Source organism: Anopheles cruzii, chromosome 3 (genome assembly GCF_943734635.1).
Source record: "Anopheles cruzii chromosome 3, idAnoCruzAS_RS32_06, whole genome shotgun sequence".
Classification (NCBI taxonomy): domain Eukaryota; kingdom Metazoa; phylum Arthropoda; class Insecta; order Diptera; family Culicidae; genus Anopheles; species Anopheles cruzii.
The window spans coordinates 26,095,705-26,163,338 of record NC_069145.1 but is presented as its reverse complement, the minus strand read 5'-3'; the positions used below and the strand labels follow the sequence as shown (position 1 = coordinate 26,163,338).

Below are 67,634 nucleotides of genomic sequence, written 5' to 3'. Positions count from 1 at the left end.
CTTCGAGCGATGGTATTACCGTAAACCATGGCGCCGATTCTTAACAACATCCCACTAAACGGACACCAAACTAGTGATAGAATTCGACAGAACAGTCTCATAGACCGCTGACCGTAGAAGAGAACAGCAGGTCGCCGCAATGGTCTCTCAGATTGATCGAAAGTACAAAATAACCGGGCGGAAAACTTACAAAGAAAAAGTTCGTATAATCCATGCTTGATTGCACAAAGGAATTAGTGAGTGCGTGATAACTTTCAATTCAGCCCTGGTTTTGGAAGGACCTTGCTTTCACCGTAGGACATCGATGCTGCGCCGTGTCTTATATCCAGAGTTTTATGTATCTTAAGATCAGTTTGAAAATGTTAGTTTTGTGAGTCGTTTGACCGATCTTTCCCCATCTCAAAATCATCGCTCTGTTCCATTTAGTTGTACTTTAATCATTTTTTCTCACTAGGCTTATGAGTGCTTCGGTATAAAGACTGAAGAAAAACGGTCAATAATTAGCTGCGTACGAAATACAACTGTCACATCAAGCCGTACGATAAACCTGTTGCTGGCCAAGCAGGTATTAATCCGTTGGAAAGAGCTGGTGAGAGAGCAACAGTTAGGCAACAGAAGCGTTTAGTATTGCGATGAATCAGTGGGTACATCTAAGAAGCGCATGTTTCATTGGCACGACCGAAAGGGTAAGGTTTGAATAGTTGCAAAACCGGTCAATCATTCATCTAACTGCAGAGTAGTAAGCACACGGACAAAATGTAATGAAAAATTCAAAATATGAGAAAACTTAAAGCCGGAAAAGATAGAAACAAAATAGTCCATTACAAATACAAACAATACTATGGTAGACGGGAAGAAGCAACCGGCAAACAAACAACAGAAGCATATAACCGTACCATCTAACGTAGTCGTCGTTAGTGTTACTTAGTGAGGTACAGTCCAGTAGCATATAATGCAGAAAAACAAACATGCAACTGTAGCGAGTAGAGAGAGATTTCCGTAGCCGAAATGTTTCCATAAGAAATACATAAAACCTACATACAGCATAAGCATCAACTACACACGCTAGCCAACCGCTTCTTAAAGCGTAACTGGGGGGCCACACGAAGCGTAAACCGTAAACCGTAAACAAAATTTTAACGTCAAATCGATGTGCTTGTGTCAAAACGGTTGGGCCACAGCGCACCCCGTAAAAAATAAAAAGGTAAAGCGTAAAACTGAGCGTTTGTTTACAAACAGAGGATAATGTACGTTCTTATATGTGATGTTTTTTTAAGTTTAACTATAAATTATTCAGAAATCAACTTACCTCTTCGATTTCTATTTTCTCGGGCCAAAAACGCGAATGTAAACACGTTCGACATTTCGGTGACCACGTTTTTATATTTTAAGCCTGCCACACGCAGCATAAACGATTTGACATAATAAATTAACTTTACGCTCTTGTTTACGGTTCGTCTGGCCCCCCAGTAATACAGCGAGAAAAGGAACAAAAACATGCATCAAAAAGCGTCAACACGAAACAAAAAACGGAACACTTCTCATTTATAGCAATCGTTAACCGTAAGCCATTCTGCGGCATAATCAAATAACAAACTTCTGCTCAGGCTACCGAAAATGGTCTACTCCTGTCTATCTGCCGACTGTTTTACCATTCGCTGTCAGGTTTCTCTTCCCCAGAACCATACACCCAACGCGCAACACTCTGTCAATTGTCAACAAATCGCCCATCCTTTCAGGGTCCAATCGGGACACTGGACGAGCGTCTGGTGTTATTCGCTCACGAACACCGTGATGCTCTGACTAGACTGGACTGGAAACTAGACTTTTATAAACATGTAGTCACTATCACATCGCTAGCGACCGCGCCAATGCTGCCAAATTGTTGCTTTTCTTTACTCTTGTACACTGACACACATACCCAACAAACACATACACACATATATGAAAGTACAATTGCCGGAAAGCCAAATTGTGTGCTGAACAATAACCTTTCCTCTTCCCGTCGTTGTTGGCGAGACGTATTTTGGGGTCGCACCTGGATCTCGAGGACATCCTGACCATATCCGATCCGATATCTTCCGTTCGCTAGTTCACCATGCGAATTCCATAGAATCCGTCCCGATACGGAAGGGCGGAAGGGAAGGAAGAAACGAACAAATCAATGGAATCGATGCCGCATTTTCAACCTCGCTTGAGCAAAAGCGCCCGGCAGAGACGATTACGATAATAAGATACAGAATGACGTTCACAACCCAGAAGTGCAGTGTGGTAACAGAAAATGTTGCACGAAACAGACACATTTGAAACAAATATTATCCCATGTGATTCTACCAATCTCGCCGTATATAGTTAACGCGGCGTCACAGCCCACTGACCGGCGTGGCGCCGTGTATCGATGTGTATTGTTACTGTGTGCAGTAGGGGAGACGCAGGTGGATGACCGCAGCGAGGCAAACCACTTACCGCCACCAACCATGCGACCGTTGTTATGCATATTTAATGTTAAAGTGAACATCCAACGCAGTTCTGGTAGAGAGCTGCTATGCAGTTTCGCCAACCGTTAGTTGATGAAAATCATTGTCGTTTAGAAACCAAAAAAAAACAAAACGGAAAAGAAAAACAATCGAACAGTAACAGTAAAGTCCACTAACCAAACGCAACAAGAAGTCAAACACGTAATAAAAGTTCTGGATGTTACACTACAGCGATGATCATCTGTGGAACACGAGTTCCTTTGCCGATTCTGCTGTGCGTGTCCGTTGTGTTCTGACCCTATTGTTCTGTTGTCGTTTCGGGGATCTTGAAAGAACGGTTAAAATAAAACAACTATAAGAAGAGCTTTGGCAGCGAGTGTTCAAACGGTAGAGTACTGGAGAGTGTGATATTCTTGGATGCATATTTTTACTTTACTATTCAAGAATACTTTTGATACACGTTTTCTGCATTCTTTTTTTGCTACAACTTCGCCAAAATGATGAAAGTTGATCAAAATCGATTGGACGAATTGAGAGTAAAGAATTACCTTTTATAGAAGTCTTGCTTACTTGGCAAGGGCTGTCTCATGTTCTTTACTAGCTACGTTAGGTGGAATCTTTATTCAACTTGTTTTTCGAAAATTAGCACAAGGCACACTCGCGTAACGTAGCACTGCACCGCTTGATCAGTGATCGCTAGAGAATCCACGTAGCAAAAGCAGACAAAATCGGTAAAGCCAAATATTCCCCCCAAGTGTCCTAATACTCCCCAATTCTTTTATGGCCATTTTACAGATGCACTTCACGATAGTCTTCAAAACAATTTGCTGTCGAATGGTGATAATTTTGTTACTTTCAGTTTCAATTTGTAACTTTTCAGTTCCCTCCCCCCCGTGACGGGAGTGCGGAAACAAAAAGCTTCTATAAAACGAAGCCTCCCGAAGGATGCGTAGGACTAGTCCGAATGTGAATGTGCTAAATACGATAAGAACGTTACTGTTGACGTGAATTCAACGTGAAACCAAACCCAAAAGAAAATAGTAGGAAATCTATCGTGTTGCTAAGTCTAAAACGAACCCCATTTGGAGAGGCCACATCAATGCGGAAGAGGAAGGCCATTGGTGAGGTGCGAAACAACAAAACGCGTTAATCATACGTCATACCGAGCATCTTTCATACGCGACATGAGTAGGACTGTGGGTTGGCTAGGATAATGGAATTGATACCGAAAAAAAACCGTGGCGTACCAACTAAAAGTGGCACCGGCAAAGACAAGTACATTAACGGGGCTGATTGCGAACAAAGAGGAACGATGGCAGGGAATTATTCAAACGTAGTTGGATTATTCAAATACTTACAAACATACGGGGAAATTGATCCAACGACGTTTGAGTAGAGTGAACGGAGACGTATGTGCAAAACCAGCACGGCACGGCAATGAGATAAGTGCGAGAGTATGAAAGCGAAAATTCGTAGGACAAAAGCGTAACCGGATGGGTTTTTTCGGACGGAAATGCGTGATATACGGAAGAATAACAGGAGTTCAAAAAAACATGCGTGCGAACGATACGGTGTAACGCAAAAGAAAAGGGGGAAACCGATACAAGAAGGAGATCTCAAATAAATAAAATTAAGTCGACAGTATGACTTCGGTGGACAATTATAAATTATCCGAATTTTGATCAATTTTTCTTACTACTACCTACTGATGAGATCGTCAAAAGTAGACCACGGCCACAACATATTGATTGATTTTGCCACAACGGATAATTCGGATAATTTATAATTCTCCACCGAGGTCAAACATACTTGGAACTACACTCTCCGTGGCTCTCCTCTCCCAAGGGTGTCCTCGATCAAGGATCTCGGTGTCCTACTCGATGACTCCCTCTCCTTTACCCCGCAACTGGATGCTGTCATGGCGAAAGCAAACAAAGCCTTGGGCTTTGTGACTCGTGTGGCATCTGAGATCCGTGATCCTTGGTGTCTTAGGGCACTTTTCCCTTTTTTTTATAGATTCCTTTCTATAATCCCCTCCTTCCTTTTCCTTTCCTTATTCCTCAAGCCTATCCTCATTAGTCTGTAAGCATTGTTTTTTCTCTTTTTTTTCCTATGTTAAGCCTGAACGGCGAACATTTTTTGTAAATAAATAATAATAATAATAATAACATTGTTTCGTGCTTTGCTTTTATTATCAACCTTGTCACAGATAGTTTTATGAAAAAAAAATTACAATTAAAACGTTTGTAGCAGTTGCTAGAACACAGTAACAGCTCAACGAAGTAGGAACTAGGAAGCTGTCTAATCGTTCGACAAAAGCGAACGACGCAGCGAACGTGGTGCACATCAACTGGTTGATCTGTTTTAAAGTAATCGAAAGATACTTTCAGTAACAGTCAGTGCTACGGGTACGAGATACAACATCGTATGGACTATCACGGATGCGGCATTTTCATGAGGCGTTACCAACGCGTCCGATGTTATACCTGTAGCATGATCAATTATCTCTGTAGTGTTCGGGCTGCCAGCATTACGCGTGTCCGTTGCGGATGAAGGTGTCGTCATTGTCGGACTTACCCCTGCTGACGGTAAAGTTTTACTACTTCTCGTAATGCCAGTTTCCTTAGCGCGATGAGTGACGATCGGTGTCGGTGTAGTAGTGTTTGAAACAAGTGGTGTTGTATCGGGACTCTCATCGGAGCTGCTTTCTGATCGCACGCCATCCGCTTCATCTATAGGTAGCTCTTCGGAAGAGCCCATGGAGGCGCTAAATTCTATGCCATCGGTAGTTTTATGTTCCACCGCTTGCTGACCCTCTGTTTCACTGAAATGCTCCATATCTGTCGTTGATCTGCCTGATAATGGCAGTGCTGTAGTTCCAAGTACCGATATTAACGTTGCACTGGTGCTGACCTCATGCTCCGACATTTTCGTTGGTGCAACGGATGGTTCGGTATCAAAATGTGAATGCGTTGTTAGGTCGTTACCACTAGTAACCACTTCAATAATCGAAGTGACCGTTGATGAGATATTCATACGATCAATGCTATCAGTGGCGGTCGTTGTCGGTGAAATAAACTTTCCTGTAGTATAAACAGTGGTACTTTCCGTACTATAGTGGGTGAACGTGATGCTTGCCGCAGACGTAGCTCCAACAACGCTTTCCGAAGCTGTTGTTTCTGTGTTTTCGTATTGCTTCGTAGCCAGTGTCGGTTCCTTTTCGCTGTTCGAAGTTGATGAATTATGTTTTACAGTTGGCGTTGTTTTCTTGGTAATTAATCTGTTGCTTCCGTCATATTCTGCCAACCGCACTGTATTTTCGTTACTACTGGCTGAATCCAGTTTATCCTTATTAACTGTTGCTGTTGTAACCTGATGCGTGGTTGTTACGCTTTCGGCAGAAGCATCGTCCCGAGAAGTTTCTTCTGAGATGGATACAGTGTTTGGTTGGATTGTGACCGCCGTAGAGGTGATGCTGAGTTGTTCGGTACTGTTCTCATCGTCCGTCAATACGGAATGTACCGCTACAACGTTAGAATTGGTTGTAGTCTCGCGAGTAGAGATTGTTGAAATCGGTTCGACGTAAGCCTCCGTTGACGATGGTTGGGCTCTGCCATGTTGTTTTATGGACTTTATTAAACCGTCATTGGCGTACGGAATTGTTGTGGCACTTCTGGAAACAAATGTTGTTGTGTCGATGTAACTTTCGGCTTCCGTCACCTCCGGTGTGTGAAATTCACTACTAGGCGCTGTTGCTGCTGCTTGGAGCCAAGTGGTTGTAGGGATCTCGGTAATTATTGGGGTTTCGCTGGCTGTTGTAGTTTCTAATTCACCAGGAACTATCAGGGTAGTGTACTCTGCGATCGAAGATGGTATTTCCGTGTTGGCCGTTGTTATGTCAGTTGCAGCAGGATCAGTAACCATTCGGGTTGTGGTTGGAACGGGAGTTGTTTCCTCCTCAACTAGCGACGTTGTCTCTGCGTTTCCAGAGTATGTGGTAAATATCGTAGCGCTGCGCAGGGTTGTAGTTTGCTCTTCCGTTGAGAAGAATGCAGTAGTAGTGATCACCGGTAGTTTACTTGTAGTGTACGGAATAGTACTATCTTCCACGGCACCCTGATTTGCACTAGTAAAAACCACTTCCATAGTATGGTTTGATGTAGCGGTAGTTAGTGAAGTAGACTTTGTAAACTCTTGCACAGTGGAACTCGTTGCTTTTGATGTAATCGGAGGTATAGTTACGGGTTCTGCTATGTATTGACTGGCTGTTGTTGTATACTGAGCTGTACTGTCGGTAATTTCATCAATGGTAGTCGTAGTACTGGGTGGCAGAATAGTTGAGGTCGTCGTTGGGATAGCGGTTATTTCATCAGTTACCGTCGTTGTCACATTTAGCTCGCTTCTGCTTTCTGTAGGAACGTTTCTGGTTAGTTCTTTTCTTTCTTCATTCGATTCCTCGACGAGATTAGTGTCGACAAGACTGCTCCCGACTTCGTGGCTCGTTTCTCTCTGCTTGATCTCTGCTGAGTCTGTAGCTTTTGGTAATTCGGTTACAAACGATGCTGTGAGTGTTGCTTCCGATAAACCACGACTGTTGGCTACTAGTTCTTGTGTGAGCCCATTCTCATTCGATCTCCCTGCAATTCCTGGCATTTCAGTTTCATTTTCAGTGCCATTTTCACTCTTCTCATTTTGTACCGGGTTTGTACCGGCCGCTACAGAGTTTGGCGCAGTTTCGGTAGCCTCGCTGAATAATTCGTTTGCCACTTTTTGAAGGCTCACCTCACGATTCCCGGGAATGCTACCACCTCCAGGTAACGTGCTAGTCGTTTCGAGTCGATTCGTGGTTGTATTAACAATACGCACAATTTCGATTGAGTTGTCTGCATCACCCTCCGGTGTGACAATATCGTGCCCTGGTTCAGCTGTTGGTTGCACAGTAGATTGGTTCGATGGTACATCAGTGGTCAGGTTCTGCTCCTTTGAGTCGTGTCGCCCTATATCGTTCGTATTGGTTCGCGTGCTGACGCTGGTGGTGTTCCTCGGCCGATCGTCCTCCTCGGACACGTCGATCAGCGTGCTGATACGATCACCGTCAATGTCCTGATCGGGAAACTCCACTTTGTTTAACACCTTCGGACTGTAGAACAGAGTGATGGGAAAGAATTGCCTTTCTTCAATAAGTGACGCACAGTGGAAGCAATTACTGTTGAGATTGGGGGTTATTGACCTCCAAAAGCAATCACGCGAAGAGTAACTTTACCTTTCACGAAACACAGGGCTGCCGGTTGTCAAGCCTACCGCCAGGACAATACAAAGTGTCCAGGTCACAGCACGTGCCATGTTGTAAGCGGCCGGATTCTTGCAGTCGCACCACTTCACTCACTTCAACGATGTCCTGTTGCTATGAAAATCTATTGCTAGCAGCTTTGCTCCACAGATTGACCTTCACTTGCTGCTGCTTCGCTAACGAATGGCCAGTGCACCGTTCGTACGGTCACGTTTTATCACTTCTTAAATAGAATCCCTAGGCGTACTTCGTGCCCGCTGCAGATGACACCTGTCTGGCCACCCTGTTAGACCTCTGCCGCCAACTCAGTCGTTTGCTAATGTATGACTCTCCCAGTGTCTTAGACGCCGGTGTCTGATGCACCACCTGCTGCAGCAAGCCGTAAACGATAACTAAATTATCATCACGAAAACCATCAGCCGGACATTTCTTTCCGAGGCCGGCACCATCTACGGCGGCTGATTGATTTTTATTGTCGTCTACCCCACTGGGTCACTGCTGGCAAGGATCTCACGTACGTACTCAGCGACAGCGGTCGAAGGACACCACCAGATCGCACGACTTGCAGGTGCGTCCTTACCCTAAAGGCTAATGTTTTGGGTGATTGCAATATCGCACCCGTATTGGTAGCCGCAGCAGAATTTGGCCAACAATGCGTGACACACCCAACACACAAATGGCGCCTGCAGGCCAACAGCGACCCTTGGAAGGTCCTTTCTGACCTGTCTGTCTGGTTGTCTACGGTCTCGTTCCGTGCGTCACCGGTCCTTTTTTGGTGTTCGATTCATGCACGGAGATAGCAGTATGTCACCCAGCGGCGTGTAGGAGCAAGAAAGAGCTCCTGATTACTTCCGTTTTTGGTGTAGTATTATTCGTCCCACTACCTGTCGCACCCGCACTGCCGTTGTCCCTCAGCGGGCCAGCAGGTTAAGTCACATGATGGATCACTTCAGGCTCATTGTTGTGGGCGTCGAGCAGAGAGACAATTAGCATTAGAATAGGTTTACCTCGCCAGCGGCGACAACATCGACAGCAGCTCTTCGGTACAGCCAAGGTTTAGGCTGGTGGCACCACTTGCCGGACCCCAGAAGCCTTCGGTACCTGCAACACACCGCCGAGCACTTCGTTCTGTGGCCTGCCTGTTACCCGTTCACCGATATATCAGTTAATTACGTTGTAGATACATAGTCTTAATAAACTTTGGAAATGAAAAAAAACTTCGCCACCAACATTTCTTGAATTAGCGACAGAGGGTATATTGATTGGTTATGGATTGAACATTTTACCGACCTTAACCCCAACGACAGGCTCAGCTGGACCCGTTCCCGTCCTGATTACTGTAATGCGGCACTTACATCCACGTGGCTTGCGTCCATTTGACCTGCTTTCGGTGATCCGTCTGGACTTGGTCGAGATCAATAATTGAGCCAAATTACCGTCGGCGGTTGTCGTATCCGTCTTTAAAAAACTGTGATACGTTGTTACTGCGAGATACTGAAGAGGGTGTAAGATGTTCCAATGAATATCAAACGTTGTTTCTGTTCATTGGCCGGTAGCGCTTTTTCCAAGTAATGTTGGTCTGGTACCGTTCTCGAAATGATCATAACTTACACTTTCTGCAAGCCGAACGCTTTACGTCATCGGTTCTGCAAACTATAGGCAAATGGCTGCTTTTTTCGTATTAATGTTTATTAGTGTTGTTTTCCATCAGATTCTAATGTTTTATTTCATTTTATTTATTCTCCCATTCCAGCTTCGGGGCGCATTTCAACAATGTTACGTCAACTGTACGGCCCATCCGCGCGGTGTGTATTATTTTTAGCTATCTCCCCGTTTCCGTAAGGTTGATTTATTTCTTAACATCGTGTATAGCCGTAGGTTCCGTTTCTGTAAACTACCCGCCCGTTTCCCGCCTGCCTTCCGATCCCGTTCGCGAAGAAGATAGGTAGTCGAGGGTTTCAAGTTTTGTTCCGAATCCTAGTGTTTGGGGTTTTAAGTTTCACTGCACTTACTATGTACTATTACGCTCGCTTCGTATGAGTTTTGTTTTGCTGTTGTTGTGGTTGTTCGGCCACTTCTGGCGCTTTGAACGATCCAAACGATCGCTTCGCTCGATCACCGCTGCCGTTTGGTGTTGCCTAACACAAATTGGAAACCTAGCCAAGAACGGTCAATCCAGATCGAAACGATAGGGTTTAGAGATTATTGTAATCGTTCATCGTCTAAAGGCGTAGGTTTGTAGTAGCATTACTGTGTGTGGTGTGTTCGGTTTCGGTTGTTTCGCGACTTCCCCGTGCGCTGCCGATCTTCCCCGTTCTCTACCCCAGAGTGTCGATCGGTTCACTAATGGTTATATGAATGTATGTTTTCCTGTAATAGTTATTAGCCTTTGCATTTGGTAGCGACGCCATCGTTTAGTAACCAAAAAACCATTAGGATTTAGGTAGTCGTTCGGAATAAAACGGTATCACTATCGTTTTCGTTTTCGTTGTGAAAATGGGAAAGCTGAACGGCTGTTCTGTCATGGTAGCATTTAGTAACACATAAATATTTCAATAAGATCTCTTACTTACTTTCTCACTGGTACACCGTCTGCTGGTGGCTACTTTACGTTCCCTTATCGTTAATTTCCGTTTGATTTTTAGTAAACTCTACTCCACTCCAGACGGTCGAATAGTTCAATTCAATTCATTTGATTTAGCTAAAATGTACAGGATTTTTGGAATTGTAGTTCTATTCGTTTTATACAAGCCGCTAGCAGGGTCATCTCTTGATACGTTAGATATTTGGAAAAGAACCATCGCAAACGAATTCGAATCTTCCATAAACTAAACTGAATCTGTTTGGCATTTGTGTTTGTTTGTATGGTTTGCGCTGCCACGTGTTGTTAGAAAAAGATATTCTAGAACGAAGCACGCAGCTCACTCAAAAGTTCCGGTTGTTTGTTTTCGATTTAAATCTCTTGCGTTTGTCACTAAAATAAGGGCAATAACGAAAAGCTATTGTGCGCGTAGGAAACAACAAACGAGTTTGAGCAAAAGGCAAACACGGCGTGTTCGTGCTAAAGTATATAGTTTAGTTCGAAAAGGCGATTCCGCTGGAGGTGCAGTACAGTGTGTACTCCGTAGCGGCAGTCTACTAAAAATTTGAACGCCCAAACCTATCCACCAAGCTTGCTTACGAAAAGCTATCGGCTAGGTATGAAAGCTGTACAAATGGATTGCAGGTGTGTGCCATCCAGTTCCGCTTCGGTTTGATTAGAAATTTATTGAAAGTATGTCACTTGCAGACACCGTGTGGATAGAAAATAACTTCACATAGATTAGAAGTCCCCCATCGTCCCCGGTATCGTTTACTAGGCCAGCCGTTGCGTTGTGATCGATGTGTAGCGTTTCCATACAGAGTGTCAAAATAGAGACAAAAAAATCGATAGAAACACAAGACCACCAATAAACGCTTGCCCAAAACCGTTTCTGATTGTAAACTGTAATACTTGTGATGTTTCGTCGTCGAACCCTTTACGGCCGGCGGTGAGACCGGTAAAACCTAGACTATTGGGTTGACTATTGCACCTTATGTTTGGATTGTTTGTGTACATCTGCTCAGGAGTTTGTGGTGGTGAAGGGGTGTTGTAGATTACTTCACTCCGCCCGGTACGGCGTGGCGTATGAATACTCTCGTTGTGTGTTCTTTTGTTGCGTGTTGTGCTTCGTTGAGTCGCCTTCCCTATAGTCCCCTCAGTGCTCCCACCCCCACCCACCGTGTCTCCAAGGGCCGGCATCCCTTTTCATATGTTTTGTTCGTTGTGAAAAAAGAAGTTTGCCAGGACATTCGAAGGATTCGTTATATGCTATCGTTTGATTCTGTGTGTTTGTGTGTGTACTATTGCTGCGAAATGTTCTATCCATAGTTTATGCTTTCGGTTGCTAGTTTGTAGCGATCCTTTGATATGATTTCTACTTGTTTGTATTGTTTCTGGTTAATTCGAGTTCATGGTATGGTGTGGTGTCAGCTAACCGTCCACGGGACTGGCGCGCAATTCGACTAACTAACGATAGATTAAAACCATCGAACGCAACCACAAGCTGCGTGGATGCTGCTTTCGGCCGCCGCCAAGAGGAACTCCAGAGTCGAACACAAAAATGAACGTGTTGGTGTTAAGGCAGAGAGACTCACTACTGGAACCAATAGATACCACCAAACCAGGTTTGTTGTACGTGCTTCACCTGTTTTACGCCTCGTTCGGTCACTTGTGACTTGCTTTAACGTTTAAACACAAAACTAACAGCAATGCGTTGCAGAGCGCGCATATTGTTACATTCTAGCAGGTAGCGTCGTTTTTTTTTATGAACAGTATCCCTAGTGCGGATCGGAGAGCGAACGTAGTGTCGCAGTTGCGCAGAGCTTGGCAAACAGGAAGCAATAGTGATGAGCGAAGTTTTGGAGGAAAGTAAAAGCTAGAGGGGTTCCGAAAGAGGGCTTACGGCTAAAAAGATGGCGTGTGTTGGTCAGCTACCTTCTGTACGCCGTTGCAGAGCTCACATTCGAACGGGCACTACTTGGCCCGCGCTCGTCTGCAGAGTGAGATAATTTCTTAGTGAATGATGCTTGTTATAATATGATTTTCATAATTCGCAATAATGAGAGCGGCCACAGCTAGCCCTGTTGCTGATTGGCTGTGGAGCCGCCCATATTTACATTTTTTTCTTATTGGTTCGTTAAGGTTCTTGCGTTGCATGCTTATTTTTGTCTGTCATAAGTTTACTTTTTTACGTTATTGTTAAAGGACGTATCGTAAGGGGCTGTACGTATAGTTATTCGAAATAATAAAATAGGAAAACCACTGGGAATAGCAAATAGGGCAAACGCAAGACACAAAACGTCTCCCGCATAGCCTTTTAATGCTCCATCGATGTAGGTTATCGTCTTCGTCGCAACTGGGGCTGGACATTCGTAAGCATTCCAATAATTTTCTCCTTCCAGAAACAGCGCCAAAGGTAAGGAAGCAATCGTTTGCGCAACGAGACGTCTAGAGTTCCGGACAGAGATTGGGAAATGGTTCTAGGGGGAATCGTTATCACTGAAGCTGCTACTCTGTACAGCTATGTAAGCTCGCCGAAAAACCCCTAGGTTTAACGAAACGGAACAGCCGTGGTTAAGCAGCCGTTTTATGTGCCCTTTCTACACACACACACGGTGCTGTAACCGCACAAAGCTTCATAAACATACGAGTTTGAAAAAAAATTTGTCCCATTCTACGAGTTGTGTGAGGGGTTTTTTTGGCGAATTTAGGTTTTGCTACGGAACTACAACTGCGCCTGACCTGGCTGATTTGGGCCAGCTTTCAGGAGCTTTCAGAGGGTTCCCTTCTGGCGCCCGATTTACAGTACGGGTGGGGTGAAACTGCGTGTGACGATAATGAGTGTTCGGCAGGCATCTTTATCGGGTTCGAGTTATGTGTGTGACAACATTGATCCTTTGATTTATTCCTACACTGCATATGCTTCGGTCGGTAAAGTAGACCGAAAGTCTCCGCTTCCGATCGTGTCGACCCCGCAGGCAGCCGGCGGTCGTCCAGTACGCTAATACTAACGTTTCCCAAGTCAAATGTAGAGCAATCACAGAGATTAGTTTAAGTAATACGTTCGCGGCGAAGCCGGCGTTGTGTAGGCCCGGCCGGTGTCGTTGAAATCCTCACTCACTCCGCCACTGTTGGTTCGGTTTCGTCGCATTGCATTGCTGCAGTTTGTCGGAATTCATCGGAATCGGTAGCGCTGCCTGCTCTGATCAGCTGTATTTCGCCTTAAGGCGTGCTCGGCTCCCCGGAGCAACCCCAGCCTAGTCGTGCCGACTCCAACAGGATTCAGGCCCATTTTTGGCCCCCAATTACCGAGAGCTGGAACTAAGAATATCATTGGGTTTTCCGATTAAGCGGGGTCTAGACACCATATGCTCGGTATCGAGAGAGAGTGCATCGCCGATAGAAAGCATCCCGCATCCTGCACCGCCGTGGGTCAAGGAGCAGCCCACCCTAAATGGTCCACACGTGCACCTTTTCGGCCACCACGCACCAGGACGCACGCTCGTAGTACGAGGATACGATGTGCAGGCTCGTGACGTGATGGTTGATCAGCGCGTCCAGCTCACCCTCGCGGAACACGTGGTAGTACCGGTGGTGTGTGGCGGAACCGCCGACCGACGGACTGTCCAGCGAAGCCGTGCTGGTCGAGTGGGCCCACGAGTCGACGCTGGTGTGCGATTCGAACGACGGGACCGAAGACTTTTTCGTCGCCGACAGGGGCTTCCGTTCACACGGCGCCGATGGACCACTTCCGGGCGGCACGACGATCGTCGTGCCGGTCAGGCACGGACCACCACCGAGCGGGCGGGCGTTATGCCTCTCGCTCGTATCCTTCGCGCTACAGCTACTGCTTCCGCTGCTGCTGCCGAGTTGATAGTCGCCGCCGGTCAGGTGTCCGTGCACCCCGAGTTGGGCTCCGGCGAAGCCGAGCACCTTGCTGCGTCGCCCCTTGTGCCCGTCTAGGACGGTGCTGGCCGTACCGTTACCGAACCCGGACGTCAGGCTCGGACGTTGGTCGTCCGCGTTGAACGGCCCACCGTTCGGCGGATGCTCCTCGGAGCTGTCCTCGTCCTGTATCAGCAGCGCGGTGTCGTTCGACAGTTCCGGATCGTCTTCGTCCACCTCCGGGATGATGACGAAGTCGTCCACAATTTTGCCACCGAGGCTTTTGCCGCACTTCCCGCTCGGTACCACCCCTTTCGCAATCGGGCCGGTCCCACTAGTGGATGACGTGGCCGGCTGCGTCGTTCCGTCACTCGCCGCACCGAATCGCCGATCGTCAAACTCGTCAAGTTCCTCCTCCTCGTCGTCGTCGTCACCCTCTTCCTGTATGATCGGGGCCATGGACGAGCTGTAGCTGGGACCGAGCGAGTCGTTGCTGCCACCGAACTGACCGCTCAAGCTGGAGCTACTGCCCGAGCCCAGATTGCTGAGGTTCGCCAGCATCAGGCGCCGTTCGCGCAGTTCCGCCCGCAGCTGGCTCAGATCGCGCAGATCACCGTTCAGCTTCTTCAGGTAGGGGTCCATCATCAGCGCCTGGGACTCGCCTGCTGGTGGCCGCCCCGAATCCGTCCCGAACACGTCGTCGTTGTCGTCGTCGAAGCTTTCGTTCCGCCGCTTTTCATTCTCCAGCTCCTTCAGGAGCTGGGCGCTCAGCTTTTCGGCAAAGTCGACCAGATGTTGCCGCGAGGGTGACAGCGTTTCTCCGGTATGGGCCGGCCCCAGGTCGACCAGCGTCGTCGAGGAGGTTTTATCGAGCAGACCGTTGAACCGCGTAGGCTTCCCGTCGATACCGTCGCGCGCCGGCATCACCATGTCAACGACGTCTTCCAGTTTGTGCGCCACCACGGCGGCCGCTTCGACTAGCGGCGGAATCAGGGAACCGGTAGCCACCGTCACCGGGTCCGGTGGTCCGGTTGGGTCCCGGTGGAAGGCTGCGGCAGGCTGTGGCGAGAGGGTAGGCCGCAGTGCACTGATCACACTGTCTATCGAGTCCGGCGATGACGGTTCGCTCGAGTCACTGTCCAGATCGTCCGTTTCCGGGTTAAACAGCTCGAGCGATAGTAGCTTTGGCACGGGCACCGGAACCGTGGAACTGGTGCCGGCCGCCGCCGACGTTTGCCGGCGCAATATCGGGTAGTTGCCGCTGCGCCGAAACTTCGGTATCGGCGGCAGGTCCTTGATCTGCTGGCGTGTGATCTTCTGCGGTGCGGACGACTTTTGCGGTGAACTGTGCGATCTACCGTCCGACGTGCTTTTGCCTGCCCGGCCCGGTGCGGGAGCTGATGTGTTGGTCTGGGTCACCGCGCTGCTGTCAGCACACGCTAACGTGGTGGCTGCGGTAGTGGTTGTTACGATCGGAGCAAATGCTTCACGATCCGGGTCGCTGGTTGGTTCTTTCGGGTGCGTCAGTTGCTGCTGCTGCTGCTGCTGCTCCAGCTGCCACGGTAGGACGGCCGTCTCTTCGAACGTGAACCTTTGATCGCAGTCTGGCGCGTTGCCGCCACTTTCGCCACTGCCGTACCCTCCGTTCGGTGTCGCCCCGGGGCCAGGCTTCGTTCGTGGTGGTGCCGGCGAATGCGCTGGCGTCGGGCACGGCATCACTAGGGGAGACGTTGGCACTGATGTGGAAGGCATGCGACTCATTGCTCCTGCTCCTGCTGCTCCTACCGCTCCCGGGCTGTACAGATCGGGCACGCACATGGACGGGCCGCCGCTACACGCTCCGGTTCCATTGGGTCCACCACCGACGACACTACACACTCCGTTCGGTGGCACTTGCTGCTGCTGTTGATGTGGTTGTGATGGTTGCTGTTGCTGGGGTTGCTGTTGGTCTGGCTTAGGAATATAGATCACAGATGCAAAACTGTCCTCCGACTCAATACTGGTATCACTTTGCAGACTGCTATCTTTGGAGGAATCTGTTTCGAACGTAGACAGAGAGAGAGAGAAGAACGGAGAGCAAGATTAGTACAAGTCTGGTCTGGTCAGCCGCTTTCGCTACCGGCTACGGTCTAATAGAGGCAAGCGGAAGGTGGTTATTTTGAATAAAATATTAGTATAGGTGAATAGGCATAAGGTGCGTAAGGTTTGGTGGTTTTGATGGCCGGGTCTCGGAACGTGATCGAGCGATGGTGATGGTGCGAGATCGGTGGGAATGGAATGGCAAGGTACACAATGAGTGCCGGCGACGCTTCGATGACCGCTTCGGATGAGTAGCTTCGAGCAGATCGGTGCAGAAACAGGGAGGGAAGATGTAGAGACAAATGAACCCTAACGAACGGTCCGATAATCTAGATGAGGTCGTCCCTGTATGATGACTATCAAATGGAAGGTTGACATGTGACATTCCGAACATGAACCGAATGCAATGCAATGCTCTAGTTACACCCAGTGTCCAGGCACTGGCACGTGATGAGAAACTACTACAACTACTGGCGGAACGGGCGGAAGCGACTCTACACACAAAGCTCTATACACCAACACGCACAACAACAAACAGCCACGCCAACGTCTACCAGCCATACAGAGGGTTGCAGGGATCTAACAACTTTGCAGCGGCGGCAATGTTTGCTTTTTTGTTTGCTATTTTGCTAGTTTTTGTTTTTGCACAAGATAACCAATGCTCGTCCTGGCCTTCCTCGTCGGCGGGACCGCGGGCCGGTCCGGCGCATCCAGTAACGCTCGTCCCGGCCGTTCGACTACACGACATCTGATCGCCGATCTGTCCGCACACAATCGCCGTCGCGTCTCAGTCGCGCTTAGCTACTAGTCAGACTTACAGTTTACAAAGTGGGTTGGCTCAGGTTTTTTTTCGGGGTTGGGAAAATGGGAAACAAAACAAAGCTAAAAACACAGCTACACGACCACTACGGAAAAGAATTGTACGGTTTGGTAGGTACCCGCAAAACGTTGCCGTTTAATGAAAGTAGAACGAAAACTGTCTGCAGGAAAGAAACAGATGAGCATTACCAATAGCAGCGCGAGAGAGAAAGAGAGAAAGAGAGAGAGAGAGAGAGAGAGAAAGAGAAAGAAAGGGATGGAATGTCATGGTCGGTTCAAACAGTAGATAAGGAGAGAGAAAAGAGAGACAGACAGAGTGAGAGAGAGAGAGAAAGTAAAAGAAAAAGAGAGTGTCAAAGAGAGGAAAAAGAAAACGAGAACCGGAAGCCGGAACCCGGAAGACCCAAACAAAAAACTGTAGAAACCGTAGTCAGTGATTGTGATGGAGTGATCGTGGCCAGAGTGAGTTTCGTGATGGTGACAAGATTTAATTTGTGATCGTGATTAGTGTGAAACGGTGTGTGAGAAACAACATGGCTTGCTAATGAGTGAAGATCATTCCCACGCAAATCAACAATCAAACCGAACTCGTTGGACTCCGTTGTGGCCCCCTCTTACACTCACACCCATTCGTTTAACATTAACAAATCTTGAAAAATCAGACGAAAAGAAAACATGGATCTGCCGAGAACGGGGCAGGTGTTACGGCTTTACCCAAGCAATAGAGTCAAACGAACGAACGAACGAACGAACGATAAAGTGGGAAACAATTGAACGAGGAGCGACAAACAAAGGAGGACAACTGTTTGGAGGCCACACAACTTTACAGGGGATGCGTTGGGTGATCTAGTGACCGACGGCTACACTGCACTGCTGGTGTAAACGAATGTCCTGTGGTGGGTTTTTGTGGTAAAGGTGAGCAAAAGAGAGTTCTAGCAACCGTGGTGTTGGTGAGATGCTGGGTGGTGAGTAACAGTGTTTTTTTAGTTAGGTAGTGGTGAGTTTAGTGACGGTGGCTGTGGTGGATAGTAACATTAAATAGTAAAACAGTCAAAATTTCGATGCATCCTTGGGCAGGGTTTGCCAAGAACGGCGACCATACGCGGGAATACAGAAACGGAACAAGAATTTAAATCGTAATTTTTGTGATTAGAACAGGGGTGGAAAAATAGAACGGAGAGAGAGAGAGAGAGATCAGATAGACAGAAGGAGAGAAAGATAGAGAGAGAGAGAGAGAGAAAAGGGGAGCCCGATCGGCCGGTGGCCGTGGACTGCAGCAACTTACCGGAACCACTTTCACGCGAGTGACGCCGCGGCTTGGACGCGTCGTCCTGGCTGCTGCCCATCCCCGCCGCCAGGAGCTTATCGTGCCCGTGGGTGGCAGAGCCGGCGCCGCTGCCGCCACCGCCGCTGCAGCCGCCGCCGCCACTGCCGCCTGTACCGTCGGCACCGTTACCACCGGGGCCACTACCGCTGGCCGAGTTGTTCCGGGACAACCGATACCCGGACGAGCAGCCCGCGAACCGGCAGCTTCCGACGTGACCGGAGCTCCCCGAGTACTCTGGGTGGGCACAGCAGGTGGGCCCACAACAGCCGCTGGGATCGTAGCAGTACGCCGGTCGCCCGCCAGGGGGCCCTCCTTGCGTGTTGTGCGGATAGCTGGGCGCGAGATGGTGCTGCTGGTGGTGGTGGTGGTGCTGATGATGGTAGTGGTGACCGGGGTGATGATGGTGATGGTGGCCACCGGGCGTGCCGGGGCTGGGGCTGGGATGGTAGGCGGCCGGGCTGGCCGCCTTAATGTTCTGTATGATCTTGACAAACCCGTTCTTCGTCACCCGCTCCAGGCTGCCGGTGGAGGTTTTCAGCTTCGTCGCGAAGCCCTCCTTGATCACCTGCAGGCGCTTGGTGAAGAGCGACCGGCACAGAAACGTCTCGTTCAGCGAGATCTGCTTCTGGATGCGCTTCCGGACGCGGTCCTTCTCGCGCAGCCGGCTCTCCGCCATCAGCTCCTCGTTGAGCGAGCTCTGCTTGCGCAGGAGCTGGGCGCGCGACTCGTTGCGCAGCAACGCGTGCTCCCGGTAGCCGGCCTGGGACGCTTCGGAAAACTTATAGTCTACGTCGTCGCACAGCGACTGTTTCTGTTTCACTAGCTTCGGCCGGCGGGACACGCCGGCGGGCGGCTCAGTGGCGGGGGCCGCCTTCGACTCGGGCATTTGAGCACCTAAACTTGGTACACTTGAACGTGATCTAACTATGGTTTTGGCTGGTGGATTTAGTATACTACCTAGGCTCCGGCTCTTGAGGCCAGCGGACAGTGGCGGCTCCGTCGGCAGGTCGTCGAAGTCCTCCAGCCGCCGGAGCTCGATCGGCAGATCGCGGGCGTCCTCGTAGTCCAGGCTGCTGTCGTGCTTGGTTTCCCGCGAGCTCCACGACTCCATGAACCACGGGCTTCGCTTGCTCCCCGCCAGCTTCTGCAAATGGGCCAACCAGTCGTGGATTGAGTGTGCCAGGGTCTTTACCCGTGCCGGGTCCTTCCGACCTACCTGTATCGCGCGACGCACGAAACTGTAGCACGTTTCACCGGGCGACGAGGACGAAAGGCTGGAGCTGTCGCCGTCCCCGGCCGATCGGCTCGAGTTAGTCGAGTCCTCCGTGTACGCGTGGTACGGCGGCAGAAAGTCGTCGTCGTCCTCCTCGTCCGAGGCGCCGGCCGCCCTCGAGCGGGGCGGCTGCCACGGCACCAGCACATCCTGCGACTCGAACCGCCGGTGCCGCTGCTCCAGCGCCCACACCGTGATGATGACGCGGCCCCCTATCCGCAGGATGCGCGCCAGCTCACGGATCGCGCCGACCCGCCGCTCGGCCGTGGCGAAATGGTGGACCACCGCCAGCGACAGGACCGCGTCGAACGACTCGTCCCGGAACGGCAGGTCCAGGTTATCACATATAGCTACCTGAAGGGGAGACAGGGAAAGAGAGCGTAAGGAATCGTGTGGACTGGGTGGCCAGCGCGTGACACTCACTTCGCCATCCTTGCCGTGGGCCACCTGCGTCAGCCGGTAGCACCGGTCGACGCCGATCGTGTAGATCAGCGGGTTCAGGCCGGACAGGTAGCGGCCGTTGCCGCAGCCCACGTCGCAGACCAGCGAGCCCGGCTCGAGCCCGGTCAGGAACTGGGCCACCCTCGGGCGGATCTGCCCGTTCGGTTCCTCGCAGTTCTCGTAGACATCGTGCACGTACGCCCGCTCCAGCGCCGCCGATCGGCCGCTGACATCCGTCCGGCTGCCGCTACGGTCCGTCATCGAGCGGGTCTCTGTCGTTTCCTCTGCTGTTGGGCGAGAAAAAGTCGAACGCCGAGCATTAGTCCATGGACGAGCGGCTTAGAGGCAGTTTTTTTCCGTTGAAACAGGTAAGACCCAGACTCCAGGATCTAAATAGCCTCGAAATGTGATTGGCCGTCGCCCGAAAACAGGTCACAGGTCAATCGGAACTCAACTACGGTGACAGACTTCCGGCGAAAGAGAAAACAGACGTCAGGTACGTCATTTGTATAAATAAAATTACTTGAGCCAACAAGTCCGGTTCGGGAACACGCAGCCGAACGGGGAGCAACTGGAAGTTGCACCGCTCCCCGGCCCGGTCCACGAGAGAGAGAGAGCTAACAACATAAATAATCAGCAGGAATTTAATTTGGAATAATTTGATCACTCCGCACGGCTTCCGGACGGGGACGGTGACGGAGCGGAGCGATTTCATCATTTCACCAAAATGGAATTCATTCACGGAACCGGCACGGCACCCGGGCAAACTGCGTCTCCGATTGGCTGCGGAGTCTAGGTTCGCGAAGGGCCAGTCGAAATAAGACGCAGCACGACCGACCAACGATTCCAGCAACTCCGCTCCGGTGTGGATCCAATTTCCACGGACCGACGAGGACGTGATTGGTACGAGAGCGAGTGCATCCCTAAATACACCGCCCGGACCACCAGGGACAAAAAAACATGGCGTCCATCGGCACAGAAAAATCCGAGAAATCCCTCGGCGCACGCTTCGGCACCGGCCCCGGCATAAAAATCGTCCTTAAATCCCCCGAGCAGAGCTGCGATGCGATGGAAATAGCTAGGGCCATTATCAGCATCTTATCTTCCTTTTCAACTCCCCGGCCCGGAAGCACAGGAAATTTCCGTTCCCGTCCGGGTCCGTGGTCCGCCCTCGCCAGCAAGTTTTGGGTGGCAAAAGTTTCACGTCCCCGGGCTCCTAATGATGATCCCTCTCGGCTCGGTGGGCTGCTCGGGAGGAATCTTTCAACAAAATGTCGCCACCAAATGGTGACACTTAATCCAGACAGCCGGAGCGGGCCGATGTGGATCAAGTTCTTGGCGTGGCGTTCTGGACGCGTTGTAAGTTGTAACGCCTCCATCTCCATCCCACCACCCGGTGGATTCTTCAGGTCCCGGGGCCCCGCTGTTTGACTAATTGATTTTTTGTTATCCCTCCAGATCGGGAGCTCCAGATCTCCCGAGGGGCTTACGCAAGCCACCCCGTGGGCCAGGCATGCTGCTGGACGAAACGTCCGTGTGGCTGGCCGCAGTGACGCGACCCCACGTAACCACACGAGTTGACCTTGCCGTACCACCAACGGGTGGGAGGTTTTGATTAATGTCGGTCAGAGAGTGCAGCGGTCGTTCTTGAACCCGCGGCCGTCAAGGTGGCGCTCAAGGCACCGCAGGGGTGCAAGTGACTAAATCACGGTTCCTCGAAGCCTGCACGGAACCCGTCGCTGACGGAGCCGAGCCGGGCCGGTAGCAACCAATCATCGATAAGGATTTCGGGGCGAACTGCGCCCCCCGTCGGGGTCGGGACGGGACACGAAACGTGAGTTGGGTCAGGTCGGGTCGGTGCGCCCGCGGGGAAGACTGCATCGAAAAAGGGCTTTTATGCACGCTAACGCCTCGCTTGCATGGCGCCTCGCTACACGAAGGACACGCCACCGGCACCGTCGCGCAGAACCGGAAGTGGGCTCCGGGTCCAGGGATATGGCCCACACTTTTTTCTGCCTTCGAAAAGACTTTCTAGGGAGGTCTTTCGTTTCTGGGAGTCCCTTCCGTTCCCGGGCTGTGGTCAAATTTAGGCACAATCTGGTGCATTTGGTCGATAAATTTTCCGAAACTCCACGTGCCGCTTGAAGACACGGAACGGGGCGCATGTTCCTTTCGGCCTCGCCTTCTGGCGTGTGTGTGTGGTTGGTTGTGGTCTGGAGGCCAGCGCTATAATAAGAGTTCGCCGGCGGAAGACGACGGAACGAATTTACCGCAACGACTGTGCACTGTACTCTGACTGTGGTGGCCGCCGGTCCTTGCCTTGAAGTCCTTGCCCAGCGCAAAGTTGGCCACAGCGAGGGGGGATTTGTAATTTTGCGGAAAGAACAATGTTTGCTGCAGTTTAATTAGCCCCCTCACCGCGTTGCCGTTCCGGTGCCGGTGAAGCGGGAAGAGGCTTCGGGTTCGGAGCCAGCAAACGGGGCCAGCTCAAAATAAATCGCACCAATTCGCAAGTTGAGGAACCAATCAATCAATCGTTCTCCGGCTCGTTGGCCTGTGTCGTTACAGCAGTTGGCCACCACATCGTCTGTCTATGTGTGTCCTGGTGCAACCCATTTATGATCCATTTTCTCGGTCGTTACCGAACGAGGACCCAGGTCGGTTACCGTTGTGGTGGACTACGGTGCGGTGCTCATTTGTTCTGTGTTTCGTTGAGCCCAACTTAGTTCGCCGGCTTCACTAGTCAAGCCAAGTTCCGCCGCCTTCGAAGAGATTTGCGCCAAAGAGATCAATCCCCCGCCGGCGGCCAGCGGCGAGCGCAACACCACATTTTACCCACCGACTACGTTAACGACTTGTTAATTGTATTCGCTCGTTTTTGGTCTCCGAGCGATGGCAAATTAATTCCGAACTGACCACCGAACCATCGTAGCAGCATCGTCGTCCTCTCGGCTCGGGCGGGGTGGACTATTAAAATAAAACCGACTATGAATAGTGATTGGCTTTGCGGGGATGAATATTAATTTGGCGCTGCCCGGGAAAGCTGCCTTCCCGCGAGCGTGCCGTGCCTTGCCGGTGAAGGTGGGGTGGAGAATGAATAAAGATGAATCGCTGAGCCCTGAAAGGTTGGTCCTAGGCCGAGAGAGAAGGTCCCGCTTTGAGACCTTACACTGTAATGGACTGCTGTTCCGGATGAGGAGAGGATCCCAAGGAATACTTCCGCCTCCCCGGTGTCCGGCTGTTCGTTGGGCGGTCCGTAAAGAGCGTTTAGGCAAAATTAGCCAACAAATTGAAGCCACACGGCGATGATGCATGAATTGTTGATAAATGAATGGTTTCCCGTGTGTGGCCAAAAACGCGTTTATTGTGCGTCTTATGGAAGGTATAAGATCCCTTACAGTTTTACCTTTCCCGTAATGCTCCAAAAGGGTGCTTCTCTTTGGTGGTTTCCAATAAATGTTTCTAAATAAAATAATGCTTGCTTTTAGCGGGCAATGGGCGAACGAGTTCGAACATTTCTCGTTTCTCCTTACTACCTCCTATTCTTTTGCAGAATCAAACCGCTTGAATGGTTGGAGGAAAAGTATCAAATAGCAATAAGGATGACATAAAAGGAAACAAAGACCGAGTAATGTGCTCGTTACGTTCAAATTACTTAAGAAATTGAACCGATTGATGAAACTGAAATATTAACCAAAAAGCAACATTAAATCGAACAAAGGCAAAGACAATATTAAATCGATTTTCGCGACATCTATTGGTATTCAATCAACCTAATGATTTGGCTTTGACGGCAACTTTATTCAGGTGTCTTGTAAGAAAATCGGTGGCTTAGCGGTGGCTAGTGTACAATTGCTGGCATTCTAAAGTATCAGTGGCCGGTTAGTACTTTGAACAATAATTGCCTAAAACACTCTAGTTTGGTGTTGAACTTTTTTCCCAAATAGATGCGCAAGGTTTCTATTTACGTACTTCCGCATATCGGTTGCTCTTTTAAAATGATATTTACTCAATAAAGTTTGGCGAATACATGTCTTTAAAAACTCTGGAAACCCCGTTTTAGAATGGTTTATAACATAAAAACATATGAAAAAGGTCCAATAAACAGCTAAAGAAGAAACGATATAATTATTGTTTTGTTTAAACAAATCACCACGTATTCTCGGATTCTCAAAAGATTCTGCGAAAACATTCGCCTTCCGCGGACGAGAAATTGAGCATAGTTTCACAATGCCAAAACGTCGGTCCCCTCTGCCTTGAAACTGTTGACTGTTCACGCTTCTTCAAGACCAGCGGCCAAAGTTCCAACAAATTGTTCCAATAAAAGCCTCAGCACCCGGTGTTTGGCGCAGAAAAGGTTGATACCGGTCGGCCGTTACGCGGTGGCAATCATTAATTGAAAAAGGGTATCTGTCAACCGACAACCCATCGACGCCGGTTCAGCTGACAGCGACCCGCTAGGTAGGCGTCAAGACTGTCAACGGTTCCCGGGCAAAGGTTACCCGATGGCGTCGTCAGCTAATTGTAGCATTTGCGTCCTACTTATCTCATCGGAAACCGTTTGCGGAAACGGCTTACGGCGCAGAACTCCGCAGAAAAAAGTGTTCGACACCATCCGGGCAAAGGTCATTCGCGGCCGGTCCGTTTCGGTGGCCCTTCCGGTGGCGTTGGCCCGCCATTCCGGAACGCCTTCGGAAGCGGAATGCTCTCGGTTGAGTCGCTTACTCGTCGACACCATAAAGCTGCCCACCGACGCTGGTTACCAATGGCCTCGTTAGCTCGGAATAAAGCCCGGCGTACAGTGGGCTCCGGACAGTGCGGTCGCCCGTGGGCTGCCAATGGGTTTCTCCGGAGCATCTTCATTTGCTTCCACGGGACACGGTTTCGCCCCACGTTACAAGGTGGTCCGGCATGGGCGAAGACGGAGCATAGATTGGTATTAAGAAAATGGCAGTGGCATCAGTTGCCGGGCGGCGGTTTTGCGCGCGTGGCCCCGAACGATGGTGTGAAAACAGCGCACCCTACCACCACCCGGCCAGGCTAATCACCGGAAATCGTATCGCCTGCCCGCTGTCTCTTTCTCGTGCCAATCGTTTAAACTCTTGCCCAGCATGAGAAGGTCCTGACTCGAGAGAGAGAGAGTAAAAAAAAAGTCGAAACAACCCAAAGTCTAGCATAAAATAAATAAATAGAAACCGAGTTGAGTACCCGCCACCCCATCGCTGCGGAACGGACTAGACACGGTTCTGGTCTGGCTGGAGCCAACCATCAGCAGTCAGGTCAGGCGGCGGCGGCAGACATATCGATATGCTCCATCCGACCGATCGCTGGCGCCTTCGAAGGCTGCTGTCAGACTGCCAGACGTTCCTCGACGGCCAGACTCCGACGTAGTGGGCTGTCTTTCGTGTGCCAATGCGCTGCGTTGGCCATCGTCAACTGTCCGCCACTGATTTGTGGTAGATGGAGAACGAAACGCCGGAGGCCCTTGCGTCATCGGCGGCTGGCCACTGGAAACCCCATAACGGCCACCAGACGCCACGCCACGTGCTGCCTTCCACCGGAGTGCGGAAGCGCCCGAAATGATCGGTTAATAAGTGACTCCAATCAGCCATTACATTAACCAGCGCCCTGCTGGTTCCCGGGTTTCTGTTTCGATGCCGTGCCGTCCGATTTTATTGGTGGCCCATAAAACGCCCGAAGATCGGAGGACACTCGGACTCGGGCTCCTCGAGTTAATGGGCGCCGGAACCGGCCCCCGTCTCACTGCTATAATTGCTGCGGAATCAATTTATTTATCACACCCTCGGCGGACTCGGTTTTCCCGGTCGATTTGACACAGGAAAGGGTAGTTGCCGCGACCGGTGGAACCCTGACCCTTTCTGCGGCACACTCTGGACGTAATGAAAGGATTTTATTGCGCCCCGGGCTCCCGGGGTCTCGGGGTGGGAATTAAACAAATCGACGTCGGCGCGATAATCGCGCAGAACGCATGCTTTTCAATTTGGCAAATGAGCACCGGATCGATCTGTCCGACTTACCCTCATAGCTGGGGCCTCGCAGTTTCGTCTTCGCTAGCGGGAAGCTGGAGGGTGCGATCGAAGAGGCGGACGACGTTAGGGTGCCCATCAGCTTCCGGGTCCAGCGCCGGTCCGGTGGTCCAGCGGGTCAGCGGCGAGCAAAGAGGCGAGTCGTTCGTTCAACGGCCCAACGGGCTGTGTTATGGCTGTTGTTTTCGGTCTTTCTCTCTCAGAGCCACCACCCGGTTCCCATCCGGCCCCCGGATTCCGCTGCCCCGATCGTCGGTTGGTCGGGTGGTCACTTGCCTACCTTCCGGGGATACTTCCGGAATTGTAGGAAAATCAATGTTTTCCACGCTTACTGTGTGGCCTATCACTCGGGATGGGGGAGCCACCCGGCGGGGGGCCACTAATGTGCGCCGTTAGTGGGGCTCCACTGGGGTGGCTGGGGTTGCCATTTTCGGTGCTTCAACGGGGCCGTTATCTGCTTCGCTCGTGGTTTCATGATTATTATCGTGATCATTAAATCATAATATGCAAATCGGGAAGTACACGACGGTGCGCGCCTGGAGACGGAGATGATGGCGTACGCCACGGTAGTTTTCCATTCGGTCACACACACACAAACACACACACACGCGGAGAATTCACTTGGCGTACATCCTTTCACGAGCGGGATCTCCTTCTTCGTTTCTGGTACCGATTTGGTTCCGGCGATTTGGCCGAGTTCACTGAGATTCAAATGCACACGCACCACCACCGCAAAAAAGGAGCACTAAAAACGGAGCACAAGGAAAATTACAATTAAATAGAACGCGTCGCGTTGCGCATCCAGCGGCTGGCGGTCGGGGAATGTAACGGACCACTTCCGGGGCCCGTGGGTAGGGCTGCTGAGGGTAGGTTTTCGCAAATCCATTCGGCCGCCGCCGACCAAGCCATTTCATGACGCCACGTGGCCCCCACACACACACTCCCCGACCACGACCGCGTCACGTAGCGGGCCACGTGTGCGAAGCGAAACCGAGGACGGCACCGAATCCGTTTGATAATCCTTCTCGAATCGAACCCGGCGGCGAGTAGGTCGAATACCTGAGGGTCCTTAATCCACCATTCAAAGCTTGATTCTTCTTTGCGCGGTGCGCCGGCGGCTTTAGTAAATGGTCGCATTAAAGAAACTGCTGCTCTACGTTCGGCATTTGCTTTTCTTGAATAAGAAACTTTCTTGCCGTCATTGCTGAGCTGAGCCCGAAGGCAACCGCAATAGTCACGGTGGCAGTAGACAAACAGTGAGGCACGTGCCCGTGCTTCGCTCCACCCCAGCGGAATCAGGATGCGGAAAAGCGGCAAAAGGAACAAATAGGCCACAAACAAAAAACCCCAAACTCTGCCAAGCCAACCCGAAAAAGATGCCAAGATGCCTTGGGGAACCGCACGGAACAAATAACACGCACGCAAACCATCAGACAAAAAAGGGTCGTCAGATAGGAGACGTCAGGCGGAGTGGACCACACCACTACCACACTGGTCGCCACACCGTGTCCGAACACTGGCGCTACTGCGGACGCAATCAACGCAGCACAGCTGCAGCCCTGTTTTGCCCCAAATGCACCGCAAATCCGTCGGCGACGAAATTGGCCATCCATCCAGTGTCCAGCCAGTCGACGGCGGTGGTCGATGAAACATTTCAACGACGCTTCGGGCGCAGTAGTCCTTTTTTCACTCCATACCCGTGCCATCACTATGCCTTACCACGCACACCGACGAGGACGCGGGACACCGAACAGATACTGGGCACGCACACATCCTTAAGCGCCAAACGCAGCACGCCAATGTCACACGCACGAGAATGGTAGGGGGGAGCAACTACTAAATGGGGACAACCCGTTAGTTCGTACATTTTTTCGGTACACTGTGACACAAGCGATTGGAAGTCGAAGGCAACTTGATCTTGGAAACCAACCAAGCCGAGGACGACACAACACGGTTTCTTCTTTGTGCTCACACAAAAACTCCGCTGGCGACCATTGAATGGATGTGGTTTGTTCCTTTAATGCGCTGCAACACACCGAGCTGCACCGATACACTCACACATACGCGCGTGCGAATCGCTTGTTTGCTGCCACTTTGCGTCTCCTGGATGTAGGTCGAGCCAGCAAACTAGGACCAACACCACACTGGCACTGCGAAGCCCAACTGTGGCCCATACAGAAGGGTCTGGGAGCGCTCCCAGTTATCCTGCCAGCCTATTATCCGTAAAGGATAATGCACACCGAACAGGCGGCCACCAAAGGCGAATGGCGAAACCGCGCTCCGAACACTCGACGTTTGATGGCCCCATTTTTTCGCTAGCCCCCCCTACGGTGGGCTTACGCACACCGCGACACGTTGCAGTACGGACACAGTGGTAGCGCGAAGGAACGCAGCCGCAGCCAACACGCACACCAGCAGTCGGGCGAGAACGCGTTTTCGTTTTCGCGGACACTTTCGAGGCGCTCCTGCGTTCCCTCGCCGCCACACACACAAACACAGGAAAGGAACCAGAAACAATCGACACAACAGAAGGAGGTTAGCAAAAGCTCGAAAATGGACAGGCTGGTAACAGTTAGGGGCAGGAACGTACGGGGCACTTCAATGGGTTAAACTGCACCGCACACCAACAGAGCACTTACACACTGCACCGTGTTATTTGGGGACGTTGTTGTGTACACGCGCGCACGCTTTTGTCGGGGCGTGTGTGTGCGTGTGCGTTGGGTGAGCGCAGGTTTGGATCCTCTGGCTTGGCAGGCCTCGCCACCACCGGAAACCGTCGTCACCACCGTGCTACCGAGCGAGCGTCGGTGGCCGTTGCGCTCCGATGTGAAAACCCTTCTGGAAAACGGACCGAGCGCGGTTCGGACGTCACCGTCGTCCGTGTCGTCCGGGTTCATCCGAACCGAGCCGAGTCCGTGTCGAGTTTCATGACGTGTTTCGGTGGTTCGATGTGTTCGCCGTTTCGTTTTTGTGAATGAATGAACAGACCCCGGGGCCTACCTACCACTCTCTCTGTCTTGCTCGTGCTCGGTCTATATTTTTATCCCTCCAACTAGCGTACTCTTTCTCTCCCTTTCCGAATCTGCTCATTCGTTCTTTCTTACTCCGAGAGGGACCAAGAAAGAAAGACAAAGGTGTCATTTGGCTTGTGGGTTTAGTGTGCCAATGAAAGCTTGAATGAAATGAACCGCCGCCGCTGGCGTCGCCTGCTACATACATCCTCGTGCTCGTGCATGAGTGTGCGTAGCAAGCGTGTTGATGGCCAACGATTGTGGTCCACGGCCAGGTTTGTGTTTACCTCCTTCCGTCTATTGTTGTGATGCCACCGAGGGGATGTAAAATATGGGGTTTCCTTTTCCAACACAAGCTTTGCAGGAGTTTCCACGTATTTGGATCAAAATTAATGGATACTCGCCACAAAATTACGACCGAACACCAGGCGCCTCCATTGGCTTGGTCTCTGTTACCAGGCGCCTCCATTGTCGCTGGCAGTAAGGGATCACTTCGCACAAATTTCCACCAATGTTTTGCAATTAAATCTTACAACTATTTTTAAAGCAACGCCATTGTAATGTATCTGTGTGTGTAATTTGCGAAGAATAAACCAAAACAGGGCTCCACACGCATGACGAACAGATTGGATCAAGTCAAATTAAAGAGCAATCACCAACAACCCAAATATCGAACGCATACAACGTTGCTCGAACAAAACACGGGGAAAACAGGATTTTTCACGTCCACCAGTGCTTCGCCTCTGGGGGTCACATGTAAACAGCCGCTCGTACCCGGTCCGACGCACGCATGCCCAAACGATTAGATAACGTTACATCGTTATCACAACCCGCCCGTTCACCATCCGGCCGCCCGGTAGGTTTTCCGCGCGTGTTCGAAAATAGCCCGTCACAGCCAACGTCACAGCCCTCGAGTTTGCTGGAGAGCGTCACATCCGTGGCCCGGCACCAGCTGGATCGAAGCTGTGAATCAAAGTTTGGTAAAGCCCATCCACTCGGTTCCGTATTGCGTTGCTGGCGTTTCGTTGTTCCATTTCTAACGGTTCAACAAATCAGACTCCAGAGCCACTGTACCGCGGTGTATGATAGACCAATTTTGCCAATATATTATCAGGGATTTGCCGAGGGCTGCCTTTAATAACATTGTCTTTCTTGTCTTTAGTTTAACACTATCATTTTGAGGTTTTGAAAATGGAGGCACACTGCGTTGCTGTTAACTGTTCTAAGTTTATTCAACAACTTCAGCAAACTTACAACTACAAACTACAGTAATTATGGGTCCTCTTACACCCGGTACTTTTGCTTGTCGACACTTGGACGTTACCGAAAGTGCATCGCAATGCACGGCACTGTTTTTTCGACGTGTGTTAGCGTCGTCGATTGTCATCAACCGAACGGACCTCTCAACTGACCACCCTGGACATCGCGGAGCGTCATTAGACACCGAGAGCGCCTACCTTATCACAGCCAGAGAAAGAAAGAGACAGGGCGAGAAAGAGAGAAGGAGAGACCAGGCACATCAGGTACGAAATGCGTCAAAAACGCTGGCCTGAACTGTGGACCCCGAGTTCACCCGGTAAGCATCCGGAGCGATTCATTTGGAAACACTGTCAGGCGCTGTTGGTGTTGGTAGATTGGATCTCTCGCCGTGCCGAACCGGAACGCGGGTGGCACATGCGCCATCGGGCGTTCCGGCCGCTTTCCATTCTCAACACATCGCCAACATAAATTATCCTTCTCGCTCGCTGTTCCCCGCCCGGCCCGTTTGATTCTCGAACCCCGTCCCTCCCTGTCGAGTCACCCTTCTCTTTCTCTTTCGCTCACTCTCTTCATCCATTCACTAATACTTATTAGCAAAAAAAAGGATACAACCTGACAAAGCCCACAAACAGGAGGCAAGCGGGTGGCGCACGGTGCGGCGTGCGGTTCATTCTACGCGAGTAAATCTCCGCACTTCTCCCTCCGTCACACATCCGGCAGGTAATGAAGTGGATTGCATCCTGCACGGTATGCGGAAAATACAAGGAAGAAAACAACACGACGAGGATCATCAATGTTTTCCACGAATCGGCTAATGGTGGATGATGGGTTCGTGGAAAAACCCGACCCTCGGCCTTTGTGCCCCCCCCCTCAGTGGTGGTCACCTATTGACCATGGCGGGTGATGGCCATCGCCGGTGGTCAAACCGCAGATCAAATCACCGTCACCGCTTTGCGCCTCTATCAGTCAATGAAGCGAAACACCTTTCTCACCTTTTGCCCTGCTCCAGGTGGCCTCTGTTTTCTTGCTGCCGGTGAAGGGAAATCGCGCGTAGCCGTGTCGTGCAAGGACACGCACGACCAAGGAACACCTCTACACACCAGGACACAATGCAACGGACTGCCCTGCAGCCATCGAGCCCGGCCGGTTCGAACCAATGCGCTGCTCCGTGCAGTTGCATCGTCCGCACGTCATTCGATCCGGGCCGTGCACGGTAGAGTATCCGGCGCGGCCCGGAGTGTGCGGAGCAGGGGTCACCCGACAGCCATGAACTTGAATGGGTTGCACGATACTCCCGGTTTTTTCTTCTTGGTGTGGTGGTACCCTTGCCCTAGAGTAAAGTCCTTTTTTGCCCTTCCAGGCGCCTGAGGTCCCTAGCCATAGACCACGAGAGTGAGTGAGAGAGAGAGAGACAGAGATATACGGTGCAGGTGGTCTGTGCGGGTGTATGCAAGTGACAACAAGCAGTGGGGGGTGGGCGGCCGGTGGCGGCACTAACACCAAGCCACACCGGACCGGTTGGGCTGCGTGTGAATGCTCCGCGCCCTCCGTGGCCCACAATTTGCTGGGCAGCGTAACATTGAACCGCCAATACCGACCGGCACACACATACAGGCGCGCACACGGACATGTAAGGCGGAATTAGCCTCACACGTCGTAGTTCGCGTAGGCGGACCGCCCGGGAGTCGGATTTACGTCATCGTGCGAATGGCGCAGTTGGCCAACGATGTGAAGCGGGGCCAGCTGCGGGGCCGTGGTGTTGCGGGAAACCAAATATACCGGAAGCGGAGGTCCCCGGGAGCTGAGTCGCCGGGCTTGTGGCGTGTAGCCTATTGGTATGCATGTCGTACACGCCGCAGGTGCCGGTAGAAATCGCGTGTGTTTACCGCTGTGTGCCCGGCGCCCATTCCGGCGGCCACCGATGACACCGGAAGTTTGACTAAGCGACAGATTGTTACAAAGCGATCTGTGGACTGAATTGGCAAGGGGTAACGGACCACAAAAACTTACCAGCGAACAGGATCGATGTTGGAAACTAATTTCCTAGGAGCATAGTGGATATACAACGGGAACGGGGCGCACGCAGCAGCGTGTGGCATAACATTTTTTTCAGGAAATGATGGGTGATTTCTTTTTAATATATCTCTTCTATGTTGTAAGTTGCAAGCCGATTACACTTAAAACGGAATCGAAGGATTGGCTATTCTCTACGCCCTCGGAAACGCTTAATCGTATGAGAAACGCTTCCCGTGACACTTGATAGAAACGCTTCGTGACACATTTCAAGAAAGTCCATTCGTCGCACTACTTAAAAGCAGCTAAAATAGGATATCTTATTACTGTTATTACTTATTACTGTTACCGTAAATCTACAATGAATATAATATATTAGAAAAACGGGTTTTCCTTCTTGCTTCGAATTATTTTCCCTAAACTTGGTGGTGGTGGTGAACAATAAGACGCTTTAGGCAATATTATACATATTATTTATGTTTATGGATGTGCTATTTGCTTGTGCGAAGATTTACATTGTGTCTGTTGCAGGCCAAGACCACTCGGCGGTTGTGACCGGATAAGGAGAGCAGATGTGCAACTTGTTTACTAGTTGGGCTCGGAAATATTGTACTTAAGTCTTGTGAGCACAATGCTTATGATTTTCTGAATAGTGAATGTTCAAACTCGATTCATTTTCGGCTTTTGGCGATATTCGCTTTATTTACATCTATTTATTTGCCATAATGGAATTTACATCAGTTCTTTGTTTTTGTTATCTGTTGTGCTGATTACCGTTTGCTCGTTTTTCTACAATTTGCTGGATTCTATGAACTAAATATGTAGCCAATAACATTCTAAGCGCTTTCTTTGTCGATCACCTTAACTTTAAAATCAAATTTGTGATAATTCATGAATTACTTCTCTTTATTTGCATCGTACTAGACTACTGAAGATCGCTGATTTGAAAAACTATCAGTGTATTACACACCCAAACGATTCGTCATCTTCTTCGAACATTGAACAGTACCAAAAAATCCCAAACAGTTCCGTAACGGTAAACGTAATAAATACTTTATTGGCACAATAAGTTAACGACTATGTACACATGCAAATAGACACGAACATCACAAGCATTCACATGAAAGCCCACGTTTCAGGAACACACAGAAAGGGAAGTAGTGACCTGTCGAGCAAAGTCCCGGGGCAAGCGCGAAGGATCAGCTCCTCCGACCGATGAGGTCCGGTGATCGTTGTACTGAACCGCCAATCCGGCGTCGGCATCGGATCTCCTTAACGCCTGCGCACGAAGCCGGCGTTCTTGAAGATCTTCGCGATGCGATCACGCGGAATCTTGTCCGCCTGCCGCTCGAACACGGGCATCTCTTTATCGCCGAACCACGAGTGCTTGGCGAGTGCCTCGGCGATGTGTGGGTTCTTGTAGAAGTTGTTCCGGAACTCGTCCGGGTATTGGGCTTCGTGCAGCGCGTTCTCCACCACGGCCGGGTGAGCGAGTGACGACTAGGGAGCAGATTTCGAGAAAGATTATAGAAAAACGTATTCGAACACCAAACGATGGGGAGACCCCTCTTTCGTGATGTAACGCTTCGGGTGCGCCCTCCCGGCGAGACTTACCTCTCCGACCGGGGCCGGTTGCTGCAGGGCCAGCGCGATCGGCTGGCTGAGGTAAACCTGGGCCGAGGCGCAGGCAAACAGGGCGGCGACGGCAACGATGATGCGGTTCATGGCTGTGGCGGAAGGGAAAGAACATTAAACGATTGCAACCGAAACCGGCCGTCGGCGCGGGGATCGGCCCGGCACCCGGCCGGGATTAGTTTCACTTTCTTCGAAATTTATTGGACATCCCGAGCGATAGGCCGATCTTTTGGGAGAAGGGGAAGCACAGGTGATGTAACCCCCTCGATGTGCCGGGCATGTGCCGTGCGATGCATTTGGGGCTTTCTTGTTTTCTTTAAATACGAAAAAAACATAACTGCACGCTGCGAACCAAACACCGAAGTGGTCAGCAGCGGCCAGAAGCCGTCGCCAGACAGAAATTGCAGCTGGAAGAGAAACCCCACTTTATGTAACAAGACGCTCGTGGTGCGCTTAGTTGCAGCGGGGGTTGCGCAATGCTTAGGAGTACCACACTGGCGTCGTCGTTGGGCACTGGCCGCGCAGCCCCCAGCGCGGTGATGACCGCGTAACGCATGGGAAGTGATAAACGCCACAAAAACACCGCGCGTTCTCAATTCCCGCAGGAAAAAACTGTCGAGTGGGGGCGCTGCACTATTTATTGTAATTGCATTCTGTGGTCAAGGTTATCGGACGGCACCGGGCGCCACGAATACGTGTGCAAACATGGCGCTGAAAAGGGCACCAGCGGCAGGAGCGGCGGCACTCATTTGGCTTTGCATTCGCTTTCTTGCGGTCGTATTATCTTCAAGGCGATGCGTTACTTGGCGATTCAATTCCAGTTTTTCTCTAGGCCGGAGACACCGCAGCCAGCGCGTGGTTAGTGAAGCACGTCGCCATCTTATCAGAAATGCAAATCGTGTCTATTCACTTCTCTTCCGAAACGTTCGTCACTTGCCGCACTGTTGATGTCTTTTGTTGCACCTTTTCCAGCCTCACTAGCGTACTGTGTATCCCGATCTACCCGGCCGTCCACTCTCGTTTTTCATTCTGTTCCGTAAACAAATCCACACACACGCACACACACGCGCACTCACTCACCTGTTGGCTGCGGAGTTGGTCGCGGTTGCAACGGTGCTGCGGCTGAAATGGCTCTGTAACTGGAAGCTACTCGTACTAAACTGTCGACTAGAAAACGGGTCGCGTTCTTATATATCGCCGCCCGACTGGCCTAGTCGAACGAACCGGATCGTCAGTCAGTCCTTCCTTTTGGCGGGCGAACGCGCGTGTGCACCGCACACACGATCACCACCGTCCCGGGTGTGCGCGACGCAGGGAACCAGCACGTTCCGCGGTGGCATCGGACTCCCCGGCGGCAATGGAGCAGACGCCGAGTTTGTTACGCCGTGCCTCGCGGGAAGGGATGCTGGCTCGTGGGACGACATCCCTGACTGACCGGTGAGCAAACTAATTTTGCCCGTGATAAATGCAAAGTACGAGAGAAAATGAGAAGGAATGAGCAGTGCTAAAGAAGCAGTTGGAGCAAGACAAAAAAAATTGAACAAAAAAACACATCAACAACCCACTGAGCGGGCGGTGTACTTCCTTCTCCGGTCAAGGAGCAACCTATAAAAATTTACTACCGATCGAGTTCCAGGTCAAAAGGGTCACCCTCGCCCGGGGCTGGACGTTATGTTTCTGTGTTGTTTAGTGGATCCACAGGCGTCTAACAATATCGATCGCGGAAGCACGCCCCGCGAGAACGCCTTCAGGTTGTTTACCGATCATTTTGAAGATCAAGGTCTTGGTGTTGCAGAAAAAAACACACACAGAGAGAGACGCACTCGACTGCGAGATGGCTGACTCAGGATGGTTTGGACTTTTGTTGTCGGTGGCGCTTGAAACGTGACTCTAATTACTAAGCGGTGATATCGATCCGGTCTTCGGAGTGAGCTGTCGATGTCACTTCTAGTTCGGTGTGCGGTTGCCATTGATCGACGATTCTACGTGACATCTGATCAGTGCGATCATGAATTAAGCAACTAGTCGTGAGCCGGTGCATCATTTATCGCTACAAAGACGCACAGGGTCTGCGTGGCACAGGTAACCCACTTTTGCCGGCAGACGACAGCTGTGAAAACTGTGTCACAGTCGGATGTGTTCCACGGCTGCTTCTGAAGGCTCTGGGGCACTTTTAGATATTTTGCTCAATAACATAATCGAATGGTGTGGAAAAGATGTACCAACTCATCATTGTCTGTTGCCCAACGGCTCAGTTAGCGATTCTTTACATTATTCCGTTAAGGAAATTTTAAATTTCGAGTTGCATTGAAATAATTCATTTGGGGAATTTTTAGGATAACCTACCACATTTTTTATCCAAGTTTGCCTGTTTTCGAATGATAATTTAACTGCACAGGGCCAACCGGAAGCCCTCATGATTTGGCATATGCAATACTTGTTCGATTCGATGTAAAATATGACCAGGAATCGTTTCGGTGATCCCAAGTGGGGCAAACTGAGCGCACCGCGCACACATCAAGTGCCGAGCAGCGATCGTTGACCTGTGCGTGAACTGCGCGAAACAAACGAACGATCGAGAGCGACGCCGACACCAACCCTAACCTCAGCTACCGTGAGTAGGGGCATTCGTCCCAAGGGCACCATCTTCTTCGTGGGCGCCAACATCGGCGCGCGATCGAAGAACCGTACGCCGGTCGGTGGCTGTACCGTTCGCTTGCGCTGCGTAGCCCCGAACCCCGACGATAGGTGCCCTGCGGTTCACCCGAAGGTGCTTCAGGTGACCGCCGACCAGGGACGGTCGTCCAACCCGTCCGTGTGTTCCCGAGCGCCGCGCTTGGGTGAAACAATCGAAAGTGAATCGCTCCGGAGTCGGTGCGGAGTTCTCGGGCACCCGGCAAAGATCATTACCGAGGTCAGCGCAAATTGGTCGCGCGAACAGCCTGCGGACTCGTGGCCACGGTGACGATGCTGTGAGCAGGTTCGTGGCGCTGACTCGCGTGCGATCTCGAGAACGGTGAGCCACGCGCTCGCGCGAACGGACTACTCTCGTGATTGGCTTCGTCTTACAACATTGTTTTTTCTACACCAACGTGCCCTTATCGGGCACAGCCTCCTTCTCTATGTGTGTGTGTGACGGTGGGCTCTACTTCCTTGTCGGTTCCTTTCTCTTTTTGTTGCTCGGCAGCTGGGCCGCGCACGGAGGTTCACGTTCCGCGCACGATCACCCCGGATGCTGGTCGGAACAGCGCGTGATGAAGGAAATCCGTTCGCACGGACGCTTCGTACCGGTTCGCACGAAGTGTACCGTTAGTAATTATTCATCGGTTCGTCACGTGACGGTTGACAGCAGCGACGAGGCAGTGTGGTGCATTTCGAAGGGAGAAAATGAGAAGAAAATTAATCAAATGCTGCAACGCTGCAGCTTTGGGAGACGAGAGTGCTGGACTCTTGCATGCCATCTCCAGTTGATGATGGATAGCTATTGCAGGGTAAAACTTGTCAATATCTGCAAAGCCAAAGTGTTAAATTATTTTTAATCTATGAGTATCACAATTGATGTATACAGCTACTATCTAATATAGCATATGTGGCAAACTAAATTGCCTTAATTAGTTGTAGACACAATAGTGTTGCGAAAACCAACTTTATCGGCAAAAAACAATAAACATTCCACATTACCCATGTAACTAGTCCTAGAATAAAATACAACTAGTCTTAAAAACTAAGAAGAGGAAAATAAGTTGAATTTCAAAGTGATTCTGGAAGCACTGGGCTTGTTGGTATTATAATTATAAGAAGACACTGTGAAGCAACAGCTAATTCGAAAACCTGTATTCTCTTAGTTAATCGGGGCGCCGTTTAGTCAATCCTCGAATGCCGCCGTGGTGGGTGCAATCGATTAAAAGGCTAAAACATCATTCAGTCGATCAAAATAACCTCATGTCACCATGCGCCAAAGATGATGCAAAAGAAGAAAGCCTTCGGAAAGCAAAAAGTACTGCGTAACAACGCTTCTAGATCGTCCTTCCGAAGGGACGCACCGACAACGAACCATATCCGGCGCATTATCGCCTCGATTAGGGCATCGGAAAGCCTCGCTCCAGTTTGTTCAATGCTGCTACAACCTTGCATATCTCGGTGGCGTAGAAACCTCAACGAGCAAGCCTTTCCCGGGGCTGCTCGAAAGCTCACACGCTGCTCGAAAAGCTCCGCAAGCTCACGGTTCCTTCGCACGGCAGGAACGATCAGCGATCAGGAGAGTACAATGGTCGCTGTGAAGGTCAATGTCGGCAAGTTACATCAGCCTCCGCAACGGAAGCGAACTGGTTCACTGGACCTACTTTCACTTTCGAGCGCACCACTGACGCATCCGCCCATTGGTTCTCTTGCGTGCTTCCGCCATTGGACATTCCCTTTAGTTTCGCGTGCATCTTCGAAGCATCGTCTCTTGCGCGCTGATCTTCCCCCGGCAGCGATCTTCAGAAACGCTCCAGTTTAGTGGGCCATTATTTTTGCCTCCTTTTTATGCACACCGTGCCCCGGCAGTCCGACCGACCTTCGAATGGGTGTGGAAGTGGAATCTCCAAAGGTTACCTGCTCCCGCGATGCGCCCACAGTCTCGTCAGGCGGTATCAAGAGGTCGCATCCGCGCAGCACGTGGATGGCGGTGGTCTTCCTTGGCAGGACCTCTGCGGCCAGTACACTTTATGGTACTCGCCCGTTCGCATGATCTGGATCTGTATATGGCGGCCTCTTCGGGAGGATGCTGGTGAACCTCGGCCAATCGGTGAACTTTTAAATCCGTATCCTTGAAGCGCCACGGAAAAACGATCAACACGGCGGGTGCAGCTCGTTGAATTGCACCATGGAAGATACATTATACGATCATCGGCATAAAGCTTTGCAAGTCGAAGCATAATCGTTATCGTAAATGTTTGTAACAGTATCCATGCGCTGATTTTTGGAAAGTTTATATACTTTTGCTGTCATAAAAAAGACATTTAGTTTAAGCTCTACCTTTTGAGATGGTTTGCGAATGTTCAGTTTATCACAAATTTCACTGCTATAATTAATCACACCTCTAAGGAGCTCGCTTTATGTCCACGCTCCGTTCCGTTTACACGGTGATGATGCTGACGTGGCGAGCGTCTTGAAAGGGCTGTACCATCCGATAAGGTCTAGGACACCGATTGCCCGGGTTGGGTGTTTTGCTCTCGTTTTCGGCTGTCGGCTTGAAATTCCTGCCCGCTGCAGTCGTGTGGAGCGGATAGTTACGGTTTAAGCGATCAAGTTTGACCGATGGTAAACGGGTCAGCGTGACATTTTGTCCCTTGCCGCAACGGAAGTGGCGCTACGACCCTCGGCACGTCGTGGGGTGAACAAGTTATTGTTATGGAATTTTCTGGACGCCTGGACCGCGAACGCGAAGCTGCTCAATGGCCCAAGTAATAAACGGTGACAATCGGTATGGTCATTCAAGGTGTGCGCCACGGTGCATACGCAGCATGTGACGATTTATATGCAAAAAAAAACCAATGGCCAATGATCAATTACGGTTTAACACTACAATGATGCGTTTAGCAAATGCATCGATCACGATCTAGTGTTAAACCGCGACAGAGAGGACAGCTGCAGTAGCCTATCTGTGATTAAGGATGCTTTCTTTTATTCAGTGGCGGTGGCGTGGAATGGAATAAAGATACAGGGCCCATTATTCACCTTAACCGAAATCCGAGGACAGGTGATTTCATTCTTATTGTTGCATAATTTTGTAAACCTTGACCAGCTCCAAGGGCTTTGCGTTGTGGTCCGTTGTGTGGATTTTAAAAGTGATTCAAGATTCAACCAATTAGTTTTTCTTCGTTCTTTAATAAAAAACAAAATAAATAATACTATGAAATTAAAAAGTAAAATATCAGCATCTTTTAAGAACGTTTCATTTTTGGGCATGTTTTAGGCGTATTTCGATTGCCCTTTGTTTTCTTCAGAGACTTTATTTGATTTATTTGATTGTAACGATTCAAGGGAATCCTTTCAAGGGAGGATTTTGTAGTACAAAATAGACAAAAATTTCCAAGCAACATATGTTGCTCTGTGAGGCATTTAAAGGTAACATTGTTTAATGCAATTCATGAAATCTTATTTTGTTCTTTCCACCGGGGAACAATCTGATTTGTCAATTTTCTGCAAGCGTACAACGTCCCATTTCGTACATGTCAAAATTTTTACTAAATGTTCACAATTTCCGTTGTTCACAACGTTCACAACGTTTTAAAAGTCAAGTAATCGTAAGTTTAAAATCCAAATACTTGATGGACCAACTTATATAACGAACGTAACACTTGGTATCAAATACAGCATTATGTTAACGGCGCCTGTAATTTGTTTCATATGTTTTATATGTCAACGCTCAATCTATGAATTAAATAATCAGATCGAGAAACTAGCGCGACAAATGATAAAGGTCGAAGCTTCTTCTTGGCATATAACAAAATTTACACCCAGCACTCTCAATTATAGATGGTTGAAAAACAGACTGTAGTTAATGAAACCAAACATAATTCCAATATGCTTCTCGACAATTTTATTTGACTTCTGTAACTATTAAATAGCATTGTGCTAATGTTAAGACGCGCAAAAAGAATACACTTTAAACATACTCTTGATTTATTAAGAAGAATTGCAGATTAAACAACAGTATAATTCAACAACCTCGCACAACTCCGCAACTTGGGCCGCCGCAGCATAGAAAGGGCCTCAAACGAAAGAGCATGGAGCATAGGACAAGGGAATCGCTCGCGGCCGCGCCTACTACTGGTCCGACTCGTTGACGAAGGCCGGTGGTTTGGCGTCGACGTAGACCGGTACCCGTGGTCCTAGCTGGCCGCCGTCACTTCGGGCGGAAACCGTGCTGACCTCACTCACGTCCCGCTTGTGCTCGTAGTCCGTGCTCGGGGGCGCCAGCGTCGTAGCGTAGGCCTGTTCGCGCACCTCCACCTCCTGCTCCGTTTCGACGGGCCGGGACACGATGATGCGCCGGATGTTGACGGTGCGCGACGTTTCCTTGGCGTCGTGCGGTGCCGGCGTGGCCGACAGCACGCGACTGCGCACGTACGCATCGAGCAGCGAGCCGGTCGTTTCCCCCTTCGGGCCTCCGTATCCCACCTGGGCGATCGAGTCCCGCTCCGACAGCAGCTTGATGAACTGCTTCTGGTTTTCGTGGATCTGTTCCCGCGTTAGCCCTTGGCCTACGACGAGCGACTGGGAGCTGGCGGTGGCCTGGTGGGATGCGGACGAGCTGACCGAGTCCTCGCTAAAGCGCGCGGACAACGTGAGCGGTGTGGTCGAGGAGATTACGGTAACCGATCGCTGCGATGCGGCCGTGCTCGAGGCGGCACTGCTGCTGCTGCTGCTGCTGCTGGGGGCATAGCTGGACGAGCCCATCAAAGTGGTCGCGGGCGTGCGGGGAGTGGTCGACGGGAAAGAGAATCCTCGCGGGGTGGAGTACAAGGGTCCCAGATCAAAGCCACCGGACGACGAAGTGGATGGATCGAACGCGACGATGTCACTGGCGGGAGTAGGGCGCGTGGCGTAGGTGATCTCTATCGAACCCTGTCTCTGTTGCGAGGAACTCTGTTGGGAGGAACTCTGTTGGGAGGAGCTCTGCTGTTCACCGCGATACTTGTCGTGGTAGCGGTTCGAGGACGGCACCGCCGCCGTGCTGGCGATCGTGGCCGTATCGTAGTCCGTGTCCGAGTCCATCGTGGCGTACTCGGTAAGGTTGTGGCTGCCGCCGCGCGCATTCACTACGATCGAATCTTCGTAGTCGTCTTCGTCGTCCGCCAAAGTTCCGGGCGTCGACGAAGGCGGATACGGTGTGGTAGTACCGACGGGGGGCTGAGAAGGTGTGATGGGAGCTACGGGGGTCACGGTGGGTGGCAGATAATGTGGTGCCTTCGGAGGGCCCTGGTCATCGCAGTCGCGAGCAGGAGCTATCACCGGGTACAGGGGAGTCGTCGAGGAGGGTACGTGGAAGACCCCTGGGTGAGCTGCCGGATGGGGAGCCAGCAGTGCCGTATGGGGCTGCTGATCGACGTAGGCCACGTGGTGCAGCAGATGTCCTGCGTTCCCCGGGTGGTACACATACGGGTGTGGCGCAAGGTGTGGGTGAGCGAACGGATGGAGGTACGCCGTCTGGTGTCCCTGGTGGTAGATGGCGTGTCCTTGCGTGAAGATGGGCTGCGGTTCCTGTGGAACCGCACTACCCGGCGCATCGATAAACTCCGCATCGGAGCTCTTGGCCGTGCTGGCGGCCGACTTCTGCGCCTGCACTGTCCGCTCGTCCTGGATCCGATCGTACCCATCCTTGCGCGTGACCGTCGGGCGCTCCGTGTAGACCGTGGTGGTCTGCGTTACAACCTGTGGCCGTCCGATGCGCGTTTTGTAGAGCTCTTCTTCGCCGTGCTCCGACACCGTGTGGTCCACCGGTACTGGCGCCGGAACCGACACGTAGATTGGGTGCTTCTCGGCGAACGTGGTCTTCGTGGTGGTTTTGGTCCGGGTTTCGGTCTGCGAGATCGGTTGCTCCAGTTCGACCAGCGCCGAACCGACGGGCCGAATGATGACCCGTTCCTCGATGTCGTAGAACTGATTCTGAATGGCCGGCCGGCGTACCTTGAACTTGCGCGATCGCACCACCGGGACGTGTTTCACCTCGGGCACCGGTAATGGTGGCGGAGGTGGCGGTGGCGTAATGTACGTTGGCCCGGTTGTGACCGTTTTGGTGTAGGTTGGAGCGACGGGCACCGGAACCAGTGTTGGCACCGGAACCGGCGTTGGCTTCGGCGCGGGAACTTGGTACACCGTGGGAATCTGATGGTGGTCGTGGTGGTATTGGGTGGTCACCGTCACTGGCACCTGCTGCTGGACGGTGTGCGTCGTCGTGGGGACACTGTTCGTGTAGACGAAAGACCTCGGATCGTACACACGCACCGACGGATTGCCGTAGGAGTGGTACTGCACCGACGTCGGCGTGTAGCTTGGCTTACCAAAGACCGGCTGCTGGACGTTGTAGGAGTAGAACTGGGGCGCTGGCGCCTGCTGGCTCACAGATACGGCGGCCGAGCGAGCATCAACGATGGCCGCCGGTGCCGTCGTTAACCGAACGGGTCCTGCCAACAAACCGGCATGCTGTTGACTGTTGACGAAGGTTACGCTTGCCGGAGATTGCAGAGGCACCGCCAGGTAGCCAGCCGTGGCCGACTGTAGCAGCACCAGGCAGGGCACCAGCCTTTGGAGCATCATTCTGGCAATGAAACGAAAGAGAAATTAGTGGGCCCACGCGGCACCTTGGGTTGGGTCTTATTACGCCACTGGGCAGGCGAAACCAAAAGAGATGCTCGTGCCCCGAATTATACCACGATCACGATCGGTCCATATGAAATTCGGTCGAACAATAGCGTGCGAGCGTGGTGTCGTTCGGGCGATGCGTCACGACTTTTACGCACGTTTCCCGTTTTCTTGTGGTCCCAGGCAGAACCCCATCAAAAGTGACATAGTCTGACCAGAGAGTATGATTGGATTTTGTCAACTGAATATTATGTGGCAAGGCTGTTTTGGGAAATCACATCCGACTGAGGAGTACGTTTCCGCTTGGTTGAGTTCCTCTTTGTTTAATTTTAATTTGATCTTTCAAATAACTTTCGTTTCTACACCTGTAAGGCTGGAAGTCCAACCTACGATTTGAGTGTTCCTGTTTTGAATGTGAAGAATCTAGTCAGAGCACCTCTATGTTGATCATCTATTCAATCACCCAACTTAATTCTTTTGGTCCAGCTGTTCTGCAGGTGGCCTCTAGCAGAGTTCGAATGCCAGCAGTCAATCCGGTAGTTACCCTAATGCAACTGACATTTAACGGGACACCTACAGTGATTTTTGGCCATCCGTCACATCGGTTCCACCGCGTTGACATTTCACAGGATTAGCTATCGCTAAACCGTACCTGAACCTGTTTTCGTTATTCGGAAACCACCGAAATTCCATTACGTTTGTAGTGATCTTTGGACGGCCTGGAAGAATTCTAGCACGACCTGCCCAGAGATCCAAATCAAAACTAAGTTGTGTTGGCATTGTTCCGCGCCACACAGCATACATAAATAGACCAACCTTTTATTTTTCTATGGTTAGGCAAACAGTTAGGCAAGTATTAAATTAAAACTCGCATTAACTTATATATACCAATTTGAATCATTTCAGGCTGACAAACTGACAAAAAACAAACTGACTGACTGAAAGGCTTCACAAGCCTAAAAAATATTTAAATTTTGAATAATGGAAAAAAAATTAAGTTGAGTACCGAATGCCATTCTCATTTCATTTCCAAGTTCCAGTACTTCGAATTAAACATAACAAAAATGTAATTCTTATTTATGTTTTTTTGTCACTTAAAAATTAAACGTGAATCGTTGTAGCTTACAGAGACACTAAAACAAACAGTTATCAAAACATAAATTAACAAATATTTTTACCAAAACCCCCTTTTTCATACACTAACTGCTTCGATAGCACGGGAAAGCTCAGTTCGTAACCCTAGCGTTCTGTTCTGGCTTTTCATAAACTCTTCCGTAGCATAACACCGATTTAACTACACAATTCCCACCAAAACTACGGTCGGTACGTTTCACTTCTTTACAAACACCGGAGAGCTCGGTGGTGCAAGACTTACTTCATCGCAGGACCGCAGAATCGCCTCTAGAGTACACTGCTCTAAGGACACGCACACGCACCGTGTTACACACTGCTTACAGTAGCGCTTCTCCGTGCTCCGTACCGATCAGAACTGACCAGGCACCGCCAGTGATCTGCTTTTTATAGACTTCCTTCCGACGGCAGCGAGCTTTCCGTTTCGGCGTGTGTCTCGAAAGCTTTCGTCGCGTTGCAATCCTTTGAACTGCTCTCGGGCGGGAGAAGACGATAGCGGCCACTACTGGGCCTCGGTCTGCGACATGTAAGGCAGCGTAAGGCAGTGACCAGAAGGAGACGCAGTGCGCGACTCCGTAATTCGTCTTTGGGGCGGCATCGTGTTGTTATGCTTTATGCTCTTTCTTTGTCCCTCTTGGGTGTCGCTCCGACTGTACTTGGACTTGCACTTGGAGAGGCAGCAGTACACTATGCGGTAAAGGCGGACAATGGCCGATTTCGAAGTTAGAGGATTTCAGTTATATTTAAAATAGAGAAGTTAACTATGACCAATCCGGATTTTTGGCTTTCTGTGTTCTCTAGATTCCGAGATGGATCTGATTCTGAGAATTGAAGTAAACAAAGTGATAAAATTGGCTCGTTCAGGGCACCTTTTATTGACTACTTTGAAGTACTTATCCTCTTTGTACTACTAATCCTCTTTGATATGAAAAATAAAATATTCGCATTAACTTATTACCTCTATGAACTGTTGAAGTACGACTTGCACCACTACATGGAAGAACTAATTGAACTGGCAAGGAAAATGGCGCGAAAAGGAGGTTATTATGAGGGCAGTCAACTTGTTGGGACAATTCAGGACGTTAAATTGTTGGAAAGTAGATAATATCGATATGAGTCGGGGTGAAGAAATAAACTAATTTCTATTTCTTTATATTTTTACCCATATAAGCGATAGGGTTTTTTAGATTTGCAGATGACTATCCATTAAAAAGTCATGATTTTAAAACTATAATGCAGTTGTCATGCCGAGTGCATAACTTGAGGCATATAAATTCCTTGAAATATCGAAAAATGTCTAATTTAGTATTCACTTTCATCAAACCACATGCAATGCAAACAAACAAGTTTAAAAAATCTTTAGATTCTTGCTGAGTGTAGTGGTTTGGTGACATTGCCGTCGATGTTTGCGTAGTGCACATTCTGAAGCTTATAAGTTTATGCTTATGGCACTTCAATTGGATCACCGAGAAGGATCGCAGCTTTTCGAGATAATTCAGTTCAATAAGGCGTTGTGGTGCACATGCAACCGGCAGAGGCAATTGATAGCGATCGCGTCCGCCCGGTTACGGACGACTTCAAGGTCACTTTCGGATCGGTCCCACCGGCACTGGTGCAGTGTGTCAGTTAACTTGTCTTGCTGAGGATTCGACCGCGACTCTTCCTGCTTCCCAGAAACCGGTGTGGCTTTACGGGGGCACGTGTGTCCATTTGTGCCGCAAATTTACCGCTTACGTTCGAAATGATTCACAAGGCTTTGAACTTTAAAAATCGGAAATACCGCCAGCACATTAATATTTTGAATTGATTTGGACTATACTATTCACGGTAAAGGACAAGCACAGCTCCACAGTTCATCGATCGATGTGTGATCGGTTGCTAACGATAGTGTGTTTCATATATTGTTCCTTTTTTATTCATTCTACTTGACCAATGAACGCTGCGCTTAGAAATTTTATTTTTGGCGACCTCCTCTGTAGAGCGGGTCCATTAATTGAGGTGGCATTTTCCAATATGACATCGGCAAGCGACGTACGCCCGCCAGCGATCGCGAAGGAACACGTTGGGCAATACTTGCGCGCTGCTCTGAAAATTTCAGCAACCCTTCCTTCTAGCTATTGGTCAGACAAACAAGTGACACAGCCTTGACATTAAGCCGGCGCAAAGCTCACTAGATCACATGCTTGTTCTGCAGATATTCACCGCTAATCACGCCAGTTAGTTCGTCGTATATTTAGCCTTTCGTCGTGTATTTAGCACTAGTCTTTAATCTGTGCATGCGTCCCTTAGTTGAGGAAGTAATAAACGGTAGTGATTAAACTCAGGATTAGCAAGTAATATTCATAGTGAAACAGGTTAAACGCATTGTGAGTGGGTAAGCAACATGTGATTTTATTCGAAATATTCGACAGTGTTAGAAGCGACGTAGCTTCTGCAGACTTTGTACAACATTACACGACAATACGCATGTCAGAACCCCCCGGTAATGCGGTCAATGCAGCAACGCCTCAACCAAATCCTCGAGCATGTAAGGATGAATTCCAGCATTTAACCTTTCGACCGGCACGCCATTGCGATCAGTGAGAAAGATGGTGAAGTTACTGTTCACGAACCCACCACAATTGCCCGGCTTTTTCGCCTTCAGATACTTGTACAGTCCGGGTGTCTTGGAGCCGTTTACCTGTGGGCAGCACAAAAAAAAAAAAAAAAAACAGAACGCAAAACATTAGAACCATCAACCGTTGTGGAAAGGAAAGGGACCGAATTCTAGCACACGGCGAATGGCGCGAACGGCCAATTGTGGGGTGTGATTGGCTCGCTCGATTAACAAAATGACCATACGGATGGTCTCAATTTAATATGTAACTGAATCGCATCCGCAGCATAAAAGGGGTGATACTTACGATGCGTCGAATCGTCGACAACGTGTCGACCGAAGCGGAGGTTGCCATCGCTTCAAGGAAGCGAGGCAATAACGCAGCAAAAAAAAATGTTTGTCAAAGCAGTCGCGAGCCGCGGCATACCAGAGAATAACAGTGAGAAAAAATGCATCTCAAGGACGACAATTAATCAACTGGCACCTGGTCCGGTGGGGATGGGCACGATCGCTGCCGTCGATCTGAGATCGCGGCCATAAACGCTGCGGCTCTGACCCAGATCAATTAAGATGAAAAGCGCGTGCGACGATAATCGTTGACGTGCTGAGGCTGCGGTGCAGTTATCAAAAACACACGCCTCGTGCACCGCTCCGAAGGATGCGTGAAATGAGTCCTGTGAGAAAATCTCTCCATGCCAAGAACGCAACACCGTAGCAGCGCCGGTGTACGGCTGCGGACGGGTGCCATATTTGACTGGCGTCGTCCAAACTGTATCGTGTGTGTGGCCAAGTACGGCAGCCCTGTGATTCGGATCGATCCGACGGATCCCCGCATTAACTTACCTCAATCTCGGTGAAGATCTCACCGATCGGCTGGTCGCCGGCGCCTTCGAATCGCGCCACAATCTCGGCCGGCGACTCTTTGGCCCCGAACTGGAAGCATGGGAAGAAGAGGATGTTTAGGTCTGTCCCGCCGGCACGGTCACGTTGACCGCAAGATGAGGATGTGAAAAGGAGAAAAAAAAAGTGGCCAATACAGAAGGTTGCCATTACTATATGTGACTGGGGCGGCTGGTCCGAGGATGGCGTTGACATTGGCCTACGGTTGCCGCCCCTAGTGCCGAAGCCGGGTGGAGCATTTTAGGCACACGGTTCGCTCTGCTAGTACCTTTTCGAGAATCGTTGTGATACTTTCGGTACAGTGGCGTGAGAAGAGCCAACACCTTGTCGAAGGCAGCATCCTTGGTGGAGAAGTTCACGATCAGGCATACCGTGCCCTGGAAGCGCTCGAGCGAGGTCTCGTTACCGTTCAGATCGGTGGTAGTGAATTCGAAGATCGATTTCGCCTTTTCCGGTGTAGATTGCATGTTCCCTGGCTTTCTGTACTGCTGTTCGCTAACCTGAGAACCAATTTTACACTGTGAGATAGCTTAGATCTGTGGACATAGACCGATTTGGGATTAGGCATAGACCTATTTAGGTCCTAAAATAAGGTTTTTTAGTTAAAACACGTCGATGAAACGATGAAAGGGAAGAAATTAACAAGATTCAAATCAAGTCGTTGTTGATTGAAATTAAACACGACGCCGGCGAAAACGAACAACGGACCAGTTCGCCGGTCACAGGTCATGCAATCAACACGCGTGTACAAGCACAAGCTGTGTTTCCACTCGACGACACCCGTTCGTTTTATGTCTTTGGTTAAAAACACGATTTACAGTGAAAAAAATGGGTTCCCTCCGTTTCGATCGAAACACTTTTTGCTCAATTTCCTATTTCTCAGGTCCCGCACAAGCCCCATCCGATACTGCACTGAGTTTTACCGTTTCGTGTTCCGGCTCTGAAAGCTAACTGGTAACCCGGATTCTATTGATTTTTGCGCTCGACTGAAAACTTTCTACTATCAGCTGGCCAGTTAAATACGAAAAAGCGAAACTTTTTTCCTCCTGGAACACTTCGCATATTGCTCGCCACGAGGAAGGCTTAGAACCATGAATAATGCAACACACCTAACCTCTGCCGTCCACTGACCGTCAGTACTTGCGTAGGTTTCCCCGTTGACCGACCGGGATGGCACAAAGACAACAAAACAGCCCAAAATAAATGTCCACATATTTTACGGTGTGACTCAAGTGCCTTTACTTCCCGGTTCCATTTTATAGAAGCGCACACTTTGACGCCGTTATTGGTCGAAAACGAATGGAATACAACAACAGCATAAGCAGACTTTCATACGTAAAGCATTCGTAAGGTGACAATGCATATTTGTCTTATGCTACCATCAGCTTATCAATGTTTTACTCGATGCTTTTCGGGTATGTGTACGGCGCATAATGATCGAACGGGATGCCGTCTTTATTGAAGAAGAACTTGACAAATTTCCACTTAAGTTCTTCGCCGCTAATACCAACCAGGTTCTGCTTCAAGTACTTGTTTAGTGGGTATGCATCATCCATAATATTCTCTTATAACGTGCGCGTGTGCTAAGCATCGGGCTGAAGGAAAAGATAGGACCGAAGAAGGCCCTTCAGACTTACCAATCAAAGTACAACTTTCTCAACACTGTTACCAAATATTGTAAGCAAAAAGTTTATTAGTCTTTCATTAACATTTTAGTGATGCATCAAACACAGAAAGCAAGCATGAGTCCTTACGGCCACCATTTTTTAGCCCAGCAATTTATCAATGTCCTTCACGATACTCTTCGGCGACGTAGTCGGTGCGTAACGGTCCACCGGCTGGCCATCCTTGTTGATCAGAAATTTGGAAAAGTTCCACTTGATAGAGTCTCCCAGAATGCCGCCCTGCTTGTGCTTCAGATACTTGTACAGTGGCTCTGCATCCTCGCCATTCACCTTGATCTACAACGGGAACAAGTTTAGCAGATTTAGTTCAGAGTAGTGCGCAAGCCGAAGTAAAACGAAGATAATAAAACGAGTGAAAATTATTCTCCCATCATCGACGAGTCCGTCAATGACATGATTCAGGCCTAACCTTAAAACTAACATTTTTTTCTTCAATTTCCAAAGGCACTCACCACGACTTTCAAACAACACATTTATTTCAGAGATTGATTTTTCAGAAATATTTTAAAAATGTCAAGTTTAACCAAACTATTGACTAGTGTTTGCGAAAGGACCGGATCAAAGTCCTTGCGGCTGCGGTCGCCAATAGCTTTAGCCCAGCAACTTTTCAACATCCTTAAGGATACTGTTCGGTGACGTAGTCGGCGCGTACCGGTCCACCGGTTGCCCGTCTTTGTTGACCAGGAACTTGGAGAAGTTCCACTTGATCGCATCGCCCAGTATGCTGCCCTGCTTATGCTTGAGATACTTGTAGAGCGGATCGGCACCATCCCCATTGACTTCGATCTGGCGGAAAGATGTAAAATCGAATGTGAATTTGGTACAGCCTTCTTGGCGTTTAGCAAAACCAAAACTGTTACTCAAACGTTATCACAAACACACACTATCTATGGTCAAACCAACCACTAGTCACGGTTCATGCATGTCATGCCACGCAACACAAGCGTTTTGCATAATCTCAACGATTGCCTGGCGCAACTTCGTATTCTACGACTCAACAGACAGTATGGAAGTAACCAAGCGTTTAAAAATTAATAAAATCAATAAAACAAAAGTGTACCGTACCTTAGCAAACACGTCTCCAACATTTGCCTTCGCCGAACGCAGGTGGCACACCATCTCCTCCCCATCCTGTTCCGGCATCTGGCCACCGAACTGATCGCAAGGGAAGGACAGTACTTTGAAATCTACAACAAAAGCGAAGAAGGGGGTAAGATTTGTGGCAGAATAACTTTAACCGGCCACGATGCTCTTCTTACCCTTGTCGGCGTACTTCTCCGACATCTCCGTCAGTTCAGCATAGTTGCCCTTCGTGAGGCCGCACTTGGAGGCAATGTTGACGATGAGCAGTACCTTGCCGCGGTACTTGTCCAGGCTCACGTCGGCGCCTTGCGAATCTTTCACGGTAAAATCGTAAACCGATTTCGCGTTCTTGTAGTCCTCCATCGTCGTTCCGTCGTTGGGTACCGCGCTAGACTGGCCGTAGTATCGATTGGCGCCGTACTATAAAACGAAAGCGATCTATAGCCTAGCGTGTATGGTGCAATCGGACAGCCGCGTTGCCCGGTTATCTGAATATTGAATGATGAGAACACGGCACACAATCGGCCAGATGTGTATACGGCGACGGTGGGCCACCGTCGAGCGTCAAGTACTCGCTTAAGGACCGTTGGTGGTCGTGAAGCAAACAAATCACACGACGCACAATGACTTGCGGAATGTCGTAGGCCAAGAGAGGCAAAGCGGCCCCCCGAGGGGGAAGCAACCGGTGTGAGTCAGGTGGTTAAAAATTAGAGCCCATCATCAGCAATGATGGCATCACTATCGCCGGACCCGTACCTTCCGCTTCCTAGCTGCCCCATGCAGAATGTGCGATATGATAAAGTAACGAGCAAAGTCCAAATACTCACAGCTATTATGACACCGACAACGGTCAGAAATGTACTTTTCACCGACAACATTACCGGCCAGTTGTGCTTGTTTATCGGAAAAGGCTACTTACGTGTTTCGAAATTCGCGGGACTAAAACGAACTGATTTCTTGTCAAAACTTTACCGAGAGATAAATTCTTCATTCAGCGACGGTCGGTATGTTTTGGTGTTTAATGTCGACGCAATTTGTCTCCGAGTCATTTGACAGCTGTGACCGGGGCAAACGATTTCATCGAAAACATCGCACCACAATACATCGCCAGCGAAGAGCGATGGATTGATGTTTTGTCACCGGGAGAGTGTTTTTATTTCGAATTATCCGTTACGGGACAATATTTATTTTCTCACCAGTTTTACAATTGTGTTTAGTAATTTCAATCCAAACGGGGGTTCCGTAACGGGAAAACATATCAATGAGAACACTGATGTGTTAAACTATAAATTGGTTTGTGTTTATTTTGCACAAAAACATTTCATAGACATCGTAAAAGATCGTACAATCAAAATGCTTACTGAATAAATTAACCGTCGAGTGGAGTAATGGGGTTTCGAACCTTTACGGTCACTGCGATAACCGATGAAGAATGGTGAATTTGAACCGTGCTTAGCGCGCCACGGGATGAAACAACGTTCAAATATATTGTATAGAATACTGCTCCGCTTCGCAATGGCTGAGTGTGTTGCTGCATTGCTGTTGCACGCTCTCCGCGCAAACTACTACTGGTCGTCGGCCGATAAATTAAACAAGACTATACACTATTTGGTAGGTACGGCTACGGCTAGAGAAAGTTGTCGTGTCGTTCGTCTCCAGCGCCGTGACCGCGCATTTCGCGTCCCACTTGCGCGCTGGTGTCTCTCAGTTCGGCTGCGTCACACCGGCTCTGATCGATGTGTCCTGTCAAGTCGCGTGTTCCCGGTCCGGGGTCCTAGGGTCCTAGGGAGCCGCTTTATGCGGTCCACGCACCCCGGCCGAGAAGGGATCGAGGTGCAGCGGACGCAGGTAAGTTACGACCTGGTTGGGATTATTTTCGGCCGCAGCCAACTGGTGCAGATGATAGCGGGACGCCTGGGCCACCTGCCGGCCACCGGACGACGGCGTCGGATGGGGTCCTCCCCGTTGTCCGGGGTGACCGCCAGCAGCCAAGGCTGCCTGCTGGGCCTGATACTGGGAAATTGGCACTGGAACGGGCACAGGAACCGGTACGACGGAGTACCCGGCGTCAACCAGCGCCTGGAACTCCTCCGGCGTCAGCGGGCGATCGATCTTCGGTGGCACCTTGTGGTGCTTCTCGCCGTAGTGTGCCGCCGGAGCAGGCGTCGCGGCGGCCGTAGCCTGGTTCACTCCCGTCGACTGCGACACGTAGATGGACGAGCGTGACGGCGCGTGCGGATCGCTGGAAACGGGGCTGGGCTGGTCCTGTTGCTTTTCGCGCGGTGCATACCGGTGCTGTACCTGTTGCTGCTCAGCCGGTCTTGGCCGGTGCACCGACTGGACCGTCTTCTGGGGCTTCTCATGCTGTAGCTGCGGTGCCTCGACGATCTTCATCGGATGCTGGGGCGAGTGTTCCTCGAGCGCCTGTTGTTCCTTCAACTGCTGTTGATGCTGGTGGTGCTGTTGCTGTTGCTGCTGTTGCTGCTGCTGTTGGTAGTAGACCTGGACGTTCTTCTCCTTCGGCACGTAGTACTGTATCTTGGGCGACGGCGTGCCGGGGTGCTGCTTGGGCGAAACCTCCGCAAAGTACTGCTGTCCCTGGTGCGCCGGGGCCTGGTGATGGTGCTGCGGGTGGTGGTGTGCCTCAGGATTGCCAATGAACTGGTACTTCTGGGCCGGAATGTCGCTAAACTTCTGCGGCCCAACCTGCAGATGGGCTGGACTAATTTTCGGCCCCGCCAGTGGGTGCCCTTGGGCGAACGATGCCACGTACTGTGCTTTCGCGTGTTTCGGTGGTTGCTGTGGGGCGCCGCCGTGGTCGTGGGCTGGTCCGCCGGCCTGCACGTAGGTGTACTCGTGCGACTGCGGGCTGGGTGTCGGCCCGTAGCGTTGCGCTTCGTGCTGAGCCTCGTGGTGCGCCGGGTGCGGATGAGCGAGCTGGCGGTATGGGAGCGGCCGGTTGGACTCTACCAGTTTAGCGAGTTCCTTTTCGAAGGAAAAAGAGCTAACTGGCTTCGGAACGGGCGTCACTGTGCCGGATTGCTGTATGCTCTTGTACTGGATGCGATACTGCTCTCCGTCGGCCGCCCCATAAGGTCCCGGTTGATCTTCGCTCGTCTCCAGCAGTTGAATGGCGGGCCGATACTTGTGCTGGGCTATCGTTGTCGATGAGAATCAAAGAAATACATGATACCCGTGAAACTCCCATCAATCTCTTGTAAATTAATTAAAAAATAACAAGTGCCTCATGCAACGTACCCGGAGCGTGCGCCGGGGCTCGACCGTAGGCCTGCAGTCCTTGCGGCTGTTGCGGCTGGTGGTGCTGGTGGTGATAGTGCGGATGGTAGGCCTGCGGTCCAGCCGGGCTCGGTAGCTGCTGGGCTTGCTTTACCAGCTGCGCGTACTCCTCCTCGGTGATGTACTGGATATGGTTTTGGTTCGGCTGCTGCGCGTGACTCGGATGTTCATACTGCTGCTGCTGTTGTTGCTGCTGCTGGTGCTGCTGTTGCTGGTGCTGGTGCTGGAGTTGCTGCTGGTGGTGCGCCACTGCCTTGCCCTGCTTCACTGCAGCTGCCTTGGGCTGATGTTCCGCCAACTGGTGGAGCAGACTGATGTACTCGGGGGGAATCTAAAAATACATCGATTCGTCAGCAAATTGAAGGTCCTTTCGTGCTCGGTCCGGTCCTATGCCCCCGTCGATCGTTGGCTCGATAATGTCATCGCGGAATTGATCTTTGCACGCGGCGAGCGTGAGATTTGCGAAACCGTACCCTGCGGCTAGCAACCGTACTTGAACTCCGGTCGCGCTCTTCAGGAACCAATTACTCGATAACACCGTGCCGTGATTATCCGAGCCCCTCGGGTGGAATTTAATGTTGACGATCGGTGCCGGCGGCCACAAATTAGCTAACGGCCGTCTACGGGCGGTCAGATATGATAATAGTTGTAGCTTCAGGGTCCATAATGAACCGCTCAGTGTAGTATTTGAATTTCTTTAAAATATGATTGTAACAAACCAGGCAAAACACTCGTTGGCAGTCACGGAACGGAACTTGTGAAAACTGCGGATTGCCCAAACCATAAACATGAACTCTTGGGATGATTTACTAAACTCGTGCTCGACTCCGCATTTCCTAGCGCAACGTGATTTATGTTGGACTTTGGGCCAAAAAATATGCATGATGAATAGCGTGGGTAAATCATCATCATGATCTTCATCATGAAACTCGTCCCGCCGTGTAATTAGAGGTCGTTCATAGGTCAGCCCTCGGGATCGAACCGCTGCCTGCCGCCACGAATGGAACAGGTTTCGATAAAGTACGTCGTCGAAACAGGGAAACTTCAAATCTGCTTCAAAGTCACGTAGCGGATGCTACTCTCCGACGGATCTCGCCAACCTTTGTGGCGACGGAATGGCTTGGCTTTTTTCTGACGTCCAAAGACTGTCATGCTTTATGAGCGTGATCACGACGAAGCTGCAGCAGAGTCTACGGTAGAGTTGGTAGACTTCCTGAAATGGTGGCCAGCATATTACTGTGACGCTCATATGGAAGCCGCTGCAGTTTTCAGCAGCCATCGAAATGAACACACTTAACAAGCATGTGCCCCACGGCAGGACGATATTTGTCGACACTGCCGCCGCACGGTGCCAGAAGGCACGCCGGGAATTTCGTTATTAATCGTAAAATAATAAGCCCAGTCCAGCTCAAACGGCGTCGAGCAGCCGAAGAGGATACTCCGTCCGAATAATTGTGCGGACCGCATGTTTTTTATAGGCTCATCCCGACGACTCCATTCTTGAGTTCGGTCGAGGTTGGCTTGCGTCGTCGTTGGCGTCGTTGCGTAAGAACGGCGCGGCGTCTCGATCGATCGTGGTGCTAAAACGGTCGAGCGTGTATCACGACGTTCGGTTCGGTTACGAAAAGTGCTGAACGTGGGCCCTCCGGTGACCGAAAGGGCTGAAGATGGCCCGACGATAGCTGGGCGCAAACCCACCGCCTGGCTTCGGGGCTGGGGCTGTGGGGCTTTTTTCTTACCTCCTGGTACTGCGGCTGCTCCTGGGAGGCTTTGTGCCCGGCCGCGGACGCCTTGTAGGTGGGCTGACCGGCGCTCGCCTGCGCGTATTGAGCGTACTGAGCGGCCGCTTCCTCGCTCTGATAGTACTCCTGTGGCTGATGTTGTTGCTGCTGGCGACGGCCACCAATTACCGACAGTGGAATCGATCGCGTCTCGTGTTCCGTCTGACGTTTCTCCTTCGCGGCGTTAGCGGCTACCGCTGCCGACGGCTCGGTCGCGTTCTGCTTGTCCGCCAACGTCAGCCCTAGCAGGAGCGTTGCTAGAAGATTAAAACGGTTCCACATTTAATTACTACACTGCACTTTATGGTGTCTTATTGAAGGCAACCACTATTTTGTTGCGAGTTTATATATGTTGTGGAGTGCCATTGCGGTTGTAGAAATCGATGAAAGCAATAGATATGAAACCAATACAATGGTTAACCTTACCGCGGCTGATGATGAATATCTACCAACTACTGCACTTAGAGGAGCGTTCCGCTAAGTGCTTCCGCTTCGAAGAGTACCCAACAAACCCATACTCGATGCATTGCATGGTCTCTACAACATCGCAGCCCGCGCAGTAGTGGAGTCTACTAAACCTTCGGCAAAGTACGTTTGCCAATGTGTTGACTAATCGCGCCCAAATACCGCACCGCCTTATGTAACGGACCAACTACGCGACAGATGGCGTCAGAAAGCCCGTTTTTTGCTTCGCCCATTGTTCTGGCGCAGACAACGATTAAGATCGAGTGAGAAACGTTGCAACAGTAGCATCCAAAGTGCATGCCGCACACCGCAGGGTGCATAGGCGACCTCGGCTCGTGCGGGCCTCGTGAGAACAGCCATTGCATTCACAATACGCATCGACCAGATGCGTACCGCCGAGAGTTTGGCGTTGATCAAATTCTTCCACGCCGAAGGCTTCACTTTTGGCTCATTGTTATCAGGGGTTTCGTTGAGGGGTTGGGTTGAGGAGACGATATAACGCTACACCTCTACGGTCGGCGGCAACAATATTTTGTCACTCGGTTCGTCTCGCCCCCTGAGGGTTCCCACCGGCTCGGCGAGTGCTGCCAGCTGGAATGGAATCTAATTAAGGAACTTATCAGGTAGCAATAGAAGTCAAGGTTCACGACTCATTCAGCGTCTTCGTAGTAATCAAAAGCCGAGCAAAAGTCTGAGAAAAATCACAGCCAAGTGCCCGACCTGACCGACGTTTCATCACCAAAAACTTGTGAGACAACTGTGCGTGCTGCGGTCCGATTGGATTAAGATGTTGGGGAATGGAGCCCGATCTTCCAAAATCGCTTCCCAAGAAACGACGACGCGGCCAGCGCGCGCGCGCGCGCTCTGGTCACGAAGATCTAGACCAAACAAAGCCGATTACGATCGTAATTAATTTGCTGGTAACCGCGGTGGAGAACGGTTCCGAAGGGAAGACGACCTACCGGCCATCTCTCTACTACGGATTTTGAAGGTTATGTATGGAGCTATCAAAATATAAAATCACCCAACGAGAGACGGCGGTTTTGGGTTCCACGCTGTGTCAGCGTTGGCATTTTGGGGGCCTTTCCGAGCTCTCCGATCTGCGTGGGGGGTGCGTTCTTGCGCAAACCACCCGAAGTCGCCGTTATTATAGTAGCACACCGGTTATTAAAACCGATTACGGCACAATGACGGCCGGTTCCAGTTTTGTGCACAAGTCCGGCATCCAATGTCCGGAACGCGGATTCGATACCCGATCGTATCGCTGTGGATTGCGCCGTGACGCAAGAAAGTTTTTGCTGGCGTGCCACCGAATTCGAGCGGTCAATTCGATGGCGTCGAAGTGGCCACCGGTCACGACCACCGACGACAATGCTCCGAAATGGCTTCCATTGCACGCTCCGTGCGGCCGGATGGGAAAGTGTCCGGACCCCGGAGAGCGGTCCAGAAAAAGTCACCCTCGAACGACGATAGAACTGTCCACCGCGTAGCGACCGTGGTGGTGTGATAATTGACGGTTTTCGGTGCCACAAACGCCGGGCTCGCTTTTCCACAATCGGGTCCGGTGGAGTCGTGTACCGGTACCATCTGATTAGCAGAGCCAGAAAGTGACACTCAAACCCGTTTCCCTGCCGAGCGTGAAATATTTCATCCGTCATCCGAAACCGTCTCTCGTTGGTCTTCCCGAGAGTCTTCGAGCACGGTGAACTCGCAGACGGCGGGCAAAGCTTCACCTGCTTAGCGTCTTTCACCGATTATTTTCACCACTTCTTGCTGCTAATCTTGATCCGATTCCGGTCGGAAACCGGTGAAATCGCTTCACGGTCGGCACGCGGTCGGTGCAAGTAATGTTCCAACGAGACGCTCATGGCGCTCGTCGTATGTGCATTAAATGTGCAAAACCTTTCTTTATGTAAAGCCCGCGAGCATCGCGGACACGGTTGCCGGCGCATACGTACACTCGATTTCGCACACGCCGGGATCACTATTAATCTCCGTGAAATGTTTCGCGCAGTTCAATCGTTCACTCGCCCGCTACACCACAGGTTCACCCATTAGTCGTCGGCGGCCGCAAAGTCGTCATTAATGGCGCCCGGACCTCAACGACCAAACTGTGTGGAGCACCGGGCCAAACTTTCTTTCTTAATCGCCGTCGCTGGGGCTGCTGTAAAAACCCTCGACAGCCGCCAGCCCACTCTGGGTCCCGTTTCTCGCCCGATCGATGCCAATGACAATGCAAGACCAGCAGCAGGGAAGGCCGGTAAAATGGCCCCGGCCGGCTCCTCTGTCACGTCCTGTGGCTTCGGGTGAGAAATTAATTTGTATTCCGTCACGCGGCTGGGTTTCGGTCGTTGGCTTGGCACCTTCAGGATGGTACTTTACATACGAGATCGTTCCTCTTTCGCAGTCCTGTTATTATTATGGTTGCACCGGGGCTCCGTTTTCACGTCACCTTGGCTTGGCATGAGTCTAGTGGCAGCGAAACCACTCACGTTCGGTGGTCAAACCTGTCGGAGTGTGTCGCTTCCCGTATGTGGTAGCTACAACGTTGCGCGAATCTACTCCCGGCTCGATCGAAGGCTGAAGCTACCTGCTGATTTTCGTTGATGGTTAAAAGTAAACAGTAAATCCGCCATGTTCCGGGCCCGGCCCGGCCCCTAGGTAGCAGACGAAACTTTCGATTTCCATTTTATTGTAACCGTATTAAAACGGCCGCGGCCCGCACGACTTGATTCTCCCCAACTTGGTGCGATGGCTTACGGGGCAGGCTGTTCGCGGTTCGCGACCGACCAGACTGGTTAACATGCGGCCACTAAATTACGCCTTCCGCGCGTGTGAAGTACAAAGTTTTTGGACTTTCGTTTGCCACTTTCGTCTTCCGGTTTTTCCAACCCGCGAAGCGCGAACCTGTACGGAACCCGCTTCGAGCCACCTTTTCCGATACGCTAAACCCATCAGATGCCCACAGCGCCTGGCTGCACATCTGGCCGGTGTGTGGGGACTCCCGACCGTACGGAAGCCGCACGCGCCTGATCGTAATCATGTTCGGCATGATTTGCACGATCGGTGCGTTTCGTGAAAGCTCACCGAACGAGACAGAGAGACAGAGAGAGAGCGAGACGGTGTAAGCCTCGTCGAGCGAGATCGGCATCGCCGATCGATCGAGCGATCAAGTTCAAGTTTGTGGCTCTCTGGGCTCTGAGCGTGCAAATGGACCTTCGCGCGGCGGGATGGCGCCACCGTGCGTGCCGTGGCACCGTCCGGTGGATGGACGGGTGGGGGTTGATTTAATAAAGCACGAAAACCTGAGCACGGAACGCATCGATCGGGAGTCGATGTCGATAATGTGCGTAGCGTCATTAGCCATTTGTCGTGGCATTTAGCGCCGTTACGGGGCACGTTACACGATTCCCACCGGCCAAGCCAAGGGGTTCGATCGATCACGGCCTCACTGTCACAGAGAAGGTTGAATCGATCGCTCGATCGGGATTCACGACAGGATTACGATCGTTGGATAACGCGTCGGTGTGCGTGTTTTAATTTCCATCTTTGAATTTCGTCGTTCTTTTCTGTTGGTTGTGCGTTCCGACTTCACTGTCCGAGTTTTCATTGACTCCACTACTTGTGCTGCTAATAATCCGCTGTTCCGCTGTTTGGCAATTCTTAACAAACGCGTCTCATCACCCACCCCGAAAAAAAAAATCGGGGCTACGTAACCCTAATTATGTTGCACTCGAAATCGCGTCAAAGATTTTTTGAAACGATCATTTCGATCCCTTTTCCAAGCTGCGTGTGGGGAAGACGCTGTGAAAACTCGTGACGGTCCGGGGCTGCGGTGCAACGGCAGTCGGCTGCGGCATCGAGGCAGCATAGAGCACCGACATCGGCCGCGGCATTAGCGTCGATCAGGTTCGGTTATTTAACTATGCAACGGGGGAGCACTGGCGGCCTAGCTTACGTAAAGCACCGCGGTCCCATCGCAAATTTGCACATCAAAACCAGAAATTAACGGTTTCGAGTTTTCGGCAAAGAAAACCAAAAACCCGCTCCCGCCATCGGCCACTTTCCATATTTTCCAATCTCACCCGAGTGCCGTTGCGTGCCGATGACGAGCGTGAGAAAAGTAATCATAAATGAGCGATGAGCGGTGCGACGGGCCCATTAGTGGTTAACTAATTTCAGTTTTCGGTTTATTTTTTTCCCATTTCTGGCGCACTATTATGTATCCGACGGGGCACCATTTCGGATCGGATTGTGGGAACGGATCACGGTGATCCCGCGGGGACAGTATTACCTGACACGCGGCACGCGGAAAAGCGTGTGGCTTAGCAAATGTCAGCCGAAGGACCAACCGAAGCTGTAAAACGATCACTATCGCTTGCAGCACCGACAAACGGACGCCATTAATCCGTCAGCGTGTCAATCCGTCGCTCTTCACGGTTGCGTGGTGCATAAAATGAAAAAAAAGATAGAAACCTATGTGTGGAAATGGCCGCCGGATGCTATCTGGTCGGTGCAGTCATGGGTGCTGCAAGTGCATCAACCTTCCAAAGCATTGCGTCTGCCAGGCCGAGCCAGGCCGACTCCCACATCGACGGCGCCACCGATCATTCCGCCGGTCACCCGCGCGCGCGCGCATAACGATGTGCATCGAATTTCCACTTTCTAAACGGTTGCACCGTACTGCGAGGTGGAAAAGTGTCCACGGCATTCCACCGGCTGTCACCTGCATCCACACCGCCCCGCCCCGAATCATGATGATAACCCCCGGGTCGCGCGCGGCCCGAGAGAATGGAGTCATAAATACCATGCGCACGCTGCACAATGCGCAAGCGCCACCACGCGGATGCTGCGCACGGCCGGGCGGACCGTCTTTTATGCTTTTATGCGATACCCGGCGGCGGCGGCGGCGGTGGTGGGCTGACCACCCTGGTAGGTCGGCGTGATGGGTGATTAGAGCAGTAAAAATGGCCAAAGACGACCAAAGACTTTAATTGGCCAGCGGCACACGGCTCGGCGCGGCTTAGGACGGCGGACAATGCTGCGTATTGCATCACACCGCGAACCGGAAACGGACGGCAAAGTTTGCCATTTCATCAAGGTCCAGCCCCTCACCGGTGATGGGGCCGGAAGCGCGGCATTGGGTGAAATTTTATGTTCATATGAAAACGGGCAGCGAGCAAAATGGTAGGAAAGATGAAAGAGTACGGCCAACACCAGTATGGAACCTCCTTTAAATTGGGTTTCCCGTTAGTGGCGCAAATTGTTTTCGATCGGTAACGTTTACGCGCGGCGAAGACCACTTAGGAGCCTGCCTACGTTTTGATCAATTGAATAAAATTGATACAAAATGTTTGCCTCTAAAATGAATCATTTTAATGCCTGTATTTGGCTGTATAAATGAACTTTCTAAGGGTTTCTAATCAACTTATTGCAATTGTTACGCAAATTGTACCCTGCTTCCCTAGCATTAGAGTTCACATCTTGCCCGGTGCAATCTATCGCTACATCGGTTCCACCAGCAACCAGACCAACGTCGCCGCCGCCACCGCCGTCGTACGTGGCGCTAATGATGGTGGACCAAAAACAATAGACAATGCTAATTGAGTACCCCGAGCTACAGAAAGTGTATTTATTTGGAAAAAGCTTTCACCCCTCAATAAACTCCCGCCACATCGGAACAGATCATCGCCCGCATCGCTGGCACCGCGATGCCAGGTGCAGGTGTCTCCTCACCCAGGTGGCCCAGGTTCTTCAAACCCTCCAAACCAAACATTGCATAACAAGTGGCAGTGCCAAACGGGAAAAGGATGATCTCGAGCGGCGCCGAAGACAGTCCGGCCTTTTGTGCCCTCTTCCCCGCCGGTGGCGCATGTTTGGCGCATCGCCAAAACCGAAAGGTAGACTAAACCCCCCACCGGTGGTGGACCGTAACGTGATGTTTCTCTTTCGATCGGTTTTTGGAGCAAACGTCCCGAGCCGGTAACGTGAAACAGAAAGTTCACATGCTTGGCTGGAAAAGGTAAATGTTTAAGCCATCAAGTGCTAGTGCCTTTCTCGGTGTCCGGGTCTGCCCGAGGTCAGGAGTGGGTTTCTTGAACCGCAGCCTACAGAGTTCGCCTTTAGAAACCACTAATTCGTGTTCATGGCAAATACTTTGAAGCACCTGTACGAGGACTTCCGACTACACTTCTGTAATCTACTTCAGCATATTAATTAAATAGTTGCAATTCCTTAGCAACGTGTCAAATAAACTTGACCACAAATTTGACCACCCTCATAAGCACCAGTTTTGATGCACTCCGTGATTCACCTTTTTCTCGCTCTTCTTCTGGTTGGTCTACTAGCTCCGGGCGCTCCAGACGGATCATTTCTGCGCCATTTCATTCTGTTCGTTTGTACAAACAAGCTGAGAAAACAACGAGCGTCCGTCCGTCCATCGAAAGGGCATTCCCAGGCTTACGTCTATCGCGTGCCCTTCAAGATGCGCACTCTCACGGTCTCGCGCATCCCTCCGCAATCCTACGACCGCTTCCACACCGGGGCTAGCCGAAGATGATGAAGCCAGCCCATCGCTGTCATCGGCTCATTTGCGCCATTGAGACAAAAGCGTTTAGGATGGGAAAAATGATGCCACTTAGCTTCGACCAGTGGCCAAGTACCTGCGGCGAAAGGATGGGGCGAGTTGGACCCCGATGGAACCGATGTAATCGAGTGGACCGAACCTCCCGTCGGCCGGCGCTCACTACTTCGCTCGATCGGAAGAAAAAAGGTGTAATTCGATAATTAGCATCACAATGGCGACCGTAGCCTGGGAGACTCCCCCCTAGGGTGACGCTTTTGTTGGTTGGCTGGTTGGGGGACCCCGATCGATTGGAATGCAAATGCACCGCTCGATGCTGCCCACCTGATCGTTCCCGGACGATGCACTTCCATTTTCTATTCCGATGCAACCTCTCACCGGACGCCGGGCGAAAGGCCGTCCAGGCCCGTGTCCGGCGCAAGTTCCATTCTCCCGACTCCGACTCTGGCACCGGCCGCGTGGCTACGGTTACGTAATGAGCTGCAGCGCCGTGGATGCAGTCCGTGACAACGCGCAGGTCCGAGCTGATGACAGGCTATTATGATGAAGTAGTTTCCATAGCATAAGTAGATGCAAGCAGACATTGGCAGATGCAGATGACTGGGACCCTGGACCGTAATGCGATCGTCCGGAGGAAAGAAGGCCAGCCCGGCAGCAGGTGCCACCGGCGTGGGTTGCTTGAGTTTTGGTTTTGTTGCTTTCTAAATTGCAAAACCGGATGCTGGCGTTTGTTGTTTTGTTTCTCCACCCGTTCCGCGCTCCCGCTCCCGTTCCGTGCTGTCTGGAGCGCCCACCTACAGGCAAGGTGCCGTTTCCCAGGGGCTTGCGATGCTCTAACCGGAGCACAAGAGACCCCCATTCCGACTGACGGAGTGACTGTTGCATGTGTGTGTGTGTTTTGTGTTTGAACCCGCTCCGTTTCCCGCTAGCGCCCCACGATACAGGTTTCTTGTGGGGCAAGTTCTCCGACATCTCCTACGTGCCCCTTTCTTGGATGTCCGGGACAACCGCTCGGCACGCCGCTAGGAAGTGAGCAATAGGAAATGTGCAGTTGAAAAATGATGGCTAGAAAACGCTGTCATACGTTCGAGCCGCTGGCAGTTTCCGCTAACTTGTTCGTGTCTAATTGATTTCTTGTTCATTTCTACATGGTCACTTTTGGAGAGATTGGCTTTGGGCTGGAGGCCCTCAAATCGCCAAGGGAAAGAATACGAAATGATGGTTTAACTACATTACTTCCACATGACAGCGAATGTTTTGGTGGAAGTTTCCAAGAACTGCACGTAACAAGGCGTGTCCTAAGCTCTCTCCTCTGACTCCGCCGCTATCGCCGTTCTTGTGTTCCAACATGCAAATGATCAAGCCTTGGCCCATAACTTCCCTCGCAAACATTGGAAAAGTTCGCACCAACCCCCCGAGCGATCAGAAGGCGCCGGAGGCGTGTGTGGTCTATGCAAATAGGCCCTGCCGTTGCGGTAAGCCCTGGGCTCATTTCCGATCCGACCACCGTCGGACGTTTCTGCACCACGCGCGTGCACTAAACACACCCTGCGGCGGAAAATTGGGGCACGAGAATTTGTGCTAGAATTTTCCGTACACCAATCGCGGTAGGCCTGGTAATTACCAGCATCGAGACCAAAGACGGGGAGCGCTAACCGAGCGGGGTGTTGCACAAGGGTTACACCATCTTGGCGGCCCCCGGGTGGGATTCCGATCCCAATTCGGTGCGATGGTGGTGACATTTGCCCAGACTCTGCCGCCGTCCCTTGTTCACAGCGTGTCATCCGCACGTCGATGACATTTGCCGCGTTCGATCCGAAACTCACTGCCGACATTCCCATCCGATGCCAAGGTAGCAAAGTAGGTCTGCGCCATCACTCACCTAGGAATAGTTTGGACCACATGGCGCTGCTTTCGTTCCCGCTTTTCGGTGGCTGGCTTCGATCTGGCTTCACTCACAACGGTTTCACGGCCTGCAGGGTTCTAGAGTCCAGAACGGAGGGTCCCCGGAGAACCCGAAGAACTACTTCACTACGGCACCCGTTGGCACGAACACACCACACCAAATAAGCACGTCAACTCAACTCCACGGCCAAACCTCGATTGGATGTCACGATGAATCGGGTCGACTTTGCGCACAGCTCTCCGGTGGGCGGCCTCTGGTGGGGCCTGGGGACAACGGGGGGAAACACTGAACGCCTCGATCCGTGCTGGCTCAGACCGTTGCACAGATTAGGCAAATGGTGCATCTGCACTGTGCATTTATAAAAAAGTGCCCTCCAAATGGGACCCGACCGGCCCGGGTGGGGATTAGTCGGCTTACACCGCGGCTGGCTTCGGGTGCCCGAATCAACGGCGAAGACCGTCGACCATCGTCGTCGGCTTTGTGGTCGTCGGTAACAAACCCGAAACGGCGTCGTCGTCGTGGTCCGAACGTGGTGGTCCAAGCTTTTCCCCGACGGCGAAAGGAAAACGCGCCGATCAGCTGGCTGCTGGTTGGGCTTTTCTAACGCCGCGATCTCGTGGAGCCACGAAGCCACGCAGCAGCATCACCGCCAGTGAGTGGGGTCGAGTTCGGACCCAACGGAACAGCCGAGTGCTGGGTGCCGGCAAATGATGCAATTCGGTGGTGATGGTGGTGCATTTTTCAGCCAGCTTCCTCTCGGCCGTACTAACGGGCATCCCGAGGTCACCCGCAATTTGGTGGTCCACGATAATTACATACGATGCTGTTTGTAGAGGCTGCCCTTTTGCGAGCTACAATATTTATTCTTTGACATGGGTTTGCTATACTAAGTTTTATTGATAAATACTGAAATAATTAGATCTAAACAAACTTTCAGTGGCTCTTAAGGATTAAACCGAAATTAGAGAAAGCCTTTTCCCAAGTTCTAGGCGAAGCCTTTTCCAATTAGGAAGGAGTTTCAATAAGATTCTAGTTCCTAACACTAGTTGCTATCTTGTCGCAGCATCACAACCCCTAGAGGAGTGCAAATATCATAGTAATTTGTGAGATAAATGCCAGTGTAAAGACACTCAAATCATTATTAAGAAGCGATAGCTCCATCCCATTCCGTACTCCGACCAACAAAAGCGGTTCACTTTTCGTAAATCAAACATAACCACTTTCAGTGCCCGGCCGGCATTGTTCCGAGCTGCGTATTGTGCCACACAACACTCACATAACGGATTGGTTTTTGTAGTTTTGTGTGAAAGAATGTCGCCAGGCGCATTAAACTAAAGTGACACTGGGCGGGCTCTCTGCCACCCCTCCGGGGGCGGCCATGTAATACCAATCTGACGCCGGTGCTCGCCATGAAAGCAAACATAATTTTACTTCCTATTTGCCTTCCTTCAGCCGGGCACAACGGTCCACCGTCAAAGGCAATCAGATTGAACAATTAATCAGATGCGGTTAATTTGTGGGAAGTTTTTCACTCCCTTTGGCGACGTTTGCAACTGGAGCTACCACGGCTCGGCTGCTGCTCGAGGGGTGCTTCGGAAAGACGCTGGTACAAAATGGCCTCGTTGCGGTTCCGGCCTTCGGGATGGAGGTGTCGAATTTTCCGCCCCTCATGGACAGCAGCGCCGGTTTCGTGTTGTGTTGCCATATCGGAAGTGATCCGATTACCAAATGGAGCAAGTCAGGTGTCAGTTACCGAAAGTGCATCCGCGAGTGGAAAAATCGAATCAAGTTTCTGTTTTTCACAATGCTTTTCAATGCTTTTCGGAAACAGTTTTCCCGCCAGGCCAGGCCGGGCCAACCTGGCGTTGGAAAGGAAAAGCCCATTACGAGGGGAATTTTTATTACGGTAAACGTTGGGAGACGCTTGAAGCTTCGTTTTTTGGTACATTAAAATCTCATCCGTCCGGTCGGGGTCCGTTGGTTGTGAGGTATGCATGAGTGAGCTCCGCGTTTACGGGCTGCGGTCCGGTCGGTCCTCGTGCTCCGTGCGTTGCAGCGCACTTTTCGAACGCATTTAAATCACTGACTTGCACCTTATTTTTTGTACCGTTTCAGGGACTCCAAAAGGTGAGCAGGCGAAACATGCTGGCCAGCAAACGTGGCCAAGGGTTGGGCTCCTGTTTTGGGCATTTGCTACGTCGCTGCTTACCTAAACAAGTAAATCGTAAATAAACGGTGTGCCGAATTTTTCATGCAACTGGAACAACAATTGCAACGTGCTTTCGCCGAGTTTCGTTGCATCGTGCTGCTGCTGCGCAACCTTAAGATAACAGCCGAGTGAACTTTATGCGCTGCCGCTGCTGCTGCGAATTAACTCCATCAGATGAGTGTGGCTGTGGCCAAATGGCTCAGCGACGCCATGAGAGAGGTCACTACGAACTCCGTGTTAGATGCGGTACACCGGCCAAACACCGCATAACGGGTCGGGTTCGCTCGCCCAAAGCCTAAAGCGTCAGTAAGTGGATATACGGTACGGTATACCACCCAATAAAAGCTCCATTGCTTTGCATAAGCACAATCATTAGCACTATTCGCATTCGCACTTGCTTTCTTTTATTTCTAGCTAAAACGTACTTTCAGGGAGCAGCGACCGAGCGGCCGAGGGGAATCGAGTCGGGCCCGACCCCGACATAAGTGCCCCAAAACCGGCGCCCGGCT

General features: G+C 50.9%; 7 protein-coding genes across 10 annotated transcripts in view; 1 reads left to right on the top strand and 6 right to left on the bottom strand.

Annotated features, from left to right (window-relative positions):
- LOC128275158 (sodium-dependent phosphate transporter 1-A) overlaps positions 1-3,740 on the top strand; it is a 7,597-nt gene extending 3,857 nt beyond the window's left edge. For both annotated transcript variants that reach the window (XM_053013564.1, XM_053013565.1), the window contains one exon: positions 1-3,740. This exon is cut by the window's left edge and continues 265 nt beyond it. In XM_053013564.1, coding sequence (XP_052869524.1) covers positions 1-24 — 24 coding nt within the window. In that variant the 3' untranslated portion in view covers positions 25-3,740.
- A 10,058-nt stretch (positions 3,741-13,798) lies between these two features.
- On the bottom strand, positions 13,799-26,298 carry LOC128273598 (uncharacterized). Its single transcript, XM_053011602.1, has 6 exons — positions 26,211-26,298; positions 20,155-20,456; positions 19,675-20,085; positions 18,417-19,602; positions 17,251-17,292; positions 13,799-16,269 (listed from the first exon to the last, which is right to left on the bottom strand). The coding sequence occupies exons 1-6, from the start codon at positions 26,296-26,298 to the stop codon at positions 13,799-13,801; spliced, it is 4,500 nt and encodes a 1,499-aa protein (XP_052867562.1).
- A 7,237-nt stretch (positions 26,299-33,535) lies between these two features.
- On the bottom strand, positions 33,536-35,288 carry LOC128273339 (uncharacterized). Its single transcript, XM_053011281.1, has 3 exons — positions 35,219-35,288; positions 34,118-34,230; positions 33,536-34,003 (listed from the first exon to the last, which is right to left on the bottom strand). The coding sequence occupies exons 2-3, from the start codon at positions 34,226-34,228 to the stop codon at positions 33,776-33,778; spliced, it is 339 nt and encodes a 112-aa protein (XP_052867241.1). The 5' UTR covers positions 34,229-34,230; positions 35,219-35,288; the 3' UTR covers positions 33,536-33,775.
- A 5,663-nt stretch (positions 35,289-40,951) lies between these two features.
- On the bottom strand, positions 40,952-43,444 carry LOC128270120 (uncharacterized). Its single transcript, XM_053007524.1, has one exon. It carries the CDS (start codon positions 43,442-43,444, stop codon positions 40,952-40,954), a length of 2,493 nt encoding a protein of 830 aa, XP_052863484.1.
- A 3,549-nt stretch (positions 43,445-46,993) lies between these two features.
- LOC128273478 (glutathione peroxidase-like) lies at positions 46,994-49,096 on the bottom strand. Its single transcript, XM_053011447.1, has 4 exons — positions 49,040-49,096; positions 48,385-48,616; positions 48,060-48,181; positions 46,994-47,300 (listed from the first exon to the last, which is right to left on the bottom strand). Exons 2-4 carry the CDS (start codon positions 48,581-48,583, stop codon positions 47,112-47,114), a joined length of 510 nt encoding a protein of 169 aa, XP_052867407.1. The 5' UTR covers positions 48,584-48,616; positions 49,040-49,096; the 3' UTR covers positions 46,994-47,111.
- Positions 49,097-49,803: 707 nt separating this feature from the next.
- LOC128273477 (uncharacterized) lies at positions 49,804-51,854 on the bottom strand. 3 transcript variants are annotated; one of them, XM_053011444.1, is made up of 4 exons: positions 51,712-51,852; positions 51,061-51,304; positions 50,867-50,988; positions 49,804-50,077 (listed from the first exon to the last, which is right to left on the bottom strand). In XM_053011444.1, exons 1-4 carry the CDS (start codon positions 51,760-51,762, stop codon positions 49,883-49,885), a joined length of 612 nt encoding a protein of 203 aa, XP_052867404.1. In that variant the 5' UTR covers positions 51,763-51,852; the 3' UTR covers positions 49,804-49,882. The 3 variants fall into 3 exon arrangements, with proteins under 3 accessions (XP_052867404.1, XP_052867406.1, XP_052867403.1); XM_053011446.1 differs by lacking the exon at positions 49,804-50,077 and adding an exon at positions 50,255-50,587 and having other exon boundaries at positions 51,804-51,854; XM_053011443.1 differs by lacking the exon at positions 49,804-50,077 and adding an exon at positions 50,255-50,587.
- A 352-nt stretch (positions 51,855-52,206) lies between these two features.
- LOC128272537 (uncharacterized) lies at positions 52,207-65,225 on the bottom strand. Its single transcript, XM_053010363.1, has 4 exons — positions 64,893-65,225; positions 55,921-56,219; positions 54,143-54,512; positions 52,207-54,039 (listed from the first exon to the last, which is right to left on the bottom strand). Exons 1-4 carry the CDS (start codon positions 64,912-64,914, stop codon positions 52,667-52,669), a joined length of 2,064 nt encoding a protein of 687 aa, XP_052866323.1. The 5' UTR covers positions 64,915-65,225; the 3' UTR covers positions 52,207-52,666.
- Positions 65,226-67,634: the final 2,409 nt, after the last annotated feature.

Excerpts from the sequence above, each read along its gene's own strand:
- LOC128273478 (XM_053011447.1), bottom strand. The coding sequence starts at position 48,583 with ATGCAATCTACACCGGAAAAGGCGAAATCGATCTTCGAATTCACTACC. Across the intron at positions 48,182-48,384 it reads TCACAACGATTCTCGAAAAG|ACCTAAACATCCTCTTCTTC; the intron begins GTACTAGCAGAG and ends CCGGCGGGACAG. Across the intron at positions 47,301-48,059 it reads AGATCTTCACCGAGATTGAG|GTAAACGGCTCCAAGACACC; the intron begins GTAAGTTAATGC and ends TGCTGCCCACAG.
- LOC128270120 (XM_053007524.1), bottom strand. The coding sequence starts at position 43,444 with ATGATGCTCCAAAGGCTGGTGCCCTGCCTGGTGCTGCTACAGTCGGCC.
- LOC128273339 (XM_053011281.1), bottom strand. The coding sequence starts at position 34,228 with ATGAACCGCATCATCGTTGCCGTCGCCGCCCTGTTTGCCTGCGCCTCG. Across the intron at positions 34,004-34,117 it reads AACCGGCCCCGGTCGGAGAG|TCGTCACTCGCTCACCCGGC; the intron begins GTAAGTCTCGCC and ends TCTGCTCCCTAG.
- LOC128272537 (XM_053010363.1), bottom strand. The coding sequence starts at position 64,914 with ATGTGGTCCAAACTATTCCTAG. Across the intron at positions 56,220-64,892 it reads GTGGTCCAAACTATTCCTAG|CAACGCTCCTGCTAGGGCTG; the intron begins GTGAGTGATGGC and ends TTAATCTTCTAG. Across the intron at positions 54,040-54,142 it reads AGCCCCGGCGCACGCTCCGG|CCCAGCACAAGTATCGGCCC; the intron begins GTACGTTGCATG and ends CGACAACGATAG.
- LOC128273477 (XM_053011444.1), bottom strand. The coding sequence starts at position 51,762 with ATGTTGTCGGTGAAAAGTACATTTCTGACCGTTGTCGGTGTCATAATA. Across the intron at positions 50,989-51,060 it reads GGAGAAGTACGCCGACAAGG|ATTTCAAAGTACTGTCCTTC; the intron begins GTAAGAAGAGCA and ends CTTTTGTTGTAG. Across the intron at positions 50,078-50,866 it reads TTGGAGACGTGTTTGCTAAG|ATCAAGGTGAATGGCGAGGA; the intron begins GTACGGTACACT and ends TTCCCGTTGTAG.
- LOC128273598 (XM_053011602.1), bottom strand. The coding sequence starts at position 26,298 with ATGGGCACCCTAACGTCGTCCGCCTCTTCGATCGCACCCTCCAGCTTC. Across the intron at positions 19,603-19,674 it reads TCGTGCGTCGCGCGATACAG|AAGCTGGCGGGGAGCAAGCG; the intron begins GTAGGTCGGAAG and ends GCCCATTTGCAG. Across the intron at positions 16,270-17,250 it reads TAAACGGCAACGTTTTGCGG|ATTCCTCCAAAGATAGCAGT; the intron begins GTACCTACCAAA and ends CGTTCGAAACAG.